The 70,798-nt window shown below is 34.2% G+C and overlaps 8 protein-coding genes and 1 long non-coding RNA gene across 17 annotated transcripts in view; 5 read left to right on the plus strand and 4 right to left on the minus strand.

Moving 5' to 3' along the window:
* The first annotated feature begins 6,647 nt into the window (after positions 1–6,647).
* LOC117236698 (cyclin-dependent kinase-like 4) lies at positions 6,648–16,379 on the plus strand. Of its 4 annotated transcripts, none has more exons than XM_033499861.1 (6): positions 6,648–7,002; positions 11,781–11,970; positions 14,771–15,118; positions 15,471–15,737; positions 15,847–16,005; positions 16,186–16,379. In XM_033499861.1, the coding sequence occupies exons 1-6, from the start codon at positions 6,935–6,937 to the stop codon at positions 16,333–16,335; spliced, it is 1,182 nt and encodes a 393-aa protein (XP_033355752.1). In that variant the 5' UTR covers positions 6,648–6,934; the 3' UTR covers positions 16,336–16,379. The 4 variants fall into 4 exon arrangements, with proteins under 4 accessions (XP_033355752.1, XP_033355755.1, XP_033355754.1 ...); XM_033499863.1 differs by lacking the exon at positions 6,648–7,002 and adding an exon at positions 8,714–8,827; XM_033499862.1 differs by lacking the exon at positions 6,648–7,002 and adding an exon at positions 10,594–10,706.
* A 400-nt stretch (positions 16,380–16,779) lies between these two features.
* LOC117236703 lies at positions 16,780–17,948 on the minus strand. 3 transcript variants are annotated; one of them, XR_004493898.1, is made up of 3 exons: positions 17,912–17,948; positions 17,186–17,615; positions 16,780–17,083 (listed from the first exon to the last, which is right to left on the minus strand). It is a non-coding gene; the product is annotated as an uncharacterized LOC117236703 (long non-coding RNA). The 3 variants fall into 3 exon arrangements; XR_004493897.1 differs by lacking the exon at positions 17,912–17,948 and having other exon boundaries at positions 16,780–17,075; positions 17,186–17,647; XR_004493896.1 differs by lacking the exon at positions 17,912–17,948 and having other exon boundaries at positions 17,186–17,647.
* LOC117236696 (DNA polymerase epsilon subunit 2) lies at positions 17,923–20,321 on the plus strand. Of its 3 annotated transcripts, none has more exons than XM_033499856.1 (6): positions 17,923–17,976; positions 18,068–18,142; positions 18,200–18,475; positions 18,576–19,119; positions 19,237–19,920; positions 19,998–20,321. In XM_033499856.1, exons 3-6 carry the CDS (start codon positions 18,408–18,410, stop codon positions 20,271–20,273), a joined length of 1,572 nt encoding a protein of 523 aa, XP_033355747.1. In that variant the 5' UTR covers positions 17,923–17,976; positions 18,068–18,142; positions 18,200–18,407; the 3' UTR covers positions 20,274–20,321. The 3 variants fall into 3 exon arrangements, with proteins under 3 accessions (XP_033355747.1, XP_033355750.1, XP_033355748.1); XM_033499859.1 differs by having other exon boundaries at positions 20,042–20,299; XM_033499857.1 differs by lacking the exon at positions 18,200–18,475.
* Positions 20,322–21,276: 955 nt separating this feature from the next.
* Positions 21,277–37,437, minus strand: LOC117236697 (egl nine homolog 1). The gene is made up of 5 exons (XM_033499860.1): positions 36,923–37,437; positions 36,026–36,726; positions 25,897–26,016; positions 22,186–22,396; positions 21,277–21,906 (listed from the first exon to the last, which is right to left on the minus strand). Exons 1-5 carry the CDS (start codon positions 37,317–37,319, stop codon positions 21,875–21,877), a joined length of 1,461 nt encoding a protein of 486 aa, XP_033355751.1. The 5' UTR covers positions 37,320–37,437; the 3' UTR covers positions 21,277–21,874.
* A 14-nt stretch (positions 37,438–37,451) lies between these two features.
* On the plus strand, positions 37,452–42,311 carry LOC117236695 (tetratricopeptide repeat protein 30A). Of its 2 annotated transcripts, none has more exons than XM_033499855.1 (9): positions 37,452–37,581; positions 38,620–38,685; positions 38,759–39,097; positions 39,170–39,305; positions 39,396–39,560; positions 39,649–39,917; positions 41,183–41,590; positions 41,681–42,065; positions 42,141–42,311. In XM_033499855.1, exons 1-9 carry the CDS (start codon positions 37,549–37,551, stop codon positions 42,281–42,283), a joined length of 1,944 nt encoding a protein of 647 aa, XP_033355746.1. In that variant the 5' UTR covers positions 37,452–37,548; the 3' UTR covers positions 42,284–42,311. The 2 variants fall into 2 exon arrangements, with proteins under 2 accessions (XP_033355746.1, XP_033355745.1); XM_033499854.1 differs by lacking the exon at positions 37,452–37,581 and adding an exon at positions 38,112–38,408.
* LOC117236699 (nucleolar protein of 40 kDa-like) lies at positions 39,504–41,038 on the minus strand. The gene is made up of 3 exons (XM_033499865.1): positions 41,020–41,038; positions 40,820–40,938; positions 39,504–40,719 (listed from the first exon to the last, which is right to left on the minus strand). The coding sequence occupies exons 1-3, from the start codon at positions 41,021–41,023 to the stop codon at positions 40,048–40,050; spliced, it is 795 nt and encodes a 264-aa protein (XP_033355756.1). The 5' UTR covers positions 41,024–41,038; the 3' UTR covers positions 39,504–40,047.
* Positions 42,312–42,569: 258 nt separating the features above from the next.
* LOC117236700 (26S proteasome non-ATPase regulatory subunit 9) lies at positions 42,570–43,608 on the plus strand. The gene is made up of 4 exons (XM_033499866.1): positions 42,570–42,716; positions 42,866–42,965; positions 43,044–43,228; positions 43,305–43,608. Exons 1-4 carry the CDS (start codon positions 42,606–42,608, stop codon positions 43,530–43,532), a joined length of 624 nt encoding a protein of 207 aa, XP_033355757.1. The 5' UTR covers positions 42,570–42,605; the 3' UTR covers positions 43,533–43,608.
* Positions 43,609–47,418: 3,810 nt separating this feature from the next.
* LOC117236639 (uncharacterized protein PFB0145c-like) lies at positions 47,419–51,369 on the minus strand. The gene has a single exon (XM_033499768.1). It carries the CDS (start codon positions 51,367–51,369, stop codon positions 47,434–47,436), a length of 3,936 nt encoding a protein of 1,311 aa, XP_033355659.1. The 3' UTR covers positions 47,419–47,433.
* A 14,272-nt stretch (positions 51,370–65,641) lies between these two features.
* The window catches only part of LOC117236702 (myosin heavy chain, cardiac muscle isoform-like), a 9,951-nt gene continuing 4,794 nt past the window's right edge, over positions 65,642–70,798 (plus strand). Inside the window, exons 1-4 of the mRNA XM_033499867.1 lie at positions 65,642–66,145; positions 66,513–66,917; positions 67,065–69,380; positions 69,713–70,798. The exon at positions 69,713–70,798 is cut by the window's right edge and continues 763 nt beyond it. Of these exons, the coding sequence (XP_033355758.1) occupies positions 65,642–66,145; positions 66,513–66,917; positions 67,065–69,380; positions 69,713–70,798 (4,311 nt within the window). The remainder of the gene's footprint in view (positions 66,146–66,512; positions 66,918–67,064; positions 69,381–69,712) is intronic.

A 70,798-nucleotide genomic window follows, 5' to 3' on the forward strand; every position in this document is an offset into this window, starting at 1 on the left:
ATCTTTTGATAAATCCACGAGGAGACGGAGTCCTGAAACTTAAGGACAGCGAGGTCAGGCAGGAGTTCAAATCGATTTTACACTTGGTACCATCTACGGCCACCGGATTCTTCTACGCTCCTAAAAATTATGGAGGTCTAAGGTTGCCGAGGTTCGAGCGCATTGTAAAACTCGGTACCCTAAGGAGCGCTCTAAAGAATGAAGGATCAATAGACCCAGCGGCAGCAAGTATAATCAGCGAGGATACAAAGAAAGAATTAAAGATGATCGCAAACTCCCTGAGGATTAATTGGCCGGCCACTTCCGAGGATACTGAGAAGGCCAGTAAAAAACTCAAATTAGAACATGTCAAACAATGGGCCGAACTTAGAAGTCAGGGGCAAGGAGTGGCTGACCTCGCGAAAGAGAAGCTTGGCAATGTATGGTTGAAAGAGCACAATTTGTTAAAACCATCACGATTTATCGATGCCTTGCGATTTCGCACAAACACCTTTGGCACCAAAACCAGGGCATGTCCTAGGGTTATTCCAATCTATGAAGGACCTTAGAATCAAAAGGCATGATGAAGTTAAGATGTTCCTGGCAAATAAGCTCAGAGAATCAAACGAGGTGTTTGTTGAGCCTGCAGTTAAAATAGGGGGTAATCAATATAAGCCGGACCTTGCGGTTAAAAACGAGAAACGGATTCTCATAGTCGACGTCACAATCCGCTATGAGAATAGAGATTACCTCCAAAGAGCTCATAAGAAAAAGGTCAACAAATACCGCCCATGCTTGAATTACCTAAAGTCTATATATGGCCAGGAAGAGGGAGCAATATTGCCCGTTGTGCTCGGCAGCAGAGGGGCTATTCTGATGTACATGGACGATTTGATTGTGCCATCGACTGACCTTTCGAGTGGAATTGAAAAGCTAAGATCGGTATTGCATGTCGCTAGCGAGCACGGACTACTCATAAACTGGAATAAGTGTCGATTTCTACAGACAAGGATAGAATATTTGGGCCACATTATCGAAAGCGTTAACGTTCAGTCATCGGAATGCAAAACCAGGGCCGTCGCTAATTTTCCGGAGCCTCGGCCCGCTAGAGATGTTTAGAGTTTCTTTGGTTTAACGGGATACTTTAGAAAGTTTGTGCCCCAATATTCTATCATTGCGAGACCATTGTCGGATCTGCTAAGAGAAGATGTTCCGTTCAGGTTTGAGTTGCGCGAGCGAGAAGCGTTTGCAAGGCTGAAAGCAGCGCTGAGCGAGAAACCGGTGTTGAAGCTGTACTACAAGTGGGGGCTCGTCCGGGATTGAATAAGACAGAGAACGACACGTTTTAACGGAGCTATTTGTGCTAGAGTAGAAAAAGAATAAAAATGGCAAACGTTGAAGACGAACGGTTGTCGGGTGAAGAGGATTTGACACTGGTAGTGAGCTGACTCTAATGCGAGCAGATCAGCATGCAAAAATCGGAGCGCCCGGATTAAGTCGGGAAATCATTGGATTTCGCAGTGTCGGTTCCGGAAGAAATTTTACGCTCGGGAAATTTTCGACGAATATTGTTATAGACAATGAGTCGTACTGTATAACGATACACGTAGTTCCAGACACAGTGATGCAACATTCGTTTATTATTGGCGCAGACTTTTTGGACACTATTGAAATAAGTATAAAAAGGGGAGAATCTTTTATTCGTAGAATAAAAGACGAAAATCCCGATGAGTGTCCGGAAGTCCTCAAAATAGATGTAGAGACACAGGCGAGTGAGATAGATTTGTCCCACGTTAAGGACATGCAACATAGGCAGGCAGTAAAAAATCTGATCCGAGATTATAGGCCACAGAAAACACGCGAAGTAGCAATCGAAATGAACGTGATATTACAGGATGATCTTCCAGTTTACGAAAGGCCGTGAAGACTATCTCCACAAGACAAGGTCTAAGTCGATAAACAAATCAAAATGTGGCGGATGTTTTAGTCAAAAAGAAAGATAGCTCGACTAGAATCTGTGTCGATTACAGACGGCTAAATCGAAAAGTAGTGAAGGACAGATACCCGCTGCCCTTGATCGAAGTCCAATTAGATTCGTTGCAGGGCTCGAGGGTATTCAGCACTCTGGATCTCAAGAACGGATTCTTTCATGTTCCTGTTGGGGAAAGTAGTAGAAAGTATACAGCATTCGTAGTCCCCACGGGCCAGTATGAATTCCTTAAGATGCCATTTGGATTATGTAATTCGCCAGCCGTCTTTCAGAAATTTATAAATGCGGTTTTTAAAGAGTTGATCAAGACATCGAAGAGTAGAGTTGAGAGAGCTAATCGAGACATCGAAGAGTAGAGTCGTTAGAGTTGATCGAGTTGTCAGAGTTGCTATAGAGAGAGAGAGAGAGAGAGAGAGAGAGAGAGAGAGAGAGATTCAATAACTGTAAAGTTATTTGAGATAGATACGAGTATCGCATTTAGTTTCATTGAAACAAACATCGTTTTCTGTCCAATTAATACTTGTATATTCAATTAATTATTAATAAATTGTAAGTAGTCGGGAAAAAATTTATATTTTAATTTCCACGACACTACAAGTCTTGAGGAGCTCCATAGAGATGGGAAATATATTTTTAAACGGATGAGAGAATTTTGTTAATTAATTAATTTATTTGTTTATTAATATATTTATTTACTAAATCAATTGTACATATGAATTAATTATTTATTATTCATTGAAAATTTACTTATGTCAATTAAATGATAATAATTTTAAATCCCTACGAGGGGGTACCTCGGAAGTATGGAGCCTCTTTGAGGTTCCACAGGTTCCACGAACGTCTTGTAAAGCTCCATTGAGATATGTAATAGATTTTTAGATGGGTGTCAGAGAACCTATTTTATTTTATTATCTAAATTATTTTATTCGTGTATGCTATTTATTTATTTATTCTTTTATACTCTGACATAAATGAATTCGGACAACAATCTTTTATCGAATGACAAATCTCAAATTATTTATTTATATATTATTTATTTATTTATTTTTTAAAAGAGATAACGTCTACTATTTATTAATTAACTATATTTATGTATTTCTTTATTATCTATTTGCCTTGTTAATTGATTTATCAATTTTAAGGCAAATATTAGTTGCAAATCCCTACGAGTGGGTACCTCGGAAGTATGCGCCTCGTTTTCAGGGTTCCACAGTTCGGGTGTAAGCAGCACGCTACTATTTCATGGTCGTACTGTGGATCCCTTGGACAGCCATGGTTGCTCGGGAGCAGGAGAGGCTTCTCGCCTGCTCAAGTCGCACTCTTACCTCCCTGTGGTACCGCCGGTCCCCTGGTCACGGTGTCCATGGCTAAACGGAGTGCGGCGACGAAGGAGCGGAAGACAATACGGAATGACGAATCGGCTTGCCGATCAAACGGTTTTATACCGTGAAGTTTAAAAACTTAATACAAAGTAATAAAGGAATCCGTTCCTTTGACTGATAACGACGACTTGGCTATATAATGGATTATGAGAGGGCATGATTGGAATATGAAGAATAGATTACACAAAATTTTGTTAAGATCAGTAAGAGTAACAAAGATGCCTCGGACGCAGCGCTTCTCGATCCCGGAAGCGCTGTGGCGGATTTATCCGCTTTGGAGGGGATCATAGATGACGACTTGGCTAGGCCCCTGGATACGATTGCTAAGATAATGGAGTCTTTAATGGGGGACAAGGTTGCTTGTCCGGTCTGCGAGAAAAGGGAAGTTTGCCTTTTCTTTATGATGTTGATGGACCAGGACAGGCACCTTAGTCTGCATCATGTGGGTGCCCGCATTCAGTGGGGATGCATGCATTGTGGAAGAAATTTCCCGAAGTTACATGGGGCTAGGTGCCACATACCGAAATGTAGTGGCACAAGTCAAAGTAATGAAGGAGCGTTTAAGTGTGAAACTTGCCCCATGAGTTTCGGGACTCAAAGAGGGCTGTCCACACATGAACGGCATGCGCACCCTGCCGTAAGAAATGAAAAAACAAGGGCAACGGAACCCAAGGCAAGCGCCCAAGTAGAATATGGACGGTAAAAGAGGTGGCTCTCCTGATGGAGCTCGATGAAATATATAAGGATTATAAGTACCCTAATATAGAAATAAGTAAAGTCCTCAAACGTTCGAACAAATAAAGAATAAAATGAAAAAGATGAAAATTAATAGTGAGGACTCGAGAACAGGAGGGAGGGTGCGATCCCGTTAACTCAGGCAATGCCCCAGTATGGAGCAATATTAATGAATTAAATGAAGAATCGAATAATGAATGGCGGCGCAGCCTAAGGAAGGAAATTGAACAGGCTTCCGAAGTCCCCCCTCCCGCACGGGGAATATACAATGAACTAAAGAATATACGGGACGAGTTCAGAACCAATAAGGAAAACTTAGCGGGAAAAATAGATAAATTTGTCGGCACGTCTCTATACAGAGCACTAACAAAAAGCAGCACTAATGCTAATGAAGGAGAGAGGCCCCAAAAACAAAATAATAAATGGAGTAAAAGAACAGTAAATAAAGACAGGATGTTTTCGCACGTTCGCGGGGAGACACGATCTCGAAAGAGCGCGCCAACGGGAGCCGTAAATTCCCGTTACGATTTACTAATCGACGCCGCGAATCGTTCAATCCCTTATTTCCTTTGGGATAATAAGGGTAGTTAAAATGAAGATAACGCTGCTACTAACATGTTATTATATTGTTAGGGAAATGATACATTTACACTGTACATGAGAGTGTGTGTGTAAAGGTCAGAGGGCGTCCAGGTCTTAGTGGAGACAAAAGACTGTTGCCAGATGTTAGAAGATTCTGGATAGTCGGTTGGCGACAAGCGTGCGTGTAAGACGTTCTTCAGAGTGTAATATAGATGTATAGCTGTTGTGTGTGAAATATAGTCAATTATTTGTATTTCCAAATCCTCGAATTTCCTTAACAACCCCCTAATCACTGGACTACTTGATACGACGGACCAGATTCGCAGGCTGAGGAGGCACTACCCGCTAGACCTATACGCTAGATTCATTTAGTTATCCAAATTAAGCATATGCACTTACTTATAATACTTATAAATTATACCTATCTATAACAAGTATTAACTTATTGTAAATAAACAGCCATGTCACTGCGCCACGCCAGAAAAATTACTGAAAATTCTCAACGCGAGAATTGATTGTAATTTCAACAAATAAATAAAAAAAAAACTTTCTCATCTCTATGGTGTGCATGCCAACGGGTCCAAACGTCTTGCGATTGCAACACCTGAAAACACGAGGTTTCGAACGCTCATAGCCATTGCCTGGATTTCATCATCCCTGGTTCCAAGGAAAGATAAAGAAGCCACTTGAGGATGCCGTAAACTATGCCCTCTCCCTTACTAGTATACAGATCAGCGGGCTTCAACGGTTTCTCGGCTGCGACGCCAAATATACTCGGTTATTCTTTGTACAATCGTCAACGTGGACGAACATTAATTCAAGTGAAACCACACAAGTTCGGCATTTCCAAATATACAGAACATACTATAAACGCGATTGTTTTGAACTCGTTCAATTACTTTCTTACATATCAGAAATGGGATACACTCACGTGTTATAGTGCGAAACATTTAACAGTGATCTCGTGCAGTGCGGAGTGCGAAGGAAGAAGGAAAAGAAGAAAAAGAGAAAATGAACGGGCCGGCACCTCGCGGTCCGCCTATTACAAGCTGGAAGAGGAAACATGATTCTTCCTCGAACATCTCGCCGGTACAACACAAAAGACGCAGGCCGAGAAACGCAATTGGCACAACTGAAGCGATTGGTAGAGGAGACTCAGCCTCCATACGCGTCCGCGTTCTCGATCGCCGCGCGCTCGCGTTCGCGCTCACCGCGTGGGTGTTGTAGGAATCCGGCCAACGACGATCGATTAGATCATAGAACATATTAAAGAATCATCGAAATCAGAAAGGAAATAGCTTTCTTACAAACTCGCCCTAATATTATATTACGTTTCCCTATTAAATGAAACAACTTTCATGTGAAATATCTTCTTGCATTTTTGATAATTAGAGAGTAAAGAATAATTCAAAAAAATAATAAAAGTGTGTATCCATTTACATCAAGTTGGAGCCTATCGCTGCCAACAGTTTTCATAGGAGGTTGACAGACTTTCTTTCAAGAGTTTAATGAATGTAGCTTCTATAGCTACATATGCATACTACATTGGCTGCATTATGATCGAGAATTAAGTTGAATGTACTAATTTCTATGTTCGCCGTAGCGAATCATAGATGGCGTAAGGAACTCTCTAACTTTTTTCAGTTCGATATTTTTACGATCATATAAACAGGCCTCTATACTCGCTAGGGAAAACCGTCCGAAAATTGAATCGTGTCTAGTCGTGAGAAATTCACATGAAAGATCAACAAAGTCAGCGTTCTTGCGAGGTGGATAGAGACGAATAGAGTATTTGTGTCTTTGTCTAAGACATTGATATTATGTCACGCATGCGTAGAACAAGAACCTTCTTGTCTTCCACGTTGATTTTTCACGACTCAATTTCTGAACAGATTTCCCTAGACTTCGGTATATGAGCATCGAGACCTTTTTATATGATCGTTGGTATTTCAGAACCAACAGAACAGAAGAGACACGAAGTCTCATTTAATGCCACGACTATTCTGTCCTCAGTTAATGCTAGCAACTCGTGCGGATTATTGATCAGTCTCAGTGACGTAGTTAAACAAATGGTCGAACATTTAATCGGTTGGATACACTGGTGAAAGGTACCGCTGTCAGTAATAATACGACTACTACACCGCAAGATATTTTTATCGATAATGCCGACGCCTCAGATGCGATCAAGTAGAGTCAAACAAAGGTTATCAACGATGCATTTTGAATATTCCATCAAACAGACGAAATTTCTGTGAGAAGCCTTCGCATGGACAAATGGCTCCAAGATAGAAAGCTTTGGCTTTTTGGTAGCACACTACCTCTGCTACCAAGGAGGTAAACACTGACTATTTTGTTACGAATCTTTCCTTTGTTCAACCTTTCACATTTAATATCCATAAAATTTTGTACGATATTAATAATTTTTGTCTTCTTTGCGAAATAGTTTTGAATCTATCGCTTTACGGTGACGATGATGATTTCTCAAGTAGAGAATCTGTTAATAATTGAATAAAATCCTTTCTTTATTTAATTTCTATTTATAGCATTTTCATTTTTATTGACAATATTAATATTAGATATATTATTAGAGTAGAGTTAGAATAATATTAGATATAATATAATATTAGAGAATTATGATAAATACTAAGTTGTTTTTTTTGGTTATTATTATCAGTAGTCGTATTATTAATGACATTGTCATTAGGTGGTAATAACAAAATCCGCAATCACTTAGTTGCAACCCAATATATTATTTTTTGTAATCTGAATATCTGTGAATATATTCGTGGCGTCTTTTCGAATTTTAACATGTATATGACATAATGGTATTTTTGTGACATTTTTCTATTTTATTTAATTTATAGCCAATTTTAGTTTTATTTGAAAATAGAACATTTCTTTCTGTTTATTTTGCTTAACTTCACATTTACTGTTTGCAAATTTATTGTTTACAAATAGTTTTACGTTTTTTGAAACAAAGAATGGTAGAAAAATATAAGTAAAGGATACCATGACCGGAATCTGAAGATCTACTCTTTCCAGAACATTTAACTTTGACATTGAATTAAATCGATCGATATTTGCTATGTAGTTTAAACACGTAAGACACATTGTATACATTAGACGTTGTGAATAGCCATTAAATACAGTTGATGCATTAACAAAATTTTAACACTAGTCCTAAAGTAGAGTAATTTTCTTAGCGCAAAACAATAATTGCTACACAATGTGGTAGTTCGTCGAACAGTTTGTTAAAATGTCAAAGGATGAACTTTCATTACTTTAAAGATACTGCTTTAACGTGTCAAATATTACGACTACAGATAATAAGAAATATAATCCAAAGATAACGTAAAAATTAAATGACAAAAATAGTGTACAAGCTGATTGTAGGATATTATTACATTAAATGTTAAGATATATTAAATTTTTATATTATTAATGTTAAACTTTGTAATACTTTAATAGTACTAGATCACTTTTCGGATAGTATTATGTGTAGCTAGCTGGTTTTATACGTTCAATTCCTTGTCATAAATACGAGAATAACATAAAATTTCTGGAAAATAAAAATCTTTTCAAAATCTAGTGAGTTCTTGGGTTCTATGTAGTTCTCGCTAATATAGTTGCATCTATAAATATTAAGATAATCTAATTGAAAAATGAATATTTCATATGACTGTTCTACATTTTCTGCCATAAACTTACAATATATGCGACTGCCACTAAAGATTTCATCATTGTGTAATTCATACCCTTCTTAGCGCATTCATAATATAATCTTTACTAGATTAAACTTATTGTCAGAGTTCTAAAGAAAAAATGACGAATCCATATCTAAAATTTCCAATTATTCTATGTTGTAATTAAACTGTTTATTTTATTCAAATATGATTTCCAACTAGTCTTATTAAATCCACTAAACTCGATTCAAAGTTGCATAATTTGCGTCACTTCATTTCTACGCTAAAAACAATCCACCTTGTTTCATGGTCGTTATTTAAACATGGACAATATGGCAACCTAATATCGATTATCAATAATCAAGAAGTCAACAGTAACGTAAAGTAGTCTTTCAGCGGGTTCAGTAGCGCTCGGCATGTTCAACAATCAGGGTGTTTCAACATCAAAATCCTATGAACTCCATTCTGGGATTTTTGTACGTATAAGATAATTGTTCAAATAAATATGAATAAATTGTAAAAGAAACGTTGCACAATAACGAATATTCTAAATGACAGAACAATATAAATTAGGAAAGCTTTGTTTTTACACTTTTATGCATAAGAATATTACATATATATTTCATATGATGCAAGATTTTATTTCTTACAACAATCTAAATCAAGCAATTCTTATTGCTGAGACTTTCTGCATAAGAATATGTGTTTCGTATTAATTTTAATAATAATACTTTATTAATAAAGGTTGTATTATCAAACAATTCGAATCATTTTTGCAACTTAATGAAGAAAGCTACCGTAAATTATTAATGAAAACAAAATAGGAGTTTTATCAGTTTCTTCTTGTCCATGTTGTAATTATAGGATTCGTATTACGACCGACATTTGTAACAAGTAGAACTTTACTTTACATACGATTTACAATAATAATAATAAATAATATAATTATAATTATAATAAATATAATGTAATAATAATTATAATTGTGATTATAATTATAGTAGCAACAAATAATGAATAATAGAATTATATAATAATAAATATTCTTTGAGCAGATAAAATTTACAATTGTTGCATGAATTTAACACAACGCGACGCGGAAAAAGGTCTAAATCAATTCTATTACTTTTTACTCGGCGGTAACCCGCGACTTATTTGATGAGAACAGTAACGATATTAACCTTATTATTCTTCAGCAGACTATATTTGTGACATCATTTATGTTGACATTATTTTCTTAATTATAACGATAAAGAAGGTTTCTTTAAAAGATTTCTTACCATTCTTCAATTCACTTACTTAATAGGGACGATAACTGAAAGTTGTTCCTTATTAACTGAAGTTAATAGATTTTCGATTCTCATGACTCACGAAATTAGCCAATTCAATATGATACCATTGCAGAGCAGTTGAAACGTTTTTAATTAACACCATTAACCTTTTTGATGGCAGCGATGCATTTTCTACCGATTTAAAGTTAATTCTGTCTTAACTGTTTAACGATAGCTAAATTATCGAATATCCGGAACCACTGATTTTGGTAACGCTAAAACAACACGAATATGCTGATGAACTGTTTCCACTTGTCTCGATATGGTCAACGATTTAAGATTTGCAAACTATGGGCAGCGTGTGCCGCTTTGGTAAGCTTCCAATGGACTCACGAAACTCACATGTTCTACATAACCTTTCAGTCTTTATCAAAAACAAAAATATCAGATCCAAAATGGAACATTTTCACTGAAAGTTTGTACGATTTATAATATATACATAAAGTGAGTCACAGAAGTATTCGTACCCTTGCAATTACAATTTCATTTGATGTTTAAAGTTTATATCATAACAAATTGCTGTTTTTCAATAAACGATATATCGATCAAAAGCTTAATTATTACATATATATTCCTATCGATAAATAATGCAAAGTGTTTATTGTTAAAAAAGATATTAGTTATCTAAATTCAATAATTATAAAAATACGACTACTTCTGTGACTCACTGCACATGTAAACTTAGAGAAATATGAAGATAAATAGAAAAATGAGAGAAACATATCGAAGACTAAACATTGTGAAATATTAAATAAAAAACAAATTTGTTTGTGCATTTGTTCACTATACAAAATAACACATTTTCCATATGATTATTTGGGAGACATGAGATTTTTACACAAGCTATATTACGTGATTTAAGGGCGCCTGCGCTCTGAATTCCGATTCGAATAAAGCGAAACAGGGGAGCTTGACCCTTGGTCATTGGCGAGACTACAGACAGTCTGATCCGCAGCCTTTACAGTGCTAGCATGCTCTTTGCGCAACAGTTCACCTCTTTGCCATGTCTTGCCAAGTATAAAAAGTATGTACGAGCCCAAAATTTACTAGAAACTTTCGTTTTATCCGCTGTTGGTGGAAAGATTTCTAGTATCACGTCTACTGACAATCCTATAAGTTACACATACCTTAATACTCAGATAGGGGACACTTTTACTTATTTCAAATCTATTGCATTTGCATACAAAACTATATTTTCCTCATTTATCCGTGGAAAAGTGAAGCTGTTCCCAAAAAGAATATGTATAAGTACAAAAAATAAAATATAATTTACTTAGAAAATATTATTATAAATTTACAAATCTTTGCGGCTACGTACAATAAGATATTTTATTATTTAAAATAAAAAATTCCAAATCGTAGAAGTTTCCTCAAATTAAATACGTTTGTATTTATTACTTATCCTTCAATCTCCTCACTTGGCCATATTTAAATACAGGTGGCAAAGTAAGAAAGTAACTTACCTTTTTCAAAAGTGTTCTTTTGCTTCATTTCAGACATTAACAAGATTATAATCAACATTAATTAACAACATAAGGATCATTTTCATTTATAATCGTTAGTGTATGTATACGTTCTAGAATCAAAAGTTAGTATGTAGCTAAGTGCTACGCTGTTCATCCAATAAATGATGTGAGAAATGTATTTCATGGATCGCGATTGTCATTGCACTTCAATGGGAACACGCGTGTCACAGAAGATAACATCCGCATCGTACTCATAACTGTGTCACATACTTCGATACAGAACTACTAGTAAAAAATATCGGTGTTTCACGACCTCTCGCTATTCTATAATTCTTTTAATAATGATCGCATCGAAATATAAATTTCAAATTTCACGTAATTAAATAATCGAAACACAACACTATGAAATGGTGAATCATTAAAAAAGGACAAATAAAGAAATATGATATAGAGTATATGTGTACAATAAGCAAGTACATATATATATATAAGAGTATATATATATATATATATATATATATATATATATATATACTCTTATCTTTCAATATCAACATTATTTCCTTATTAATATTTAAGTACGATGTCTCATTGAGCTACGTACCTTATAAAGAATTTATTTTTTTTTATAGGTCACGCGCGCCAAGCAAGGCGATGGACCGATACGAACGACTGGCGCGTCTTGGGGAGGGTAGCTACGGTGTAGTCTTCCAGTGTAGAGATCGGCAAACTGGAAAATTGGTAGCTGTTAAAAAGTTCCAACAAACTGAGGATGATCCTCTTATACGCAAAATCGCACTACGTGAAATAAGGCTTCTTAAGGTCAGTCGTTATGCTTGAAAATACAATAATGTGTAAAATTCTTAGGCCACTTATACAATATAATCACTATCGTTTGACTTATCGTTACTGCAAGACCTATTGTCAAATCATACTACATAAGTCACATGGTAGCGATATAGCAGAACAAGCATGATCATTTCAAAATTTCTGTATCATCGTAATCTTTATCATAAATATTATCGCCACCTGAAAAAAATTAGATATTTTGTTTATCAATCTGATACGTATATACTGTGTTTGAGATGATAAAATGTCTTAAATTGAAAGAAGACGGAGATCGTATAATATCACAAAATAGAACAGCAGTTTCAATATTTAATAAGTTGAAAAGAGATTCCTTTCCTATGCCTGTAGTATGTATACAAAAAGAAAGGGTGGAGAAGAAAGGAACTGTTAGATATCACAAGGCTAGGATCAAGCTATCTGAAAATAAGTCTCATGTCTTTCTTTACTTCTCTCTTCTTCCAACATGGTTCTAACGCTTTACGTATATACATATGTATACCCATACCTTCAAGTGAACGACCCCTTACAAGCTGAAGGTACTACAGCTCGCAGTGGCTAGTCTCGAATTAAGAAAACTTCGTTCAAAAAATATGGAGAAATTCTCAAAAGTATTATTAGCCTTAATTAGAATATAGATGTTTGACATTTCATAGAGTTTTTTAAGAATATCGATCAGCTCGTGGAAGAAAAATTCGTGCTCTTGCACAGCAACGTAGCAATATAAATTCACCGTCGACGTCGACTGCAAGAAGTGGCCAACGGTCAATACCGTGGCGGTCAATATCTTAGCGTGTTCTGCTCTCGATGACCTAACCTTATCGAAATAATCAAAGAGTTCTCTTCCAAACATATGCGCATTCAAACGAGCGTCCACTCTGTTCTGACATTTCGCCTCAAGGATAACTTCTTTCGTCCGTACAGCAAATACGGGGCGTGATGTTAATGATTTTCTTTCCACACGACTTTTGATCGCAAACGCTGTCCGCAATAACAAACCAAAGCAAAAAATTTCTGATTTCGATAATTTTTTAATATATTCAAGATCTATATAAACTACAAAAAAAAGATAAGAATACTAACGCCAATACTAACATATACGCTAGGAACGCACAATTATTGGTAATACTTATTGTGTATGGTGCCTACACTGCCAACAATTTTTTGCGAATATCTCGGAAACTAAAGTTGAGCGATAGTTATATATATGGGAAAAGTTGTTCATAATGTTGATTTCTACACATATTCAAAAATTATCAAAGTCGATGTGGTGAAAGAAAGCTTATATATTATAAGAAGGTAACTACGAAACTGACATCATCTTAGATTTACATGATCTTCTAATATGTAATAGAAATAACAATTTTAAACAACTTCTTTCTTTGCATATTGCCGTCAGACTCTTCTAATTTTCGAGATATTTGCAGAGAACTGAAAAAAACTGTCAGTACTACTATGAATTCTGCCCTACAAAATGTGTCTCTGATACAGTCATAAGCAAGACCGACACGCTCGTCGCTTAGCAATCTCTTTATATCCATCATCCATTGATCTGTTTATTTTTATTCCATACTTTACAAATCTAAATAATCATTCACAATTACATGTGACGCGATACTGTAAGAAACTTTTTTGAAAATCTGTTCCAACGACAAAATGATTTTGTCAATCGAATATAGAGTACCGAAAAATAATTAATTAAATTCTTCATATTACGATATAAAAAGATATTCGCAACGGTAGTTAATTAAATTTACAGCGCGCTACGAGGCGACTGTCATGTAAACTTGGGGGTTGGATGATAAAATAAAATAGCTGAGTCGTAACGCAACTATCAATTTTGCTTTTATTAAACTTTATTATGAATTCAGCAATCACAGTGGAATATACACTGAATTAACACACATAAATCACAGTTCACTCCAACAACTTTATGTAAAACTTAGTTACACTGATACATTAAGTACGCGACCGGTCTAAGGGTAGAAACTCGGTAAAAGATGTTGACTATTCTAAAGATAGAGAATGAATGGTTTAGTGACGATGTTGTGGCGGAGGAAAGCTAGGGGTGGGTGTGTCTGAGACCACAAGATGAGCTGATTCGTTAAGGACAATTTTGTTTAGGAAAGCAAGGGCGATAGACGTTGCTTTTGATTGGAGCACAAGAACCCTGGTGGACTAGGAAGGGTCTTAGCCGCCCATGAGAGAAAATTGCTAACGGAAAATACCGAATGTGAGAAAACTAACTTTCCCGTATCTTCTCGTAGTAAACAAAAATATAAAGAACACTGGAAATAGAAGATGCTTGTTTTTGTTCGTCTTTGACGAAACTTTTCAAGACGTGAAGGCGAACACTTGAAGATAACATAAATGAAGTCCTCTCCCTTCCTGCATCGTGGACTTGCGGGCCCTAACGGTTTTATGATTCCGACACTTAGGATTATTCTCATTCATTCTTAATACAATCGTCAACACAGACGAACGTCGAAGAATATCCTACGCGACTTCTGTTATTTCGAATCAACGCTTTCGAATAACGATCTTATACTTAACTCACGTAGTTTTACCTTACGATATAGTAAACAATTTTCAGTATAAAAATTACTGTAATTTATAATGTATCAATCTTAAACTTTCTTTTATGTGTCACTTTCATACTGTTGTACCAAAAAAAGTTGAACTGTTGGTTGTTTAATCCTTGAGCTTCCCAAACTCATTGTATTGCGTGCAGTATATTTAAAAAACGTTTTGATTATAAAGATAATTTGATTTCTAGAATTTGAAACATCCGAATTTAGTCAATCTTCTGGAGGTCTTCAGACGGAAACGGAAATTGCACCTAGTCTTCGAATATTGCGAGTACACGCTACTGAACGAGATGGAGAGGTATCCGAGCGGATGTCCAGAAATCACCACGAAGCAGCTTACATGGCAAATTCTGCAGGGCATCGCGTATTGTCATCGACTAGGTTGCGTTCACAGGGATGTAAAACCGGAAAATATTTTAATTACAGCCGATGGCGTAGTGAAATTGTGCGATTTTGGTTTCGCACGAATGCTCAGTCCTGGTGAAAATTACACAGAATACGTCGCAACTAGATGGTACAGAGCGCCTGAACTGCTGGTAATTTTTTTTACAAAATATAATCATTTCTTTCCATTACTTTTTTAAGATTCCATTCTATACGCACTTGTTATTAATAATTCATTATCTCTAACCGTTGAAATCTTGTGCGTGACATTAACGATAAATTGGTTAAAACAAAAAATAAAATTAATATAGATATTAATCTAGCATACTAATAAAAAAATTATATATTTTTTTGATTCGTTTAAATAATGTATTTTATTAATTAATTCACTAAGGATATTTATTCGTATTCTGCTTGGATCTTTTTCGTACTTCTAGATTTTATTGACTTGTATTATAATAATTAAATTATTTTTAATTACTAAGAGAACGTGGTCTTCAACAGGTAGGAGATACTCAATATGGTACACCAGTCGATGTGTGGGCAATTGGTTGTGTTTTCGCAGAATTAATACGTGGAGAAGCGTTATGGCCAGGAAAATCAGACGTGGATCAATTGTATTTAATTCGAAGGACTATTGGTGACTTATTGCCGAGACACATAGCTATTTTTCAGCAAAATGAATTTTTCGCTGGTATCACTTTACCGACTCCTCAAACCCTCACGCCCCTCGAAACTGCTCTACCTAATAGAGGCAATACAATTCTACAGGTGAATTTTTACATTGCTTTCTTTATCTTAAATAAACGGTTTAAATAAAAAATTTTTAGTAAATTGATTATAGGAAGATTTAATTGACTCCATTCATTTCATCTAACAGCTTGACTTTCTTAAGAAGTGTTTGAACAAAGATCCTGACGAAAGATGGTCTTGTGAACAACTTCTACAACATTCTTATTTTGAGAATTTTCATTTCAAAATGCCCGAAGTTGAAATGGAGGAATTCGATAAGCTTAAAAAATATCGAGATCGATCACGAGTATGTACAATTTTATAATAACAAGAATACAATGAATAATGAACCAGATAGAAAAGATACATGACATTTTTCTTACTACAAAATCTATATCAAATACTAAAATATACAACAAGATAATATATTGCATACAAAACTGGTAACAAAAATACCCTTACCTATTGTATATCTATTGTATTTTAGAATAGTAATTACAGTCAAATGGTATTACCCCAACTTCCCAAGCCTGGTGCTTCAGTACATAGTCAAAATGAAAATCGGCCGAAAAGCTCCTCCATGCATCATCAGCAGCAGGACTTCGATCATCTGCCTATGATTAAAGGCTGTAATTAAGCTCCTCTGTGATTGTAATATAATTATACATGTATACATATATATTTATTTGACTATTTATTTAAACTTTATAGATTTTCATTATATCAATTAATGATTGTTAATAAATTTTATTTTTGTTTTGCACGTTTGTGTTTATAACTACTGAAGAGATTTTGTTTAACTAATATGATTTCAATATCATATATATATATTTATTTATTTATTGTATCTATATTATATATACATCTTAAAATAAAATTTTGTATAAAATAATATTATTGTATACTATTATATATATATATATATATTTATTTATTTATAAGGTACATATATATTAATAGATTGTTCTTCTTGAAAGTTAATTACAAAATACAGCCTCTCACATAAGTTTAACTTTTCTTAATTTTATTAAACATTATCATCCTATTTCTTATGCTAACTAAATAAATATTACTTTATAAATTATGTTTACTAAACATTTATTACACATTATACAAGTATATTATCTCTAATTATGTACTATCTTTCTTCATAATCTGCTGATAGACTCTTACAAAGGGATGTGGACGTCGATCTTCTTCTGGTATTCTACATTGTATTTTATACCACACAACATGAAGACCAATTAAGGCAGCAGTAATCCCCCATAACTGATAATCCATTTTTATATAATCTTTCTGTTTACGTTTATGCAAAACAGAAAATATCCAGCTATATCTCTTATATGTATTTAACTAAACCTGATTTATATTATCTTCCTGAAAAACTTACATATGAAAGATATCTTTTGCAAACAAAATATATTTCATAATCACTTACAAAATTTTTTATCAATTTGTAATTAATCACAATGTGTTTTAATACTTACAGATTACAATCACGACCTATCGCACTATAATCATCCACACTTGATCGTACTTTGCTTGAATATAATACATAACCTAAATATATTAAGTGTACTTAAAATTGATTGGCTAATCATATTTTATATGCTCTATCAAAACTTTCCATGAATTTCGTTTCGTAATAATTTGATAATTGTCACCTATCAATTATTAATTATAACACTCTGTAATTAAAAAGTTATGCAGTTAAAATGATAAACAAAAGTGTAACCCTCGAATGTCACTAGTCAGCAGCCAATAGTTGCAACCGCAACAATCAAGTTTTATTTGCATTTACTGCCCTGTTTCGTTGGACAGATATAGAGTATAGGGGAATTTAACGTGCCATCTCCGATGCAAAAGCGAAGCCAAAGCATCATTCCACGTCCTCCAATTCTTCCAATTCTTCCAATTCTTACAAAGAGAACAAAAATTAACCAACTACATAACTATGTATACAGTTAGAAAAAGAAAACAGGTTAAACTTTATTTTAATGAAAATTAAATTATTGACTTTTTTTGTTGCTATTTAATAATTTTCAATGCGTAAAATTTGAAAATGCAAGTCATAGTTGTAGAAATCCAGCGGTTCAGAAGTTACACATATGTAAAGTTAAACATTTTTAATGTCTATAATTAAAGTGTTGACGCATAATGTAAATGAACTTTGTCAAAAATTGACATATTAACGTAACCTGTTACATACGTACACTTGTTACAGCCAGCGATTCCACTCATTGGACCAATCTTGGATAGAAGGCAACATGACGTCAAAGTAAACTATTAAATATATTAAAAATGCTCAACTTTATGTACGTATAACTTTTGAATCGCTGAATTTCTGAAATTAAAAATTGCATTTTCAGATTCTACGCATTAAAAACTACTAAATAGCAATAGTTTTATTCCCATTAAGACGAAGTTCAGCCAGAAAATATTTTGTAAGTGGAAATTTTAGATGGTTTTAGGATAACATAAGTCACATATATATATTTCAGCAAAAAGCGGGAAATTGTTGCGATAATATTTAATATTCTTTATACTTTAGAATGATTAGATGAAAGTAATAGTGTTGTATGAAAGCTTAATGTTTATTTTATATTTTTATTTATTGTTAATTTTATGATATTATCAATATTGCTAATCTGAAAGAGATATTTTCCGTAGGATATAATGTATATAAATGTAATATAAGCATCTGTAATTATGCCTGGTGAAAAATTAATAAATGCGGTACAAAGTACCTTTTCGTTATACGGACTTGTACTTTCAAGGTATATAAATTTTTAATGTATTACATATAGTATTATGTAAGTATACCAAATCTTAATTTTATTTCTTAATTTTTTACGAATGAAATTTTTTGTTGCCTAGGAAACTTAGCATTTCACTTGCTAAGGAACTTCTAAATGTAGAAGAAAATGAACGTGAAATGTGGCTAATGCAAGTAATAGAGCAAGTTTTAGCTCAAAATTTAAGTGATACACAGATAACCATTGAAAATTTGAAGCTAGCAATAGAAGAATGTATAAAACCCAATGCGTTAAAGGATACAGAAACAGTACTAAATGTTATAGATGTATTTGATATACCTAGAATCAAATATGAGTTGTCTGAGAACAAATTTGTTTTGGAAACTGTAACACCAAATTTGGTTGCCGAAGCACAATATAAATCCATACTTTTTAAAGATAGATTTGAGTTGCTTTGGTACAGAACTATGAGACATGAATTATTTACTCCTCCAATGCCTGGTGAAAGAAAAAAAGATTGGATTGAATTAGTACCAATTGAACATCTGTTGAGTGGAAGTAAAGAAGGAAATGTTTATGTTATGGGTCTTCTCTCTCAATTAGTAGAGGGTGAATATTATTTGGAAGACACAGGAGGTACAATAAAAGTTGATTTACAAAAAGCAATATCCTTTTGAAGCTCCAGATTTATGTAATCATTTATGTAAACATGAATATTTATAAATGTTTCAGTATGCTAAATCAATTATCTGTTAATTGCACTTTCCTTAATATTTGTATACAGATTTCAGGATGGTTTGATCATGGAATGCTCTATAGTAATAGCTAATGGAGATTTCAAGGATGGTATTTTACATGTGAAAAATTTAGGTTTTCCACCAGCAGAATCATCTAGTAATGCACGTGTAGATTTCGGCAATGCTAATACATTTGGTGGTTTGAGCAAGTTTTCTTTGAAACTTTCTGAAAAACTAAAAACTTATGAAGAAAGTAACAAAGATGGAATGATTGTTTTTGTATCCGAAATGTGGTTAGATGATAAAATTGTTTTACGCAAATTTAAAATTATGTTGGAAGGATATTCTGAATATCCACCTATAGCTTTTGTATTATGTGGACATTTTTTAAGTTTTCCTGCAAAACCATCAAGCAGGCAAAAATTGATAGAGGGATTAAAAAATCTTGCTGATATAATAATACAATATCCAGATATAAACCAAACTTCCAAATTTATTTTTGTACCTGCAATAGATGATATTGGATCACCAAAAATTTTGCCAAAATTGCCACTGCCCAAAAATCTTACAGAAGATTTTAGGAAAAATATACCTGGAGCAATATTTGCTACTAATCCATGTAGAATTCAGTATTGTACGAAAGAAATTGTGGTACTAAGGGGAGATATTTTAACGAAAATGTGTAGGAATACTCTTTACTTTCCATTTCAAGGCAATATCCACGATCATGTAAGCTTTATTATATTACTGATTGTTTATGTATGTTATATAAAAGTGTGTAACTTTATTTTTGATAAATGTTTCAGTATGCAAAATCAATTATCTCTCAATCTCATCTGACTCCTCTAAGTCTTCCAATGTTACCTATATATTGGAAATACAATCATGCATTACAAATATATCCTACTCCAGATCTCATTGTAACTGCAGATGGATTTGAAGCATATGAAACTACCTATTCTAGTTGTCATATAATCAATCCAGGATCATTTTCAAAAAACGACCATTCCTTCAAAGTATACGTTCCAGCGCTAAATTTAGTTGAACATTGTGCTATTCCCAAAGATATGGATGGTGTTTAACAACAAATTATTATTGACGTTTGAAATAAAGTATTAACAAGTAACATATGTTTGTAAATTCAATAATAATAGTAATTTACTGTACCTTCTACCTCTCTATGAACAATTGCATGCCAATTTTATAGAGTATATATTTTCACATCACAGATCTCATAAGCCAAGTTTGGTTATTGAAAATAACTTAATCTTTATTAAATAATTTAATTATAATTAAAAATTATTTTATTTTATTTTATTCATTGAGAATACTGGATAATTTCTTGGTCCATGTTGTTTAGCAATGCAACGAAATAATATTGAAGAATAACTTAGTGACTCTTATGATCGAATATGTTTAATATTATCAACATAATACACCTCAGGCAAATTTAACACTCTCCTCACTTCTCTTCAGACTGCCTAACAAATTTGTATATCAGACTTTCTATCTGGGACACAGGAAATACGCGTTTATTTAATTATTTTTCTTATCGATTTATATAAATAGATACATACAATATTAAACACATGTGTTTCTACCTCTTCGCAATGTACATAACAATATTACAGGTACAGACTGGGCCGCGGCATATCTCAATTCACTGCGCTGGAAGCATAAGTCAATTACTGGCCGTTTAATTAAACATTATAAGGATCATAACTTTGTAAAACAACGTATAACGTATGAGATGCAATAATAAAACGCGATAGTATGATCTGCAAATATTACAATTTCGTATTAATAACGAGCTGAACTGCTATCAATAATACCAGCTGTACAGTTAAAGGGAACATACGTAAGTTATGTAAATATAATAATTAAGACACAATTTCTGTTCAGCAAATTTTACGATATATATATCGTATATATATATATACACACACACACACATACATACATACATACATACATACATATATATATAAGAATGTATAAAACCCAATGCGTTAAAGGATATATATATATGTATCATTTAACGCATTGGGTTGTATGTGTGTGTGTGTGTGTGTGTGTGTGTGTGTGTGTGTAGAAACATTAATTTTTATTATTTGGATTGATTTTTTTCTCTAGCAGAAATTTCCACTCGTATCGTACGCACACACACACGTTTTCTCGTTCTCTCTGTACATTATATAATTTTAGCAATCGTATACGGATTACGAATGCCGCAAAAATCTGCGTTTAGTGCTCCAAATATTTGAAGCTAAATATCATATCGATATAACGTACTTTCAATCGTGGCAAGCGTATGTTAAACTTTTATTACATCTGAAACGTTCGATTAAGGTATGAGCATTAGTGTTAGAAAAAACAAAGATTAATAATTAATATGTATAATTATGAACTCTCAGGACTACGCTCACATACTTATCGAAATATATTACACTGCCGCTATATAAAAAAAGAAGAACACGCTTATATCTATTGCACGTCCTTAAATTTTTATATACTCCGATGTCAGCATCTCCTACACTCTCAGCTATATCATAATACAGAATAATACATAATAGTTTATATACCAGTGCTTTCTTCGTGTAACTATGTACAGATGCATAAGTTCAACTAGTAGAGTTACAATTTCAGTCGACGGACGGTGTAACGGTCCTTCAGACTCCATGTCTCACGAACTCTCTTTCTTCGCGTGCAATTCTCCTGAAAAATCAATAGTTAAATCAAATATGTACATATATCATTTCAAATTTGAATAACATATTGGTTGCTTGTAAAGTTTTATCTAATTTTGCTTGTCTCTTCATTCAAAATTTATCTTTTTTTAATTAAATATGTATTATTTTGTTTTTAGTATCATTAATACATTTTTATAATCATTTTGAACAATAAAAAATCTGTTATTGATTGAAACATGAGCTTTTTAAAACTGACAATGAATGCTTTGGTTCTAACTGATACATACATATATTGTGTACCTACTTTCTCTTTGATATCTACGGCAAGCTTGATTCCTTTCTTCCGCGTCGAAGTACCATAGAGTGATTGCATATCTGGTTTTGTAAGCTGGCTGAACTTCGTGCGGATTTCTCCTATCAGACCAGAAGAACAATATTCTGTCGAAGAGAGGTTCAATATCCGCCACTTGATCACGCCAGCCTTCTGGGAATATCCTCAAAAGGCCGCCGTTTTCCTGTTGATGCAAAAATAATACAATTTATTATTATATAGTATTATAAGATGAGAAATAATTTGAAATAAAAATTTACAATAAATTTGTAAATTTAAAGTGATATATTTCGAGAATTATTCATTTATTAGATCATAGCATGTCTAAACAATTGTCTGAAGAATATTTATAAATTCATACAAGGTGATAGCAAAAACTGCGAATATCGAATTATGTTCTTGGTGTAGTAATTTTTTATATTTTAAATGTTTTTATTACAATTTCTCCCATCAAAATTGTGGGCATATGCAAGAGTACCATAATAAATAAACAGAATAAAAAATGTACCAAAGCAAACTATAAAAGTTTAATATTAAAAAAAACATAATATTAATATTAAAAGAATTTATAAAATAAGATATAAAAAAGTTATTAATTTCTCGAAAACAAAAGATCGTGCACTCAAAATCTTTCGAAGCTGTTTTACCATCAGCCTAAAGCATCAAATACACATACGTACAGCTAATTCATTCGAGATTTCGCAGTCTTGCAATTTCCGTGTAAGATGTTTTTTGTTTAATACAATTTAATACAAAAGATGTTCATTCTTTAATACATTATTATTCATAATTTATTACCAATCATACTCATTAAGTATTAATGAGTCACAATATTATTTGTCCCAATATAATATTTCAATGAAAAATAGAAAAAATTAATGATTAAATTTGCAGATGTGAAGATAAAACAATAGCGAAAGTTTAAATAAAATAAACACAAATTCAAGAACATACGTACTTTTACTATTGACATTTATATAAAGATTACTCTTTAAATATAGTAATATTTTGTGTTACTCAGCATGAAATTGTTGTGATATAAATTCTTATTTCGATTATTTAGAATAATTAAATTTAAACTAATTATTTAGAGGTTTACCCTAATCATCGATTTCGACGATTTTTTAATATGTATGTTGTCGGCAGGGAGAGTAGATGATTCCGAACAATTTTTTTCTATATATGTAACTGCTACGCCCTAGCTTCCAAGATATTCGTAAAAAGCTGTCATTCTTAGCACATTGAGTCCTGTGCTTATGTACTTGAGACTCATTATTTAAATCTTATCACAGATCTGGCTGTAAGTAGCGTAAAAGATTTGACTCTCTTCACCTTTAAGTCTCTTAATCATTTTGTCCCTATATTGAATTTATTACTATTTTATGCAAGCATTGCCGGTCTCCTCACTGCATCCGGATTGAGAAAAATAACCCAAAACTAAACCTAATACATTGATGATATTTGTGTTTAATTGAGTTATAGCAGACATTTCGTCCAGCTTAATAGAGATGATCGGAATATCCAAATATTGTAATATTCAAGTTCGCCCAACTCTCGTTCATACATACTAACCATAAACAAAAGATAAGAGTTAGGTTTGAGTTAGGGCATTGTATTCGGCCACCGCAAGGCGGCTGACAACCAATACTAACGCATACGCTGCCGCGGACGTATATTTATAGACAGAATTCACTGTAGTGATATCGACAGTTTTTTTGCAAATATCTCGGAAAGTAGGATCGAGCGGCCGCTACATGTATAGAAAAAAGTTTCCCAATATCAGGACCTCGACGATATATTCAAAAATCATCAAAATCGGTGATGAGGATGAATTTCTAAATCAATTACTCCTATTTTTTTTTTTTTAATTCGTTGATTGATTACAATATGAATTTTCTTAAAAATTAGCTACTTCAATAAAGAAAACTTCTGGGTTCTTTGAGTTCGTTAACTTTTTAATTCTTTCATTAAAGCAAAATTTGAACGCATTTAGAGATACAAAAGTTCCAGACTCAAAGCTTGTTTGGAAAGAGGTCAATATAAACACGAGGACTTTACACAAATTCATCAAGTTTCTCTTTAATAATGTTCTTGTTCGAAAGAAATGTATGTATTCATTCACGGTTAAAGGTAACAGGAACAGGCACACGTTGTGAGATGAGACATTCTACAAACGGTGCTTTTATATTTTTCAAGACAGCATATGTTTGACAGCCCCTATTTTCTGTGTAGGTCAACGTAAACATTGCTCAATACGAGATTCTCGTGCATATACGAGACGGAAGCGTTACATGGGGCAACTCACGTAGGCCCTGGATGCCCTTCGTGCTCTATTCAACTCTATCGCCTACCCTTTCTCAGAGTGTCCTCACTTTTAACATTCAAACACGCATAGTCGCACGTGCAGGTTGAAGTAATAAGGAAAGTACATGTGAGAACGAGTCATCATGCTGTTATTGTTATAATTTATTGTAAATTATTATACGATTCTAGTTATTATATGATCATTACAATTTATTATAATACAAGAATAGAAATATATACATACATTAATATAAACAAATCGTTATTTTTTGTACAGTTTGTAATTTGTTACCTTTTTACAATCACTTCTGATTAACTTAACGAATTTAACTCTCTCACAAGTGTATCATTCAAATATACTAAATTACAATATCCTGTATATATTGTACATATATTACCATGCGTAATATTATTATTAATATTTATTTGTTGTAAAAAGTTGGAAGTATGTACATGTCCCTTATATGTAATACCAAAAATGCAATGACTCGACGATAAAAAGGATTGTTAATTATTTTCTATAGTGTTGATTTTATGTTATCTTATTACACCATCAAAAGGTTAAGCGAAGCAGAACATTTACTCGAAAATGAGGGGGGTTAAATAGTTCATACAGGAAATCACTAAATTTTTTCACTCAAAGAATGTGAATTTTCAGGTAAGTGGATTCAACTAGAGTTCAGCCAATCAGACATCTATTCTAGCACGATACTGTTGCATTTCTTGTATATACATACATCTTTAAAACTTCTATTCTAATGTGAATAAATTATAATAGAAATTTGTATTTTGAATTGACTTCGTAAAGTTGTGATTTTCTATCTACTTACTATTTGTAACCAAACGAAAATAGACACTTTCGAAAGACTACACAAAATCATTGAAGTAAAGGAAAATCTCATGAAACATCACTCAAAGGGACGGCCCTGAAATCTATACCTCACAGGAAATTAGTTTTCAGAAGGCACACATCATTATTGTAGTGGCTACTTTGGACTATAAAATTGTTCATGCATTATTTTAGAATTAAAAAAAGCAAGAATAGAACAAAAATTTTAAATCTTAATAAAAATCAGTTAGCAATGTAACATAAAATTATATTTGTAAATTACAGATTACAACTTATTGATGAGTTATAAAAGAAGATGGAGAAACTTGATGGAATTTTCAATATATCTTATCTGTATTTAATTATATATTTATTAGAAATATATTATGAACATTAAGAAATTAGTACAATCAAGCGCAAATAACTATTTTATCTCTTGAAGCCTTAGTATAATGATAAAAATAACTAAATATGTATTTCGGTACTAAATTTTCATTTAAGTGATATAAATTTCTTTGCATATTTATTCGTGGCATGCACATAGATCTTACCTTGATATCCCAATCTCGGTTAAGATAGTATATAGCTGTGATACATCTTCCATCTCGATTGGGGTTATCCACATGTTTCACGTAATGCGAACCGTGACCAGGATAACAAGCCACCATCGCCTGAAAAATAATGCATCGCATCATCTTAATCGAAAAAACGAAACTATTCTTGCGAACTGGCTTATATGCATTCGCAAGCTGACTAATCGTTAGGAATGTAGATCTGAATATGTCGTGAAATTTGTAATAACAGCTCGTTGATTTTTTAAACAGAAAGAGATAGGTCATTCTATAATGGCAACCGTTTTAACTTAAACATAAATCAAATTCAATCAACTACTTATAAACAGCGTTTTTAAATTAAAAACGACAAAATGACGAAGATAAGTGGTCTCAGAGATGTAATAAAACAAATGTCAGATATCGTAATTAATAATCTTACATTATCAGAAGTTAAATAGGCGCGTAGCATATTTATGGAAGACCAATATATCTAAGGTATTTGTTTCTACCGTATTATAAGTATGTGTATTTTCCCAAAGTTCTTATATCATTGTTGATTTTAAATCATTTTATAAAAAATTAATTTATTAGATTTTTATTACAGATCATAGATCGTAATAGGTAATGATGCATCTCGTATAGGTAGTGAAACGCGTAGTTGAATTATTTTACGAAATTTTTATTCATTTTTTAAATATAAGAATGATAACAATTATTAAATTGAATTATCAATTCAAGCGTAATCAATATTAAAAGTCTAGAACTGAAACTTCTAACGCAATTTTCTACTCACTTCGTCATTTTGTTTTAGTCCTACATATGTATATTCAGAAAATTAATCAATTAGTAATCGATAAAATTTAAAAATTATATAATTTTGTTTATTTTTTCATATTGCGTACCAAGTTATATGTATACATATAACCATCGGAAAGTGTTTTCATATAAAATATTTTGCAAATTGCTTAGATACTTACCATTTCTTTAATTGCGTTCATAAGAATATGAATTTATATAAATATCCGTAACCTAGTAATCCTATTTATATCTACACAAATGAAACAATCAATGATTTTAGAGTTACAAGAGCAGATGTTTATGGAATATTTTAAAGGTTTCAATAAACGTAAAGTAAACTTTAGCTAGCTAGACGTATAGCTAGCTAAACGTCTAGCTAGACGTATCAATGAAACGTTAAATAGCAGAGCAGTCAAAGGTCCCTGACAATGAGTGCGCACATATGCCCGAGAAGGGCTGAGATAGTCAGTTACACAGTTTCTTCAGAGGTAGGGCGTATATGCATACTGATCACAATTTGCCTTGACCTAAATAGACCACTAACCTCGATGTCCTTGGCACTACATTAGGCGGCGTGTATATTATTACGTAATCCACGAAATATGTGTCATACGATCGTTTTTATGTTTACGTTTTGAAATCAAAAACGTCAATGTATAAGGGTGCGTCATTGTCATCCGCGTAAGAAATCCATGGGATGTGTCTTTGTCGTTACCAATTCTCAAAATCGAGATATATAGTATGTTTTTCTTACTTAACGTTTAATGTCGCTTCAACTGCAAAATGAGAAAGGTGTGCGAGAATTTGACGAATCAGCATATTGTGCTCCATATGAATACATTTTGTTGTTTATATTATATTAGGAGGTTGATTAATTTACTCTCTTTTATGAATTTCAAGAGATCATAAACTTTTTCTCAGAAGTAAATATTATTCGCTACTGTTAATTAAATATTGTGGTAAAAATTTGCTTTTGAATTCTATAGTTGCATTTAATCAAATAAATTCGTTAAACAAACGACGTAAATCTTACTCTGACAATTGGTCACGAATAGTAAACAAAAAAAAAAGGAAAGAAATAGTTATTAAAACCATTTACAAACTTCCATATTATGTATAACAATGAGTTTTCTTAAAAACACTTTGACTTCTTCAAGGTCTCTACCGAATTACCGAAAAATGCGCATTCTAATTCAAGTAAATAGACACTCGATACGCATTCTCTAATAGTGATCCAGAATGGCAAATACCTTTCACCGTGCCAAGTTATAAACGATACAAACGAAACAGCTATTCGATAACAAAGAACAACTTCCAGACACGTATATGGTTCAATCGGAAATATTCTTTCTTCAAAACGATCGCATTTTACCACGTTCAATATTGACATCCATATCGATAGTATTCAATAACTATTGTGCACCATCGAATCACCTTGAGAGGCGAACAATTGATACTGAGCTCGTCGCCGTGCACATCGTTTTGTTTTAAACGTTAGAGACAGCAGAAAAACATTCGTGTAATCAGTTAACTATTATCTTTCTTAATTTCCGCCGCGCCATTCGACGACAGAAATTGCTGAAGCATATTAAATACGAAACATTCTTTTCTAACATGAATCATAATCGTATAAATTGACTTAAATTGACAATAACCTGCGATTCTGTGATTTACAAGACGTATACAGTATTAAAGAGCGCGTACACCTTGTTTGAAATCTTTTTTCCTCTCGTTCCTCCCAGTGACCTCGTTATCTGTAGACTGATACGATATATTATAGATAGACTGCAACATCGAGACAAAACGTTCGATATCGTACACTTTACGTGCAGCTCGTCACGTTCCTTAGATAAGTAACACAACCTGCCAAAAGTACGCCATCGCGATAATAACGTAGGAATCGTTGCGATAGATTACGAACAGCAACGTCAAAAATATGTGAATTCTTGACGTGAATACGCGATAGAGTCGTCTGATATGAATGCTGCGCACAGTGAAATTTGTTTTATCGTGTTTATTAAACCGAAAGTCAAACGTCTGTGTGCGATCTTTGTCCCTTTGTTTGGTACAAGTTTAAAAAGAGACTGAGAAGATGGTACATATCTTTGAATAAGAAAGAGAAAAATAGAAAGGAGGGCAGAAAATGATACATACTTTCGTGTGGCTGTTTGTGGAAGAATCTGTCAAATTTTAATTAATCCTTCATAATCTGTGCAGCATTCGACATTTTATTCTAAATGGTCTATGATTAGTAAGTTACAGCTTTAAAAAATGCATAATTTAGACAGGTATATTTTCACATTTTTGTAACCAATAGTGACTATACATTTTACTATTTTTAAATATAAGAAGTGGAAAACGAACCAAATATTACATACGTAACATAACATTTGACCGTAAAGAGTTGAAAAATCTGCTTTTTCCTTGAACTTTTAAATATTTCTTCATATTTTTTATGAATGTTTAATTTTTTATAATGTTCCGTATGGGTAAAACGTAAAATAAACATCGGTGAATTTTCTCAGGTTTAAGGTTTAAGATTTAAGATTTAAGTTGTCTACTCAAGTGCAATCCTATTGTTAAATTAAAAAACTACCTGTATAGATGAAGTAATAAATAATAATAATATCTATGGGTGATTTTTTCGACACGTTTTAGAAATTTTTCTACGTCTCGAATGTTGATTGTATGTTAAATGTTTTACTATTCCTGCTGTTAGATTTTAGCTCATTAATCTTTCTTCGTTTGTTTTTTATATCCGTTGTTTTCCTAACAAAAGTTTAATTTAATAGAGGAGAAAGTAATAAAAAATTGTTTTGCATGTTTGATGGATAATTATATGTGCTGCTTGTTTTGTAATTTATGATTGATCATCGTACTTGCGACTGAACGATTTTAACGAAACATATGATTAAACTCGAATTGTTATCAGAATTGCAACCACTTAGCCACTTATGCGCAATGCAATATGCAATATCAATTACATTCAAATATTTTTAATAAATCTCGTAATATTTTCTTCAATAAGAGCAATTTATATCGAAAAATCCCAATATTTCTTGCTTTGTGTACAAAAGATGACAGAAACACCAAAATAAAAAATATATTTCTGGGTATTCTGCTTAAATACTTTCAAATACAATCAAACTTTAAAATAGACAATCACATGCAAACGATTAACAAAATTCTGATAATTCTTACCGTGTATATAAATGATGTACAATTTAGTAAATACATATATTGAAAATATGCATTATCATATTTTGATTAAATTTCTGAACGTACCTAAGTATGTAAAAAACGGAGAAAAGGCCACAGTACAAATTGCGGAAGAATAAATGACCGATCAATGCTTAAATAAATCTGCAGAAGTGGTATTATGAATGACGCAGTTTATATTTCTCATAAATTACGCATTGGCTATTGAAAATTCTTTTTTTGACATTCAATTAGTTTTTAACGCAATATTTTTAAAATATATTAAAAATTAGAACTGAGAAATATTTTATAAGATTAATACGAATATCAACCGTCAACTTCTTAAATATCATTTGCTCGAAAATAAGCCGAAGATGAGATGAAGGTTATTTTTTCACTATTTCTTCATCACTATTTCTTCACGAATATAAATTCGAAATGCAACGAATATAACATACCGTTTAAAAAATAAATAACAGTGTCGTACCAAATACGACGTTTACGTTATTCATAGTTCAACAGTTTGTATAATACAACTGGTTTAAGTGACCGGTTAACGTTAACACCTTTGTACAATATAATTACTCACTGAATTATATTAAATTTCGAATTTCTAATCATACATGATATGCATGTTTTTATCGCAAAAAATAAATTAATTAGCGAAAAATATACTGAAAATTGTACTAAAGCTACTTTGTGAAAGATATTTTTTAACAACCTTAAATTTCACAGCCGTTTTTAGACATCATGAATATTAAATAAGGCTTTGGACTAGAAGCGACAATTCACTGGAAGAAGCAAAGCCACATCCTCTTCTCTTTCTATCCTCTTCTAAATTCGCATTATTTTCGATATACAGCAACTATGCCACAATCGGATTTTTAGCATTTGAACAACGTCCAAAAATTATTTCAAACCTCATTTCATTGAAACTAATACTCGTTGTAATGTGACAACCAAATCTTCACAACTATAGTTACAATGCAACTAATCAGCAACAATCGAGGCAACAAACCGAAAAGGAATGGAAAAACATCCGTACGTTATTCATTTAAATGAAACAGGTATTACGTTTCAGGGGAAAACCACTTTACTAATGTTATTGCACGTGTTTCATAGAACCGAAAGGAAAACATACGACGTTTGTTACACTTCGAATACGGAAAATATTTCTGCAGTATGAGTATGAATCACCGATTAGAATCATACAATTTTTCTATATTATTGACTATATTCATAATACATTCTGCTTTTAAGTAGATACATAATTACATAGACAACTGTAAAAATTCTTTATCAAATGTAACTTTGTAGGCGATCCAATGTTTGTCGCGCACGAAGCAACTTAGTGGCGTGAACGTAAACGCGGATTGTAAATTTTTTGTTGTTAGGTTGGCGTGATTGAGTTACACTTGATTGTTCGACAGTCGTTGGATCACCCTTCAGGAAAACGTATATGGTATTCATCTATTTTGATCTTAATAAACATATCCTTACATTCCAAGTTTTAAACAATCATTTAAGTTTTAAGTAATGCCTCTCCCTACGCTATAATACCATTTATGTATGGTTGCTGTAAAAGAATTTTTCGTAGGAAAGATTTGGTATACATCGCACATTGAACAAGGAAATATTGTTATCTATGCTCAATTTACTTCATATTTCTCTCTCTCTGTATTTGTATATGCGCATGTCATAAATTATAAAAATTTCCATGCGCTTCAACATACTAGATTCTACCAGATTATAATATTTCCTGTTGCTACATTGCCATGAAGTTTTCATTTATTACCTTTCCTGATAATTGAAAATCTCTTTCGAAGAGACATGTAAAATTTTGTTATATTTTTGTATATGTCTAGTGCAAGTTTGGAATACATACTGATGAAAATGAAAATATGACAAAGTCAGAAATGTAAATGTTAAAAATTTCAAAATGATAAACGATAATGACCAAAAATAAGGAATTTCATAATAATCTGGTAACGAGAAGTGACTTTTATTTTGTATTAATCTAGAAAATATAAGATATGAAAAAATGTTAATATAAAAAAAGGAACAAAGTTTAATTTAGAGAGTAGATTTAAAGAATCATATTGATCATTAAAATTATTAATTAACATTGCTAATAATCTATAGCTGAAACTTGTTGTTGAATAAATATACATTTAAGACCATCGATTTTGCGGAACATCGATCTTGAAAAAATCGTCTAAAAGATCCTATGATCGTGTACCACGAAAATGAAACTGAGAAATTTCAAGTCATTTATTATATATTTGCGTATATTTGTATGTTTTATATTTTTTAAATATTCATATAGTAACGCGAAAATCTCTACTTATCGCGAAACAGATAATTAAATTTTGAAATGTAAAGGGAATATCGTGAGCCGTAAAGCATTGTAACGCGGCTATTATAATTATAAATAACACGGAAGATATGTCATACCGATCAGAAAGTCAACAAACACCGGTAAATACCCTCGTGGAAACGACACGACGCTAGAGAGACGAATGAAATCGTTTTCAGACATGATTGGCACGCTCTCAACCGTCTAACTATATGTGCAAATGCATACATACTTTGTATGTATGTACATTTATACCTCGTTGATTTTTTCACCTTCACGAAGGTTAAAGAGCGAGATGCAACCAGTCGGTTGTAAGGATTTAATCGAAAGTGAACGACCTAACACGAATATATTAGTGACTATCGATGAAAGAACTATGTATTAAAGAATGCATAATTTAAATATTACCTTTAAAAAAACAGTATAATTTGTCATATTTCTTTATATTTAATAACATTTAGTATTTCAGTTTCATATAATGGATTTCACATTTATGCAAGATTATTCTTTCTAGCTTATGAAATTATTTAGTCACGGAATTAATTACCTGTCAAGTCACTTTGTGTACAATAGTCAATTACTCCAAAAATAAAACATAAAATATAGAATTTTAACTTCTATTAAATATAATTATTTGCCAAAAAAATAAGCAATGAATATAGATATCTAACATATTGCACGCTGTTTTAAAAATTATTATTTTTATTTTTTATGTTTATTGGTAATTACTAATTAATTTGTAATTATTTTCATAAATGTTCTTCACACATTATAAAACCGGAAGTTCGCCCGAACCTGATAGGGAAGAGCTAAATATATGTTCTTTGCATTAGAATGAATTCGCGTTAAATAATGCAATATTTCAAAATATTGTCAGTAACTCAGCACTATTTTTGAATATTTGTAAATAAAGTCGTATTGATCCGAAATATCGTTACGCAATATCGTGTAATTTTAACAATACACAATTATCTAACGATAAAATTCCCCTTAAGATGAAGTACCTAGCTTTCTCATTATGCAGATACGATACTGATAGCACTCTTCTAGTCTAGATAGATAGCAATCTTCTATCTAGAACCTAGAATACATAAAAAATATGATTTTACGTTGAATCAATGAATTTCAATATTATATCATCATTTATCGTCAGTAAGTTAGGATTCAACTTCAACATGAAAAAGTGAATATGTTTTAAAAACACATTTAACCATTGCCGCAATTATTTTTCTCTTTGTACTTCACTCGACGTGCAAAGGAAAAATTATAACAGTTAGGTGGTAGTTCTCATATTTATACAATACTTGCGAAATGTTCAATTCCAAATTCTTCGAGTACTATCAGAAAATGCAAAAAAAAAGTTAAAGAAGAACGGTATCCAGAAACGAAGTTCAACTTAATTAAATGGGAGATTTGGTGCGAGACAGCAAAAGAATTCGAATTGTATCGAATATTTTCTTGCGAACTATAAATGGAAGCAGCAACAGAACGGAGCAATATGTTTGGTTTAAAAATATGTATTCGCTTGTTTCTTCGATTTCTGAAGAGACAAAGCTTTGTTTAGTTTAAAAGGAGAATCAATTACGATAGTAAGATTAAAAACTTTTTTTTCAGACTTTTACAATTAGTTGCAAGAATTTTAGGATCACATTCACTTTTCTTCTTTATTTCTTCTTTATTTCTATTCTTTGTCGTTCGTGTTTTATGTATTTTAATACAAATGTATATTTGCATTGCATCACAATAACATTTAATATCAAAAATACATTGAGTTCCATAACATGTACCTTCAAACAATGTTAGGAAATATTACTGTATATAGTAATAAATAATAGTGATAAAATAATTTAGAACAGTGATACTCATAACATTATGTAGAATATCTGCACATCACGGAAAATCAATGAAGAGAAATGAAATCCGCTGTCATATATTGAGAAAACAATGGCAAATATCGTCGATATTCGTGGTAATATCTAAAAAGTTATTCAAGAGTATATAAAAAGTTATTCAGCTCGATAAATTTATTTCAAAGCGCGTTACAACATTAGTTTATTAAATCACACAATTTTATAGAAGAAAAAGTGAGTCGAGATAACCTTAAAATCTTTATATCCAACACCACCAATCACACGACAATTCAATTCTGTCATTCTGTTTCCTGTATGGAACCAAACAAGTTCAGATGAACAATTTTGTTTTCGTTGTCTGGAAAATAATCAAATGTACACGAACATATGAACCAAATGTAGCATATATTATACGAATAAAGTATTTACTTGAGAAAACTACACTTCTAAGTCGCTACTGATCATTGATACTTTACTGATTACTTAGGTCGGTCTACATAACACCTCATATCGTCCCACTCATTCGCTCGCGGTTTAGATTCTGTTTACGGCCTTACGGGAGACAGGATGCGTAATCGAGAAAAACGCATACACACTGCCTACTTTCTGGCATAAGAGACGAAAGAGAGTCAGTGAAAGATAGGGAGAAAGAGATAACTGCATAATTGTATGAACGAGTCAGCCGTACGGCGTACGTGACCGACTGCACTTCGTGGTTTGCTACTCTCGTTTCGGTTCTCTGTTTAGCGCACGAGCTACCCGAAAGATCACTGCAATTTCGGAATCCTGACCTTCTCTGCCTACCGTCGCTTCCTCCCTCTCCTTTCTGGCTGCTAAAGAAATTAAACCGATGCTTCAAGGGATTTGCTTTTTCACTGCTTTGATACCTAGAATGAACGCGCGTCCCCTCCTTACCAATATCGTTGCATCTCAGTGATTAATTTGATTGTTACGGCTATCGTGCAAAACAACAGATCATTTCTTCTGGCCAGTGTTACAAATATTTCCGCATTTGCATTGTTTTCACGATATTCAAGAAACTACTTTTTCATTGGTTTGTATAATTCTCATTCTCCGTAATGATATACATACATAGATTGGAACTTAGTCTGATAGTTGCTTAAAATTAATAACATTTTCAATCTACTGTTATCTAACAATTTAAATATGTAAATATTGTAACAAATTTAATTTCTTAAATGCTATTTTTTACACGTATAAGTAATATTGTACAATTTTTATGATAATAAATAAAATATATAACTGTTTAACAAAAGCCATATAATATAACAATTATGTAGAAGATTACAATATTGAAATAAAACATGAGCAGTTTGTATAAACATATTAAACTATCAAAATTTTCAATTGTTAAAAATATATGTATGTGATTGTGTATTGTATTCATAAAAAAGAAAACAGTTTTATTGCCAAAGTTTATTTCAAATTATAATAACTATTCAATTATGCGTTCGATGAATTAATATTTTACGCATAATCAAACATGAAACAAATTTATCATATTAAATGAGTAAAAGAAAAATTTTCCTTACAATAACATTTTCAATGCTTCTAAAATTGATTTAGAAATAAAAAGAAATTATCAAAACTATAGAAATATAGTGAACTTAATAATGTATATAGACTTACAAGAATGTGTTTGTATAACTATAAGATTATTAATAGGCATTAGTATATCGATTAATGGAGTATTAATACATATCTTATTAATTATTAATACATATTTTGAAATGCTTACTTATGATTCAAATAGTACAAACATAAACTTTGACAAAGTAAGGATATTCAACACAAGACATAAATTAAAGATTGAAATAAATATAAGACTAATGTATACTTTTGTCATATGTAATGATAACAAAACTATATGATATATAAAATGTGGGACTATTTTTATGCTTACCTTCGTTCTTCCATTAATCGTGTAATTTCCCATTTTCCCATTGTTGCACATTTTATTTGCCCTCATAATGACAGCATCAACTTGAGATATGAGCATTCCAATGTTTTGACATTGTTTTTCTTTTCCGTCAAGCCACGTTATTTGATCACCACGAATTGTCTTTAAGTCATTTGCACCTGCTTTATTAGAAACCAATTGTCCATCCTTAAATAACCCAGCACTGTACATATTTAAAACTTCGTTTAACACTGCAAGACCTTTTTCGGTTCCTAGAAAATTGTCTACCACACACATACCATATTCATCCATGTCTCTAATCACATTTCTGCTTATATCATCTATTAATTCTTCAAGATTATTTTTATTTTTATGGAGGAAAGGTGGTAAAAGTTCTTCTTCACGAGTTAAACGAACCTCTGGAAAGTTCTTCATACCGTTATGATGTTGTGTAGGCATATCTAATTCATGGTTCTGTAGGTTATCTAGGATTCTTGAACCTTCTAGAGCAGGATTCAACAATTCTGTTCTGGCACCCAAGATCGTGTCTTCAGAACTTCCTTCATATGTTATGGGAGAAGTCCATCCATCCACTCTGTTAGTACAAGTACCTTTTGTCTTAGTGTTATTGGATTTCCTCTTGGAATTTCGACTATCCTTATGATTTGATTGTCCTTTTATCTTTTCTATCTGTTTGTTGGTTCCTGTAAACAACAAAATCATGCAACAATTATTAATTAAAATAAATGAAACAAAGAAGTTGTATTTATTTTACAAAAAATCATACATATTTTATAGTATATAATACATTATTAGCTAGTAAAAGATTACACAACTCTAAAATTCTAACGTGAAATAGTTTTATTTAGGCACGTGGGAACAAGATCAAGTTTCACGTACCGCCAAGATGTTTCCCGTTATTATGCACTTCAGGAGCAGCGTTCAAACCTCGCGTTTTTTCTAACACCGACTTCTCGCTTAGGTTAGAAACCACTGGTGTAGTTAAATTCTGGCAGTTTCTTAAGGAGGATTCCTTTTTAGCGGATTTCAAAGTGGAATTTTGACTAGTAGCCGAAACGGTATTTGATACGATCGATTCCACAGAATGAGTCGCACAAAATTCTTTGTGACGTTTCCAATCCCGCCTCTGGTGTTCTTTGGTGCAATAAAATACGGCCTTGCACCGTGAACACCTTAGGAGCTTGTCAGTTCTGTTACAGATAACACAACCTACCGTTATACCAATTTGAACATCACCGCCGAGTGTCTGCGCACGACTGACTATCGGTCCGGACATGTTTCGTCGTTTATTTAGCGGCCACGAGTGCCGACGACATTTCTCCAACGAGGGAAGTCACACACGCACTCAATCTGCGTATAGTACTAGTGCGCTATCGAGACTCTGCAGTGCTTATACCACTTATAGTACGTACGAATCGTCGTTGGTTTACATACTACATATATGTATGTTATCGGATCCGCAAAAAAGCTATTGGTGAAACGACGATCGAAATACGGATACTTCAATGTTCTTTAGTTCTTGCGTTCTTACTACGTGTTATGTGGTCCTATATACATACTTATACTCTGCATCGAGTCTCTTTGAAAATTCATTTAAAAGTCAGATATACGAGTATATATTTACTATTTTGACTGTTCATTGTCCTTAAGAGGGCGCTAGTTTATGCTCATGTTTTTGCGATCAAGAATATAAATTCATTACATTTTGCAATTTACGGACACGATCTTTGACTTTAATTATGCATCTAGTTTTAAGCCGTTCTTATATCATGTTATGAGTAATACATATGTAAATATTTTAAAGAACAAAAGTTTGTTATTCAATACAAAAATGGATCTGTATTAAATGTAAATGAGTAATAAATACGTTGTTGTTCATGTAATTTTATTTTAGCTAAGCTCGAATTACAAAGAAATGAATACATAAAAATTTGATACATAAATGTACATAGTGGGATTATTGTAATATTATATAAACTCAATATATAATACATATATACAAAATGTAAGAAAATGTTTTACAAATAACAAATCTCTGTAGATACTTATTTATTATAAAAAAAATCATGTCGTGACTGAGTTTTGTTCCTTATATTTTGATTTTTAAAATACATAGTATTAAATATATGAGATTTGATTTCCTTTACAAAAAAGCAGTTGTTTCCATAGTTACGATATTCCTCTTGTATCATAACATTATATACTATACACACATTACGTGTAACATAGTGAGGTCATTAAAACTTTATTGTATAGAGACAATTCAATGTTTTGTGAATAGAAAAATTATCCTAAAAAGATGACTACTTTTATACCAAATGTGCATATTAAAGATGGAGAATACACAAAAGCTATTTATTCAATGGTACAATTCACTTACATGTCAGAAATTCTATTACTTCTTTAGTCAGTGTTTTAAGTTTAGAGATTACTTAACTATTTAAAAATTTATTCCTTTAATTACAAGTATACAATTTAATATTTTAATAGCATATATGTGTTAAAGTCAAATGATAAATTTTAAAAGCGATTTTTTTAAATATCGAAGAAGTACAGTACGGAAATTAATTTTTCAGATTAAAGAACAACGATATTCAGAAACAATAAAAGTTTTGATTATTCTTCTAGATTTTTACCCCATTGTATGTATGACTATGTTGAAATATCAATTTCTTTATCAATATCAATGTTCTGTGCTAATAACTTATTTTACAGTCTAGGCCTTGTTTGTCTCTCCTTGCTCACTGTTATTTTTATACACAAGATTTCATAGCTTCTGCACAATGTTATGAAAAGTTAGTTCAATTATGTCCTAATGAAAGTATATATAAGTTGTATCATGCTCAATCTTTACACCAAGCATGTATGTATCAAGAGGCTTGGACAATATGTTCCAACATCATTAATCAAAGCAATTTGGAATTTAAAGTAAAGAAACTACAGGCAGCAATAAAATATGGGCAAGAAGACGTTGTTGCTGCGAAAAATCTTGTAGATCAATGTCCAATGGATGATGTTGATACAGAAATTAATTTAGGATGTCTTTTATATAAGGTACAAAAAGTACCAAAGGGAAAGAAGTAAAATTTCTGTTTACGTAATAATGTATACTACTTTCTTGTTTAGGAGGAACAGTATGAACAAGCTTTAAAAAAATTTGTAAATGCATTGCAAATTGTAGGTTTCAAGCCTCATTTATCATACAATGTGGCACTTTGTTATTTTAAATTAAAAGAATATGCTGCATCATTAAAACATATCGGTAACATTTATATTGTTATAAATCATTAGGTTCATAAGCAAATATTTAAAATATAATATTTTATATTAACACATATTATGCATGTGATAGCGGATATTATAGAACAAGGAATAAGGGAACATCCAGAATTAGGAGTGGGTATGACAACAGAAGGTATAGAAGTACGCAGTGTTGGAAATACATTAACACTTCATGAAACAGCTTTAACAGAAGCATTTAACTTGAAAGCAGCCATAGAATATCAATTACAAAATTGTAATCATCCCATAGTTTAATTTAATTTTTTAAGTTTAAGTTTCCATAGTGTATTTAATATTCCATGCTCTTTATTTACTGCTTTTAGATGAATCAGCAAAAGAAGCATTAACAGATATGCCTCCTAGATCTGAGGAAGAACTTGATGCTGTCACTTTGCATAATCAGGCTTTAATAAATATGGATACAAAGCCAAGTGAAGGATTTGAGAAACTTCAGTTTTTACTACAACAAAATCCATTTCCACCTGAAACTTTTGCAAACTTATTATTGTTATATTGCAAATACCAATATTATGATCTAGCAGCAGATGTTCTTGCTGAAAATGTACACTTGACCTATAAATATTTAACATCAGTAAGTATGATTTTTATTATTATATTGTTAGATACACTGTAAAATAGATATTTCAAGAGAAATATTTTAATAATTTAAAAATATACAAAATCGGCATGAAGATTAAATTTACATTCTAGTTTTTATGCTTTCATTCACTAGCATATTTAGTTTTTGAATGTTTACACTTTTTAGTACATTTTCCTGAACTTTCTGAATGCTTTCGTTTATGAGCTTTCACATCATGACTAGAAGAACTATCGCTAGAATTTTTATCACTACAAGAACTCTCATGTTTCTTCTTTTTCTTCTTTTGGTCTTTAGAATATTTCTTCTTTTTCTTTTTAATTACATCTTTTTCATCAGAATCACTATCAAGTGCATCTTGTTTGATTTTTTTTGCTTTCTTTTTCCTTTTTAATTTCTTCTGTTTATGTCTTGTGTCTTTTTTACTTATATCACTTTGTATTTGTATAACGTCTTGTTTTTCTTCAATTTCTGGGATCAATTCATACCGTTTTCCATCAGGACTCATAAAACAGTCTTTAGATAAATGACCAGCAGTTCCACATTTCATACATGTAGTATTAAGGATTGCTTCTAAGTGTATAGTTCTACGATCATGTTTTTCTATAGGTCTTTTCTTTTGCACATCTCTTTGTAGCTGTATTCCATTTGGATCTAAATCTGTACCATTTCCTTGATTTACATGCTTCATAGATAGTCCTATTTTGCCATCATCTCCAATATGAATAACTTTACACCATATACGTTCTCCTTTTTGCAAAACTTCTCCAACATTATTGATATGAGCAGAGCTTACCTAATGAAATTATGAAAACATATAAAATTACAAAAATACAAACTAATTGTATTGTAGAATATAAATAAGTTAATTGATTGCGAATATATTTTTCTAATACTTGTGATTTATGTATCAATCCCTGGAAGGAACAACCTGGAATTCTGATAAAAGCTCCATAATTTTGTACAGATGCAACTTCTCCAATAAATATTTGATTTAATTTACACCTTGTCATTTCTGTAAATGTATTTAGGCAAGAAGCAACAACAACAGATAAATATCAGTCAAACTTGATGCAAAGGTTAGGTTTACTCATACTCATAATGCTAAATGCAGGACTATAGCAAGAAAATGAATTTTAGAATGCAGAGACTGATAAATAAAAATGTTATTAGTATATTCTTGTATTCAATACAAATTTATGAAAATTAAAAATAATATGAAAATTTTTATTGTAATTATAATAATATTTGTCTTTTAGTATTTATATGATTTTCTGGATGCATTAATCACACAACAAACTTCACCAGAAGAAGCATATCGCAAATTTGACGATCTCGGTAACAAACATATGGAAATATTGCGGAAAGCAACAAAAAGAGTTCAGGAAGCACGATTAAATCATGACGATAGCGCTGTTAAAAAAGCTGTTAATGATTACGAGGAAGCTTTGGAAAGATATGTTCCAGTTTTAATGGCACAGGCTAAAATTTACTGGGAACTTGGAAATTATACGCAAGTCGAAAAAATTTTTAGGAAAAGCGTCGAATTTTGCAATGAACATGATATATGGAAATTAAATGTAGCTCACACCCTTTTTATGCAAGAAAATAAGTTTAAAGAAGCAACGGGATTTTATGAGCCAATTGTTAGAAAAAGATATGATAATGTTAGTTGTTTTATCCTTAGCTTTTTATAGTGCGATCTATACATATATGTATGTTAATATGGAAATTATTAAATATTATAAAACTTTTAGATTTTAGATGTGAGCGCTATAGTGCTCGCTAATTTATGTGTAAGTTATATCATGACATCCCAAAATGCGGAAGCTGAAGGATTAATGAAAAAGATAGAAAAAGAAGAGCAAGTTGTTTCACGAGAGGATCAAGATAAAAAATTATTTCATTTATGTATTGTGAATTTGGTAATCGGAACTTTATATTGTTCTAAAGGAAATTACGAATTCGGTATATCTAGGGTAATGAAAAGTTTGGAACCTTACAATAAAAAGTTAGGAACAGATACTTGGTTTTACGCGAAGAGGTGTTTTCTATCCCTTTTAGAACAGTTGGCTAAACAATTAGTAGTTTTAAAAGACACTATACTCCAGGAGTGTATACAATTTTTAGAACACTGTGAAGGTATGTATTTTCGATTTTTATATATTTAACAATATTTTCGTACAATTGTTGAAATATTATTACTTTTCTTTCTAGTTTATGGAAGGGACGTGGTAACAGTAGTAGAAGAGCCTTTTGATATGCAAGATATGTTTTCTATTACTTCAAATGGAAAGCAAACGGTTGTTTATGAAGCGCGATATTTGAAAGCCCTATTTTTGAAATTGCAGATGTCTTAAATACATATATATATATATATATATATATTATTTATTTATTTATTTATTTATTTATATTTATATATGTATAATATGTATAAAACTTATAAAATATTATTAAAATATTATATCGAAATGTATATAAAAATATATTAATTACAAATTACGACATCTAAATGTGTACTACTCATTATCTAGAAAAAAATTTTAATTGTTATATATTCGTTTTTAATTTATGAAAGTGAAATCTTGAAAATGCATTGAGAATTTAAAAATGATTTTTCATGTTTTCATTTTCAAGTTACATACTTGATGATATACTGCGTACGTCAGTCTAGTGAAAATGGTGGTCGACATGGAGTTACAGGAAGCTAAGGATTACGTTCTTCAGCTTATGAAAGACAAAGATAAAATTGAATCGGATTTGAAGGCTTTAAAAGAAATCTTAGATATTGTATGTACATATATTGATATATTTTAAATTTGCACAGAATATCTGTTTAATGACGTTATTGAAAATAAACACAATATAGTTTATACTAGAATGATGTGTCAAATTTTCGAGGAAATGACCGAATGTTTATACATATGTATGAATTGTAGAATCATGTTGGCATGGATGATCCTCTGGTGGACTGCGAGGGATATCCACGAAATGACATTGATGTTTACCAAGTGAGACATGTGAGACATAAGATAATATGTGCGTCTAAATACTACGCAATTTTCTCGCATGAGATTCTACTAACTTGGACTTATTAGTACATTATTAAGTGATTAGGTCTCAGAAATGATCATAAAACATTGATGAAGAAAATAGAAGAAGGTTTGCATAAATTGCATGCCCTAGCAGGAGATCAAGCAGAAAATTCTCTTGCAACTACAGCTATTGTTCAAGATAATGCACAATTGGATCCTTTCTTGAAAGTGAATTTAGTATCCCCAGGTTCTCCAGCAGAAATAGCGGTAAAAAATTTATTTTAGATTTCCATAATGTTTCTAAACTCATGAAACTGTGATTTACAAATGTTAAATTATATAGGGAATCCAAGTTGATGATCTCATCTTAGAATTTGGTTCCATTGATTGTCGGAATTTTAAATCGTTAAAAGATATTGGAACTTTGGTACAAAATAGCAGATATAAGACAGTAAATATAAAAATCAAACGTGGATCTAATATTGTAGCCCTGACTTTAATTCCACGTCCTTGGATTGGTAATGGTCTTTTGGGTTGCAATGTAATACCTATAGAGTCAGTTGAAAGATAAAGCTTTGTGAGAGAAATTTTTATTTATATGTTGGCTTTGTGTGTATATTAGTCAATAAAAGAATATTTATAAATTATTGCGTTTATAATTATTGCATTCGTAGTATATTTTTTCTATGTAATGACTTTGGAGTTGGCATTAAATAAATGTTAGAGGTATAATCCTAAGATGTTGGATAGTTAGAGACCTTGAAATTAAGTACATATAATCTGTCAATATGAATTTTTACTTTAGTATTTGAAGTATAAAGTATAAAGTATAGTATTAGTATAAAGTCAAGCAGATTCGAGGAAGCATCAGTAGATACTGAAAAGCAGTAGCATGATGCATTTCTCATTGATTGTAAGTTATAATTTGTATTATTACTGTATATTAACTTATTTATTAACATTTCTTCTGTATAGGCAACGTTCAGCTTAATTCTTTGTTGATATCAAGTGTTAAGTCAAACTAATACTTCTGAGTAATCTGATCAATGTCTATGGTTGCTTGTTTGTACTTTATACCCATTCTATAATTCTGAAATATTGCTTGAAGTGTGGTGGAGGACAAAAGTGTAGATATTTCTGCCAATATAGTAACTATAACTCTACGTGAACAAGAACAGACAGTAATACTCAATGTAGTGTTCAATGTAGTGGTACAAACATAAAAATACAAGATAATTTATCTTATTTTTTAAATGAAATAAAAACTATAAACAAAGAACAATTACTAGTAAACAGACCACAGTTTTATAATTATGTAAATATTAATCATTACTTCTTAAAACCTACTACAATATTGAAATACATATCTTATGAGCAATAATATAAAAGCTATTCATATTATGATATGACGATTCATATGATGCTCATAAAATATATATTTCAATATTACAGAGAAACAGATACAAAGATACAAGTTTTCAAAACAAATAATAAAATATTGTTTGGATTTCAACTGGATTTTATGATTTGGGAAGATATATGTATTAATGAATCAAAGCGATTTTAGATATTAGTATTTATGTATGTTATATTGTTAATAATAGAAAATAATTTTGCTTGCAGAAAATTGTATTAATGTTAATATTAGAAGATTTGATTAAACATGAAGTGATTTATAGGTAAAGTCGAAATACTTTTATTTCCAATCTCTGACTTCAAAATAGTGCTGAATTTTTGTTTGGTTTAATGTTCCATATTTCAGATTTAAATTTTATATTTAGATGTAGTTAAAATATGTATAGCTATTTACGAATCACGGTACGAAATTTTAGACTATTTTATGCTTTACTAACTTTTCATAAATGTCTTTAAATTTACACTCTTTTCAACATTATATCGCAGACGAAGTACAAAATAGACGTGACATGTAATCGATGCAATGCTTTTTCATGACCCACGACTTGTTTTGAGAGTTACCTGATCCCCTTACCATTTTTATGTCACATGCGATGTTATCCATTTAATATAGTATTAGATGATTCCTATATTTACCGCAGCAAATCGCAGAGGGGTTAAGAAAGGAATCGAGGTCGGTATTTCAGAACGTGAGACACAAAGTGCCTTGTTGTATGTAAGTATGCAAGTATGTAAGTACATACTTATTAATACACGTATACATAGATTGTACAACACGGAAATGGGAAGAAGTCCACCGTGGCGGCACAGGGGCAAGGGAGGTAAGTATGTACTTACATACGGCCTTATATCACTCATCGTTACGCGTTACTGCCTTGTTCTGTTTTTATATGCGATACTTTTGGTCAATATGCATGTTTAACTTTACGATTGTATTGAGTATGTCAAAACAACCAATCAGATTCGCATTCCTTTCAGAGGACTTCTTTCCATCTCCATCTATATATGTATATGAGAGGAAATCCTCTCTGGTATCATATACATATTATGTAATGTCAGATCTATCGGTGTAAAATCAATTTCTAAATGCAAAGGTAAATTTCCTTGTTTCGTTTTATTTGTACTCTTTAAATATGGAAAAAGAATAAACAGATATTAAATTAAAACAATATGAAAAAGGAATGAGCAATGAACGAATATGTTAGATGAGAGGTACAAAAGAAGCGTATACAATAATCTGTTTGTAATTAGCAAGTATTTATAACACTTTCGTTGACGTGCCCGGTGTAGGCCGCTTGTAGTGGTAACAAATACCCTAAACTAACCCTAACCTTCTTTTTTTTTTTTATATGTGGAGAAATCTTCATGGACACTCCGCTGGATTCTGGGGAAGACACTAAAACTCCACGATGGCCTACCTACGCGTTTGATAGGAGTGCCCCGGGACCTCTTGCGAATTACTGCCGGTGCACTGCCTGCAACTTCTCGCTGAGCCAATCCTGTAAACTACCTAACTGATTAACTGTGGCGTTAGGGGAGGTCATTGCCCCTAGCGCCTGCTAGTCGTCGTCCGAGTTACTCTACATAGATGTGTTACTCTACAAGAGTGAGAGCTTTTCTCTCTCTCTTCCTTTCTGTCCGCTCCTTTACCAGCATAACTTGCTCGTAATAGGAGCGAACAGCCTCGTACTCCTGTTGCCCACTCACCATTACCTGCACGATCGCCGATGGGGCGAATCTCTCGCCTATTACGAGACGCAGGGTGTAGCGGGACAGCTCCCACGCCGGACAAAATTCCAACGTGTGCTGCGCCGTATCCCTGTCCTCTCCACAGTGGTTTCGTTTCATTTGTTCGCAACATTAAAAACACTAGCTGTTGTTGAATATAATGAAGGAAAGTGTGGTATAGATTATTCCGACCAAATGGTTTCTTATGCCACCACAATTAGAAAGGGAATCAAATGGTACAGAAAACTTGGCATTCAATTCTTTCTGGGAATTTCTGTTGTAAACGCTTTGACGGTTTACAAAATTGCAACAGGAAAAAAATATAAATATTAGAATATTTAGACAATTAATAGTTGCAAAATTATTAGGATTGTCTGAAAATACAAAAAATCCTTGTCTTCGACGGAGTCAGCATAATATCGCTGTTCGGAAAAATGATTCCGGAAGAAGCATTAGACGTGCATGCAAACTATGTTATGCAAATAAAAGACGTCGAATGGACCGAATAAAAGTACAAAAGAATTTGAAGGAAACAACAACTTATTGTCCAAATTGTCCCGACCAATCTCAGCTATGTATAGAATACTTTAAAGTTTTACATCCTAAATAATTTTTTTAATAAACCATTTCCGTATTTCTATTTTATAACAATTCAATTATTATTACAATTATTTATTAATTAACAATTTATTATTACAGAATATCTTTTCAAATACCTACGACGATCCTTCGCAAGTAGTCAAATAAGCGACACCTAAATATGGGTTACGTGGCCTGACCAGAAACTTTGCTGACACCCGAAGTCGGTATCGTGGTAGTCAACGTGTTAAGAGCAGAATGCTGCGGCGACTCGCCATCAGATCGTCTGCCCATACCGGGGTTCCGTTATGGGGGTATAACGCTAGGGACTGAACGGCACATTTGTATAGTCGGCACACCGCGATTCCTGCCCCACCGATGTTCGGCAGCAGACCGCACAAAGCGTTGACCGCTGCCGACACCTTTGGGACTAAGGAGTCAAAGTGCGGCTCGAACGTCCAGTGGCTGTCGATGATGAGACGCAGGTATTTTATCTGCGATACCATCTCGACAGCTTCCTCAACCATGCTAAACTAACCCTAACCTAGCCCTAACATGACAGTAAATAAAATGCTGTGCTTTCAGGATTGAATCAAATTAAAATACATATTTAACTTACTTAGCTCACTTGTTATAAAAAAACTGCCTAAAAATAAAAATAGGCCCTATATTACAATTTGTCTTCTTTATACGTAGTTACGTACATACTCTATCAATTTATTTCATTATAACGAAATAATTTTATCGAATTACATCATCTTAAAATTTTTGTATGTATCTTCTATGTTTATTCTCTGTTCGATTGAATATAAAATTTCTTCGCTCGAGATGTACTTTTTTAAAAGATCTTTCAAATCACTTGGATTGTCCAGATTATCCGCACTCATCGTATATCTCTTTATTTTATTAATCGCTCTCATGATACAGCTCTCAAATTCTACACTCTTCTCCTTCAACTTTTGATAAGCGCAGTGTAATTCGCTTGTTTTGTGTTTGAGACCGGAATTGATTTTTCTTAAGGCACATAGCTCATTTTTCAAAGCAGTTTTCTCAGATTCTAACCGATCCAATTTCGAATTCGCTGTATCCAACCGAACCCGTAACAACTCTTTTTCGTCCCTCAGTGTCGTCAATTCCGTTTTCAATGCTTGAATTTCTTCAGTCGCGATTCGCAGCTCTTCCTTCCTTTTCTCGTCTTTCGTGAAATTAACAACCAAGCTGCATCTTAGAGAATTTATCTCCATTTTTAGGGCAATGTTCTGCACTTTTAGTTTGTTCGCAATTTCCATTAATTTCTCGATTTGCGTTCCGGCTTGTTCCGTTGTCGACCTGTCATAAGGGCATATATCTGGCTGACTGATACGTGTTACTGCACTTGTATTATTCATATCATGACTCAAGTAACTATTGATCTCTTTATAATAAAGATTCACGATTTCTAGTTTGTTTGAGATAGGTTTAAACACGATTCCATTCGTTTCGTTCTCTACTAATTCAGTCTTCTGCTTTCGAAGCTCGTCCTTCGTGCAAGCCAATTGCATTTTAACTTCAAAGTTCTGACTCCTCAAGTTTAATACCTCGAATCGTAACGATTCGTTTTCTACAATCACTTTCTTTAGTTCTTCTTTTACTTCCATTAATTTTATTTTGTCATTCATGCGTTTACCAGATTTGCTATTGACAGCTTTTCTCGTTGCACGCTCCACGATTTGTTCATTTTGTTGGCTAAGAATCGACTCGCTATACGCCACTGTTTCCTCTTTTTCCATATTGGAGATTTTGGATCGTAAACTGGTCGTATACTCCTGTTCCAACAATTGTTTTTCTTTTTTCAATGTGGCGTTCATCATCTCTAAAATTTGTAGTTGGTTCTCCAATATCTTGCATTCGCTGTGAATTTCATTCAGTCTCAAGTTCAGTTCCTCGGTTGCTTTTCTCAACGTTTCGTTGTTTTGTCTTACCTCATCGAGAGTAGTTTGTAGAGTCATGTTTTCCGATCTCATTTTACTATAATCCGCTTTTAATTTGTTTAATTCGACAACAGATTGTTGTTCATTCACCGTTTTAACTTGGTTCAATAGATTGTTTAGTGTGACATCGTTCTTGTCTAGTTCGTTAATACGTGTTGCGAGTTGATTCTTTTCTAACAGAAGTGTTTGCACGCGGTCTTCGAAGCTAATTTTCTTTAAAGTCAGTTCATTTAAATCGTCGTGCAGTTTCGAGTTTTCAAATTCTAGTTGTTTTATTTTGTCGCCGGTCCTGTTCGATTCTGTTTGCGTAACTTCCAATTTGTTACTTAAATGTTCGTTGCTCGTTCTAAAGTTTCTGATTTCTTCAAGTAGACTGTCGCGTTCATATTTATACTTATCAATCTTGTCCTCAAGCATGGTACATTTGGTGCGAACGTGATTTACGGATTTTTCTAGTAGCTCCTTTTCGATCTTTATATTCGTCAAATTGGCGTTTAATTGTTCCTTTTCTTTCTCGAGATTCGCCCTTTTGATGTCTAATTCGTTGTAATCGGATTTTAAGTTGGTGAAATCTTTCAGTCGTTCATCGGCGGTAGCTTTTTCTGCTCCTAGTTGATACACGAGCACCTCTTTTTTCGACTCTAAATGAAAAATGTTCGTTTCCAGTCTTGTTTTAGCATCAGAAAAATGGTGCAATTTAACTTTCAGATCGGCAATTTCGCGATTCGCATTATCAAAATTTTCATTCGAAATTGCTAAGTCCACCTTCAGTTGTTGTAATTCAGCGTTCATTCTCTCCATCGCTTCTTCCGAACGCTTTGCATTTTCATTTTCTTTTAATTTTTTATTTTCCTTCAAAGTAATCTGAAGGTTTCGCGTCAAGTCCGTGATCTTGGCGTTTAATGCTTTCTCCATCGTGTTTCTCTCGATAAGAACGCTCCTTGCTTCCTCGCTTTTCTTTTGTACGGCGTCACGAATTTTTCCCATTTCCTTTAACAATCTTTCCTTATCGCTCTGAAGATTTTGTAATTTTTTTCTCGTTAAGCTCGCTTCGCGTTCCATCTTTTGTAATTGTACCAGCTCCTTTCTCGAATCCTCCTGTTCACGCTGGAGTTCCAACGCTTTCTCCTCCATCATCTTCATTCTCAACTTCGAAATTTTGTTATCTTCCATTATCATGGCGATCTCTTTCTGTGTATGCTCCAATTCTTTTCTTTTTTGTTCCAACAAATTTTCAGTACCGAACAATTCCTGGTCAAGAACGTTTATATGGGCGTCTTTCTCATTCAGTTCCGACTTTAATCGAACGATCAAACCCTCCAACTGATCAATTCTCTTGAATGTATTTAGACGATCGCTGGATACGACGATCACTTCTAACTGCTTAATCTCGTGACACACTCTACCGACGAAATTTTCCAATTCTTCAAGGTCTTTCGATTTGTTTGAATTTCCTTCCGCACGATGATTCAATCTATTCATGGTCGACCGTGTCTTCTCGATGATCGTCTCGAGTTCTTTTATTTTGATTAAGTATTCTAGACCATCGCTGCCGCCAATTCTATAATGGTTGTTTATATGATTATTCTTTAACTTATCAATTTCGACGTCGATTTCCTTTAAAGTCGAATCCAATGTTGCAAGTTGTTTCAAATACTCGTTAGATTTCATTACTTTGCCTAGAGATAATGGATTAAGTTGGTCACTAAATTTTGCAAATCCGATGTGCAGTTGCTTTAAATTAACGCTCAATTCGATGATTTTCTGTATATATTTTAAGCAATCCGGATCGCCACCAGCAAGCAGTGCCTCATGGTTGTTTTTTAACTTGTTTCTTAAATCTTTTGCCAGTCGTTCGATATTATTAAGGTTATTCTGACTATTCGAGTCAATGTTCCAAGAATTATTGCCGTCATTAACTTTGAATCTATTTAATTCTGTCTTCAAACGTTTCGTTAGATTATCCAGCTCAACAATTCTCTTCCGATAATCCGTGAGATTACCATTTCTGTATCTTATCACAGCTTTCAGTTTATTGATCTCGACGTACAAATTATCGTTTTTCGTTTGCGACTTGTGCAAACGATCGTTTACATTCACTAGTTCCTCGGATAGATTCGCTATTGTCTCGGCGACTTTGTTAACTATATCGATGAATATAATTTCCATAGTGTAGTCGACCATCATGAAGTGCTTCAGCTTGCATTTTAAGTGTTCCACTTCCGAACTGTGTCCGTGACTCTCTTCCACCTCGTTCAACCGACTTTTCAGATATTGAATCTCGTTGTTCAAACGTTCTCTCTCGACTAAGTACTCCTGTTTAACTTCCACGATCTTATCATCGGATTTCCAAGCGGTTTCTCGCGTAACGTAGTCTCCATTTAGCAGAGCCGATTTAATATCAGCGATTTCTTTTTTCAAATCTTTATTCACCGTTTCTAGCCGTCTGATTTCTGCTCTTTGATGTTCGATCAATCGGACAGCGTGCAAAGTGTCGTCCGTGTTTCTTGCAGCGACTCGTAAAGCTAGCTTCAACCGCCAAATGTTGTATCGTAATTTCATACGGTCATCTCGCCAGTTTCTCATCTGCTTCATTATACTATTCATCTTACATAGTGTGGTAGCTGCGACGTGTGCTATTCTCGACTTCTCTTTGAACGCGTTATCGTTATTTACCTCGATCGATAGACAATTGTCAAGATATGCGTCCATCATTGTTAGATATTCGTCTGCCTACCATGTAAGTGAAACCAAAATGTTCGTTTCGATTAATTTTAACTGAAATTTCCGAGTCGGTGTGCTGATCACGATCCAGTTACGTCAGAGATATATTCGCTGGCCGAGTTTTGCTCGGTTGAATTGACGGTGCTGAAAGTGATGCAAAAATACCTTTATGTAGATTTTGTTTACATAGTCAAGTAGAAGAATTAACGGAATATTGATTAATGAAAAATTTGCAAATGATCCTTTGTAAGATAGATTGAAAAACAAGAATAGAAACTGTTACGTTTCTACTCAAAAGCTTTTGATTTTGTATCGATAGATAGTTTTATTCCAGCCTAGCGGCCTTGAATTGGGATAGAATAGGATTTGGTTTACAAATTTTATAAACTATAATTATTATCAACATCTACCTCTGTCCTTACTTCTTGTCTCTTTTACTCCTTTACTTTCTGCAATAGCTTTTATTCTTATTTAATAGTAATATTTATACAATAGATGAAAATAAATTATATTTTGCCATATGAGAACAAAGTTATTCGATTATCCGAACAGCATGTACCATAATTAGTTTAGATAATCACGGTCTCGCCATATACATATAACTATAACTTAATTTTTATGTTGAAGCTGTATTTGATACTTTCCTACTTTGATATTTGATAACTGTAATTTTTATTATTGACTCACTTATTTTCATAATTCAAGTACATATCTAAACTTGTAGACTTAAATAATGTACAGTATACATGCATGTAAGTTACAGCGTAAGTTTTGTAAATAAATAAATAAATGACTTACTATATATTGAATACAAATTATTTAAGGAGGCATTAAACACAGTTCTCAGATTTTCTGCATCTGTATACGTACATAAAATTTTTATTTTTTACAGCATTTCACATTTTTAAGGAATTTTTGTCTAAAAATTTGTGGTTACGTCGTTGAAAATTCATTTGACATTTTTAATCGTGTCATAGAAATAGTTGCCGTCACATATCGTTTTTTGTTTAGTGGAAATTAATATTTTGACTGACATACTCTTTTTTTTAAATATCGATTACAGAGTTATTTCTTGTAGAATTATACTAATCGTATATTTCTTTTTTAAAGGTGAACTTGAACTTATAAAACGATTAGAACGATGAGAGATAGACTATGTAATTTGTCGATGATAAATATAACTATGCCTTAGTATTATTGTTGATACAAATATGTTCATAAAATTGAAAACAGAAGGATTTGTTGATACATATAACTAAAAGATAGCAGGGGTTTGAAAGAATAAATATATTTCGAATATTTACATTTTTTATAATATTTTGTATTAATTTCGACATTTTATATACACAAGTAGGTTAAATGTAATTATGAACATGGTTTCATTGCATTTTCTAACATCTGAAAAATTTTCTTTATCAACATAGCAACTACATCGTCATCGTGCATAATTCAAGGTGCGTCCGGAAGTTGGTATTTCTGTAATATCCGTCTATGCCGTTATGTAAAGCAGCGAATCATACAAATTAATAGAATATTACAACCAATTTGATGGGGTACATTTAAAATATCCATAAACGTTTTCTTTTTTGCTGAATATTTTCTACATAGCATGATATATACATATATATGCAATGTACTATGCATGTACATCGATTATTAAATTTCAGGAATGAAGTATACAGAGCGCTAATGGTTTTATTTATTTATTGTAAAAAATTTAATTTGTAATTATATATTATATCAAAATCTAGAAACTGACATTTTTTGAAAATCATTGCATTCTATACATGTCGTATCGTGGACGAAAGGCCTAAGAAATATCGGGCGAACTATGAACAATGTCGCGAGAGCCGAGGCGCCGTCGGGCCCATCAATGTGTCATCGGTCTTTTCAAGTGCATAGTTTTGTGGAAAAGACCTACGTGATCCTGGCTACGAGCGTTTGCAGAACACGTGTGCGGTGGGCCTAGGATAAAGGCAATAGAATGGGACAACGGCCAGAGAGGGTCAGTCGAGGAGCAGAGTGCGAGTCGAAAAGCAGAGAGTGCGGTCGAGGAGCCGAGTGCGAGTTGAGCGGAGACGGAGGTTGCGAGTGGCGTTGCCGAGAGAGTGTGGATTGCGCTGTTTTCTGTACGTTTGGTATGAGTAGTTCAGGTTAATCAACAATCGTCTTTTTCTGTCTGATTAACATCTCTATTGTCCACTCTTTGTAAATACATTATATCACGATATTACATACATATATTTCTTCTTACTTCTAGTACACATAAAGCAGCATAGCGTCATAATGCTGTTTTGTTATTATTATTATTATTATTATCATTAATATATTTATTTATTCAGTTTTACAGTTGAACATAGAGAAAAGGGCTTGGTTTATATATATCTAACTTCCATCTCAATCCCATACAACTCTTAGAGTCTTAGGTCTCTTTTTTCAGAGAAAAGACCTTTTTTTATTTTTGCGACTAGTCGCGCGACTGCATTATCGTACATGGCACGATTTTCATTCATGCTGTTGCGACTACGGGTCGCTCGCTAATGCGAAATTAAGGCACGATTTATCGCGACAAATCAGTCGTGTGCGGCTGCAAAGTATATAGAATATATGTATGCATATGTGCTATACCCACGTGCAACAGTCGCGTGCAATCGGACGTCACTTTGAGGAATGTGAGGAGTCTCAATGACGACGTTTTAATAAATATTACCATTAACTTATAATGCTATATAATACTGTATAGTAATAGTATATATGTAATAGTAATATTATTATATGATAATATGTAATACTATAATCTATAATGCACTCAATATTAATATTTAATATTATAATGATGAAAAATTTTCTATCATAACATTACACATATGTTTAGCTGTTAATATTATATGATATATATGTATATATATGTCGAAGGTGAAAGAACACCGGAGCCCTTGGAATTTTGGATAATCCAGCAACATTGTAATCTAGAATCTACTATAGCTGTAATTAAACAATTGCAGTTATTCAATCCGATTGTAATTGTTCGAGATCTGTGATAATGAGCTTGGGCTCGAGGCGACAGCCAGTCGTCAAACGTAGCAGCGGTCAAGAGATAAACGCTTTGTCTAACAAAGGTTTTTTTATTTATTTATTTATTTATTTGTTAAAATTACAATCAATTCTCGCGTTGAGAATTTTCAGTAATTTTTCTGGCGTGGCGCAGTGGCATGGCTGATTATTTATAATAAGTTAATACTTATTATAGATAAGTATAATTTATAAGTAAGTATAATAAATAAGTGAATATTACTTAATTTAGATAACTAATTGAATCTAGTGTTTAGGTCTAGCGGGTAGTTCCTTTTCAGCCTGCGAATCTGGTCCGTCGTATCAAGCAGTTCAATGATTAGGGGGTTTCGGTGTTTGTTGACTCTTTTGCTATATCTGTCGCTATATTTTGCTATTTCCTCTTTGACTGTGGGTATCTTGAGGTCGCGATGGATGGTTTCGTTGGTAACATACCAAGGTGCGTCTATTAAGGATCTTAGCGTTTTCGATTGGAAGCGTTGTAGTATTTCGATGTTGGAGTTGCTTGCTGTTCCCCATAGTTGGATTCCGTAGGTCCAGACAGGTTTTATTACGGTCTTGTAGAGGGTAATTTTATTCTGTATGTTTAGTTTGGAGCGTCGGCCCGTGAGCCAATAGAGTTTTTTTAGTTTGTCCTTTAGTTGTGTTGAAGTGGTTACCACTTCTAAGAAAACTCTACATCTGGTCTTTTTTAGTTTTCTCAAGCACTGAAGCCATCGACAGCGTGTAGACAAAAGACTGCGACGAAGTCAGGCCATAAACAGTAGACAGGCGACGTTGGCTTCGGGGTTTTTCAGTTATTAGGTAACACAGCTAGCGTGCGGATCTGGACCAGCTCAAATTGTATTTTTACTTATTACACTTCTATTTAAATATATTTTCTACCTTACAATTTATCCGCGTGTTTTCTCTGTTTACACACCGAATAACCTCAACAGGTTATGGGCCCAGGGCTGTAAATTGCAAGGTAGCAACGTGAAATGAATAAATTGTTAATGTGTTGTGCTTAGTAAAATAAGGGATAGTGCTAAAATGGAATCAGCAAGTGCGAAGGTCGAGATGTTACGCGGCGAAGAAAATTGGCTCCAGTGGCGTTTTGTTATGCGTACACTTTTGGAGGAAGATGACGACCTGATCAACGTGTGTGAAGGGAATTTGTGTCATCCAGGTAACAGCGCGGAGAAAGAAATCGCTCGTGGAAGATTTTTGAAAGCAGATCGATTAGCGAGAAAATTAATCGTGACCTCAGTAGGAAAGAAACCGTTGGATCTTCTTTTATGTTGCACGACAGCACATGAAATGTGGAAAAAGCTGAATACAGTATATGACATGAAGTCATGAGGATGAGAATTTAAATATGGTCCAGAAGCAGTGCTTCGATTTTAAATGGGAAGAATCTGAAAATGTCTCTTACAACCTATCAAAGTTGGAACTCATAGCGGCGAAGATGAAAGTCCTTGGGAGTGAAATTGGCGAGAAAATGCTGATAACACGCATTTTATCGGTGTTACCAAACAAATTCGATCATTTTCACAGTGCGTGGGATTCCGTGGAAGAAGAAAAGAAGACCTTAGACAGGCTTAGTACCAGGCTGATGACGGAAGAAATTAGATGGAAGAAAGACGACCAGGAAACATCGGTGGCACTGGTAACAAAAGGTAATAATTATAAAAGGGAACAGCAGAAGCAGTCAAGTAAACGTGAATACGAGAAACAAGGACCAAGTTGCTTTAACTGTGGAAAAGTTGGCCATCTAAAGAAGGATTGCTTTAGATGCTTTATATGCAAAAGGAAAGGCCACACCAGCAAAAACTGTTTTAAAAATAACAAAAGAAGCAACAATAGAGACAACCAGGAACCTAGAAACCAAAATCGGGATCACAGCGGAATTGGTCTATTAGGAAGTACCTCAGCGATACAAACGGCAAACGCTGATGTTTGGATAATCGACTCAGGAGCTACGGATCACATGACAGGACGACGGGAATGGTTCAGCGTTTTCGAAGAATTCGATAACACGGTGAAGATAGAGATCGGCGATGGTCCGTTCATGGATGCGTGCGGCAAAGGAAAAATCAGAGTAGAGACTTTTGTGGACGGCAAATGGGTAACATGTACAATGAACGATGTTCTATACGTACCAGGTATGAACAGAAATCTGTTTTCGATTAGATCTGTCGCAAGAAGGGGCATAGATTTTTGTATTTCAAAGGAAGGGACCAATTGCATATTTTTACAAAATCAGAAAATAATAGCAAGAGGTTCTGTTATCGGAAATTTGTATAAAGTAGATATGCGAGTTATCATACCGTCAGTTTGTAATTTTAGCAATAGAGCGGAGTCAAACGCGGACACATTGCAGTTATGGCACGAACGGCTATGTCATCAGAACATCAGACATGTTAAAGAATTCTTAAAGAATTCAAATATGAAAGTTGTAGAGGATAATAACTTTTTCTGTGAAGGTTGCGCGTACGGGAAACAGCATAGATCGAGTTTTCACGAGAAAATCAATCGGGCGACTAAACCTCGCGAAATTATTTATACGGATGTATGTGGACCTATGGAAGTCGAGTCATTAGGCAAGAAACTGTATTTTCTGACATTTAAAGATGATTTTTCAAAATTCACAAAGATTTACTTCTTACGACGTAAGTCAGAAGTAATTGAAAAACTAAAAACCTTTTGCCTAGAAGTTTTTTTTTTTTTTTTATTTATTTGTTGAAATTACAATCAATTCTCGCGTTGAGAATTTTCAGTAATTTTTCTGGCGTGGCGCAGTGACATGGCTGTTTATTTACAATAAGTTAATACTTATTATAGATAGGTATAATTTATAAGTATTATAAGTAAGTACATATGCTTAATTTGGATAATTAAATGAATCTAACGTTTAGATCTAGCGGGTAGTGCCTCTTCAGCCTGCGAATCTGGTCCGTCGTATCGAGTAGTCCAGTGATTAGGGGGTTTCGGTGTTTGTTGATTCTTTTGCTGTATCTGTCGCTATATTTTGCTATTTCCTCTTTGACGGTGGGTATCTTGAGGTCGCGGTGTATTGTTTCATTGGTTACATACCAAGGTGGGTCAATTAGGGATCTTAGCGTTTTCGATTGAAAGCGTTGGAGTATTTCAATGTTGGAGTTACTTGCTGTTCCCCATAGTTGGATTCCGTAGGTCCAGACAGGTTTTATTACGGTCTTGTAGAGGGTAATTTTATTCTGTATATTTAGTTTGGAGCGTCGGCCCGTGAGCCAATAGAGTTTTTTTAGTTTGTCGTTTAGTTGCTTCCTTTTATCTGAGATGTGTGTCTTCCACGTTAGTCTCCTGTCCAGGGTCATGCCCAGGTATCGGACTGTGTCCCTGCTAGGAACTGTTGCATTGTTGATGGTGACCTGGGGGCAGGTTTGTTTTCGGAGCGTGAAGGTTACATGTGAGGTTTTCTTTTCGTTAACTTTGAAGCCCCATTTATGAAACCACTTTTCCATGGAGTCGAGACTTCGCTGGAGAGTGGATGAGGCTATTACCGGGTCTGCGTGGGTAGCTAGTAGCGCTGTGTCGTCAGCAAATGTTGCTATTGTTATCTCGTTTGATATAGATAGGTCGGCAGTGTAGATGGAGTACAGTAGGGGTCCGAGGACACTACCTTGGGGTATGCCGGATTCTATTGGAAATGTTGCGGAAGTGGCGTCTAGGCATTTAACTATGAATTGTCTATTGATTAGGTAGGATTTTAGGATGGAGTAGTAGGGGTGAGGTAGGACCTTTTTAAGCTTGTATAGTAGCCCTTCATGCCATACTTTGTCGAATGCCTGTTGGATGTCTAGAAAAACCGCTGAGCAATATTTTTTCTTTTCGAGTGTTTGGCTGATCGTATGGGTTATGCGGTGGATTTGCTCTACTGTTGAATGTTGTTTTCGGAAGCCAAATTGGTGATCTGGGAGTGTTTTCAAGTTCTCTAGGAGTGGAAGGAGTCGATTCGTGAGCATCTTCTCGAATAGTTTAGACAGGGTAGGTGAAAGACTGACTGGGCGATAGGAGCTGGTTTCGTATATCGGTTTACCGGGTTTGGGGATGAGGGTAATCAATGAGATTTTCCAGGCTTTAGGATAGTGTTCCAGGCGAAGGATAGCATTAAAAATCGATGTGATGAGTGCTATCCCTTTTATGGGAAGTTCCTTGATTGCTTTATTGCCTATTAGGTCGTGTCCTGCTGCTCTCTTGGGGTTTAGGCGACTGATTGTTTCTATAGTCTCTGCAGAGGTGAAGGGTTCGATAGGAGGGGACATTTGGAAGGGGGTGTGCAAGTATTCAGTAACGTCCGCGGCGGCTTTGGGGGAATGGGATTTGGATACTTTTGACAAGTATTTAGCAAACAGGTCGGCTTTTTCTATAGGGCTTCGCGCCCATCCACCTTGCGGACGGCGGATAGGTGGGATTATTTGTGGGGGGCGTGTGAGTTTCCTGGAGGCCTTCCATAACGAGTAGTTGGAGTCGGCTGTGGGGGATAAGCTGGCGAGGTATTTATGGAAACAGTCGTTTTTATAATTTTTTAAGGTTTTGGATAGCTTTCTAGTTGCGTTGTTTAGTTTGCGTTTGTCATCCGGTGTTCTATGGGTCTGCCATACTCTTCTTAGTCTACGTTTTTCTGCTATTTTTTTTTAGTATGTATTGGGGATATTCTTGTTTGCTGTTAGATGGCTTTGTCGGTGTGGAGAGGCGGATTGCGTTTATTATGCTCGTGTTTAAGTATTCCGTGGCTGCTTCGATTTCTTCCTTTGTTTTTAGTGGAGTTAAGGCTGAGGTTGAGTGTGTAAAGACTTCTCTAAAGAGCTGCCAGTTGGTGTGTTGGTTGTGAATGGAGCCATTAGGTGTATTCTCGATGATTGTTGAACTGACTGTTGCTATCACGGGAGAATGATCAGAGGAGAGATCAGCCGAGGAGTTGATCTGGACGTGTCTTGATGGGATATTTTTAGTTATGAAGAAGTCGAGAAGGTCGGGTATTTTGTTGGTGTCAGTGGGCCAGTATGTGGGTTCGTATGTGGTGAGGTAGTTGAGGTTGTTGTTTATTATGCTGTTTAAGAGGTTTTTGCCTCTTGCTGTAACCAGTCTGCTGCCCCATTGGATGTGCTTGGCGTTATAGTCTCCTCCAACTATGAATCTATTGCCCAGGGTGTCCAGGAAGTTATCAAAGTCTTCTTTGGCGATGGAGTGTCTGGGAGGGCAGTATACTGCTGAGGTGGTGATTGAGCCATGACAGTCTTCTATTGCTACGTTTGTTGCTTGGAGGTAGTCTTTCTGGAATGATGGAAGTTCGTAGTGCTTAATACTTGCTTTTATTATTATTCCAGTGCCACCGTGGGCCTTTCCGCTGGGGTGTTGGGTATGGTAGAATTTGTAACCATTTATTTTCAGGTAGCTCTTGTCGGTGAAGTGGGTTTCCGATACGAGCATTACGTCGATTTGCTGGTGTTTTAAGAAGAGTTCTAGTTCAAGTTTGTGTTGCGCTAGACCGTTGGCGTTCCAGAGTGCTATGCGCCTTGGTTTTATTTTGAGTCGGGGCGTGCTAATTTTTCCACGATGAGTGTTAGTAGCGATAGCAAGTGATTTATTTGCTCCGATTGTTTCTCTATTAGCTTTTCAAGCCTTGAGGAGTTGTCTGTGTTAGGTGGGTTGGGGACACTGTTTTGGGGAAGGTTTCTTTGGCTGTTCGGGTTATTTTGGATGCCTTGTACTGCTTGGGCATAGGAGGTTGAGGTGGAGATGAATTTGGTAGGACTGGGTGTTTGGTTGGTTGAGGGGGTTGGGGTAGTCGTGAATTTCGGCGGGCTGGGTGTTTGGTTGGATACCTCTTTCGCTCTGAGCTTAGGCTACCTGTTCGTGTATAGTGTTTTATATGCTGGGCAGCCTTTGTAGTTGGCAGGGTGGTCCCCTTGGCAGTGGATGCATTTCGCTGGGGTTTCCGGTGATTTGGCGCACTGGACAGTGGAGTGAGTGCCTGCGCATTTAACGCAGCGGAAAGTATGGTTGCAGTATTTCTGCGTATGACCGTACCTTTGGCACCTATTGCATTGCACTATTTCTTTTTTCACGAGCGGTGGTTCGATCTTTACTATCGCGTTCATTAGGCGACTGATGTTGTAGATTTCCTTATTGTTCGGCTTTTGTTTAATGTCTAGGAAGAATAAGGATAACGGGTCTTTCGAGACTCTATGCCTTATATTACTTACGTTGATGACTTCGTGGCCGAGTTTTGAGAGTTCGTATTTGAGTTCGTCTATGTCTGCTAAGTGGTGGATGTTTCGTAGGACCACCCGGAGAGGCCTTTCCTGTTTGAGTTGGTAGGTGTGGAAGTTGGCGTTCAGGGTCCTGAGTGTCTTGGTGAGTTTTCTGTAAGCTTCTGGGTTCCTCGGCAGTATTTTTACTTTATTGTTATTTATCTTTAAGTTTTAGTCCTCCTTGGAGATATCTCTCTCTAAGGACTTGATCATTGTCTGTATGTCGATGACGACATCCACAAATATTGGTGGGGGAGGGGGGATTCTCTGTGCTTGTGGGTTTGGCGGCGGGTCTGCGATTTCCATGGCGTCGTTAGTGGATTGCAATACGGCGAACCTGTTGTGGGTGTTTATTTCTATCGTTGATTGTTCGTTCCGGGTGTCGTTCATGTCTGGTTTTGGTGTTTATATTTTCCGTTTCTTTGTAATATTAGCGTCGTTGGTGCGGAGAGTTCTGCTACACTTCTGCCACGGAGGAGGTAGCGCGGAGTAGTTGCGAGTCTGCTCCGGAGAGCCTGGTCGCGATTGCTGGGCCATCATCGAGCTAGTTAATTCAAAATGAATAACTAGTCGTGAGGCTATGAGACTAGTATTCGGATTGGGGTTAGGTGCGTGGAATTTTCTTCTCCCTAAAGGGTAGGAAACACTTGGCTGTGTTCACTTTCGACGGTTGGGCGACACGTGTTGTTTTCGAACTACGCTGGGCACTAGAGACACGTCTGCACGCTTCGGCACTCCACAGCGAACTGTTCGAAGGACCTTAACTATGAAAATTCCAAGACCCCTGGTGGGTACTTAAGACTATTGAGGGTACGCGCCAATGATGTGCAGTCATCTGGGTGCCATTCTGTCCGCGGTGTGTGGCCTGATGTGAATTGACGTTACACGCTCGTCGATACATTGTATATGATCCGGCGGGCAGATAAGACGATCTGCCTGCGACACTGTAGGACCGCGAGCGACGGTTAGAAAATACAGCCTGTGGTAAGCCTCGTGGCGTAACAGTAATCATAAAAAGTGGAACAACATACCATTATAGTAAAATCATATTTTTAATTTCTTACAGTAATTTATAATAAAACAGTACAGAGAAGTTATTATGCACTTTTCTTTATTCTTAATTACTTAGTTACAGAAGTATACCGAATTATTTATTTGAAAATGTACATATTTCTTTTATTTTCATTTGAAGAATTTCAAAATTTGTAGGAGCGCGACTTTCCGTGTATGAATCTTGTAATTTTAAAGTAAGTAACTTTATAATATAGAAATAAGGTATTTTTGACAGAATTTCAGAAAAAATATTCAGTCTTTGGACAGTTAATTTGCATATATAGAGCAAAGAAAAGTAGCAGCCAGCTGATATTGTACGGAAAGATATTTTTTTTTTTTGCCATTTCGATGATGTTAATCTATAATCTGGAAATTATAGCAAACAATGGAAAAGTTATCCTAAATTTTATAGAGAATGGTGCGCTCTGGATATTTATGGAAACACGTTAAATAATACATATATATATTATGTATGAAAATGGCATCTACCTAAGTGTCGTGTCGTCAAAATATAAACGAATTTATTACGTGGCCCAATAAAACAGACCAGTCTGACGTTAAATCAGATTATCGATCTTTATCGATGACCGCTATCGTGTGGCAGCAAAAGTGTGACTGCCGCGTCAAAATACATCATGTCAACCTCGTATATCTAGACTAAATGTATTGTTTGACCTGGTGCTCGAGGCTAGTTTCGCGCTTAGATGCGTCGAACTGTCTGTAATTGGTTTACGATCATAATTCACTTATATCGGTGATTCGGCGACACCGGCGCGGTGACAGGGAGGAAAGAACACACAGCAGGAAAATAGTTATGTTTGGATAACCTCTAAAATAATGGTTGGCGGAAAAACGGATTTAGAAGGTTAGAGAACGAAGTAAGAACGCCGATCGTAGATGTTCTACAAATAGGAATAGAAAATATTAGGATACAATCATTCTGTTCTTTGGTCGACATTATTATTGTATAAAGCTTCTTTACTATTAAGTCTGAATTTCTAAAACCAGTTCGCTCGGCCTCTAAGCTTTAAGGTCGTTTCCTTCTTACAGCTACGAATCGATGTTAAAATTCTTGTCTTATGCTGAGAGGCAAGCGGTTTCTAATTACGGAAAATTTTGAAAGATTATTCGAATAATGGAGGTTTGTCCGTGCGGATGCGAGGCATCGTCGCAAGAATCGATCGATCCACCGCACGAGCCGTGCTGTTGCTGTAGTTACGATCCATTCAGCGACAAAGAAGCAGAAATCTACGATCTCTCGTTTGCCTTGAAGAAGCTCACTGTAATGAAGTGTCAGATGAAAAAGTGGCGAATGGAAAGACTTCAACTCGAGAGCGAAAATAGGTCTTTGAAACAAGCCCTCCAATCATTCGGTATCGATGTATGATATTTCGTAGATTATCCCCTTCTCTTCTTTTTTTCTCCTTTCTGAATCTCTCCTTCTTATTCTCTCTCTCTCTCTTTCTGTCTGTCTGTCTCTTTCTCTTTCTCTCTCTGATTCGTTTAGTAGTTAGCTTGTGCGAAATTGATTAATCGGAATTCTGTACGGATACCCTTGTGATTGCGTTTCTCCTCCCTTACGAGTTAGTTGTTTGATTCAAGTCGAAAGGAGTAACGTTCCACGCAATTAGTACTATAAAGAGCGAAACGGCAGAAATTACATACATACTGATCGTCTCGTTCAATAGTTTGCGAACAAGTGTCTTTTGTCACGTTCTGTTTAGTTGCCGACGAGAAGGTAGCGTTAACTGACATTTAATGCAACTGGCAGTAAGTTCCCCTTTCGGCTAACCTGCTATGTGCGGGAATACTGTCACGGAAGAGGATTAAAGTTGTTCGAAAGTAAATTAACAATATGTAATGATTTATACAAATCTTACTCGATTTCGATATTGACAATTGACAAAATGATAACCAACTCTTCAAATGGTAATTATTTGGTTGACGAACGGTAATATTATTATTTGATAGAAGAACGGTAATTATTGTTACTGACTTCTCTGAGTCGCTGTATTTATCTATATCTGTCGGAGATGAAAAAACGTCGGGGTCTTTTTGAAAATGTTTGGGAAGATCCCCAAACTTTGTTCAAACTGCCGATTTGTTTACAATTTAAATTGTCTTAATATCGTTATAAAAACATAGTTAGGTAAATATAAAAACATAGATAAGTTTTCGCAAGATATAGCTTTTAGCGGCTTTAACTGCCTTTCACTTCAAATACTGTAAACACGGTTTCAAATAAACGTTTAAAATTACCTTGATTTGAAAGAAATGTTCAATTTTATTTTCGCACGGGACGTGACACTTTAACTGAGCATTAGGTTATTTTATGAACGCAAACTGTTAAAAAAATTCTGCTTCGGGGATTCTCTTAAAAAACATGTACTTCAAATATTTTCATTTTAAAAGTTTAATCGATTATAATGGACTGCGCATTTTTATACATTTATGCGAAATTTAAAGATGGAAAAATACAGAAAATGCATATAAATATCGAAGTATTGGTTATATCTAGGTATCTACTTTTTAACAGGTAAACAATTTGTATTCAATCTCCAGTTTTTTAGTTGTGTTTATAAAAATGTAAATTTTCATAAAAATTCGCAGTCTAGTTATCATATTTTAGGTATTCGATATGCTGTTAGTTTTTTCACAAAACTTGATGGATTTCTCACCTACTGCTATAAAACTTACACTTTTGGATTGGATAGATTGTTTCTTTTTTTAACTATGTTTTAGTTGTATTAAATATACCAATAAATTTTAATTATTAAATAACATCAAAGTCAACAAACTCGTAGATATATTTTATTTCTGTAATCTTCATTTTCTCATTAGCACCTTTCCTGTACTATTCCCATAATACATGAAACTTTCGCTACATTATTCATTTTAGGACGTAGTACTATATGTATTCATCCGTTTTACTAGTAAATTCCGTAATAGTAATACAAACCGAAGACTGTTTCGGAATGTAGACTGGAGCTTCCTAGCATCAGGGACTTTTTTCAAAATTTAGAGCGCTTTCTTTGAACAGTATCGTACATATTCACTGTTGCGAATGTTTCTAAAGATCAGATGTTTTCGTGTAGGTGTAAATGCGGATGAGATGTTGAAGCCCGATCCGCTGCTAGTGCACTCCCGAGAAGAAATCGAAAGGCTGCAAAATGCAAACACGGTGCTGCAAGATAAAGCGAGGGATCTTGAGGAAACTCTTGCCGAGCGAGATTGCTGTGACGATCCTGACGCCACGATCCACTTTCTCAGAGAGAAGATAAGATATCTTAGAGAGGGTTTCGCGCTTGAAAAGAAAGAGTACTGCTCGCTACTTTCTCCGCTTCGTAGATCTCGTTTAATCGTTTCCGCTTCCCAACAATGAATCATTGGTAGCAGAAATATATATGTCATTGTTCATATGTATCTGGACGTTTGGTCGATTAACTGTGCTCAAATAAATCTACGACGGCAGAAACATACATAGCGTTTCTTCCAAATTTACATTCACCTGAGGAAATCACACCAACATTCTGGTTATATACTAATGTTACGATAATGAAATTTCATATTTTTATTGTAGACGTTAATGTTCGACACATGTAATTTATAGTAAATTTTAACTAAACTAAGTCTGAAACCTTACATTCCTGATAAGACAAGAGTTGCTTTTTTCCTCTTACGCCTTTTAAATTTGTATTTTATCCATCAAAATGTTTTGTATTTCCAACCCTGATTAATGTTATCACTTCAATGTATATCTTCTACCAAAACTATCCATGAAACATACTTCTTTGAAAATTTTTTATGACCTCAATTGCAAGATGTCAAAGAAATGTTCTTGCTCTGACAGATTGCGAGACATGATATCGGATTTGAGGTTGAAGCTGGCGCAGACCGAAGAGGACATCAGCTGCCCTGCGATATATCGTTTAAGGGCAAAACTGCGTGATCTTATGAAAGGTGAAGCGGCTGAACAACAGATTTCCAAAGTTGTGGAGAAATCGATTGAAACCTTGGTGGATCTTTCCAAGAACTGCGATGATCTGCGTTTGGAAAACGAACGTCTTCTTGCACAAGTGACAGATTTGCGCAGTGCATTGGTTGATCTCGAAGGAAAGAAAACGCCAGAAACGATATTGCAAACGGCCGAAACAACCACAGTGCCGGAGTATATTGACATTTCAGATTTATTGCATAAGCTAAACAACTGCGAGGATATCGTGGTTGATCTAAGAAAGCAGTTAGAAGAAAGGGACGAGCAAATCGATGCACTGAACAAAGAACTGGAATCGATGATCAGCCAAAAAGGTTTAGAGGAACAGATAGAAGCCATGAAGGAGGAACTTAGGAGGAAAGATGACAAGGTATTACATCTCGATAGTTCTAAACTTAAAGTTAACGTCAGCTGGCTATTCCAAATAAGTTTGTAAAATTTATTATATAGCAGTAAAAGTTTGTTAATATTGTAAAACGATAATACCATCTCGAGTATCTAATTACCACGGTTACTTGTCAAATTCTGTAATAATCATATTGGTACTAGTAAATGTCTTCTCTATTGCATAATAACAATGTTTAATCCAAATGAAGATTCGTTACACGCCCCTAATCATAATGGGAACCCGACATATATATAAATAAAATATTTTTTAATGAAATTCGAAAATATGATATTAACCGAAACCATGATACCAATTAAAAACAATTAAAAAACTGTAGCTCCTTTTTTAGATCGCAGGACTGCTGAACAACCTAAGACAATCAGAAATAGACTTATTGGGGTTATCTTCTCTGAAATCCGAAGTGGAGAACCTGAAATCAGAGTTACATGATCTCAAATCAGAGAAAACTGAATTACTGAACGAACTAAACAAACTGCGAGAAGCACTGAAGGATAGAGACGATCAGATAATAGATTTACTAGAGCAGAGGAACAACTTGGAGAAGGAGTACAAGAATAAGACGGCAGAATTACAGTCAAAACTCGATGAGGCAAATGACGAGATCGATGATTTGAAAGCTGAGATAACCAAACTGAAGAATGAGTTGGAAGAGTGCAAGACGCTAAACGCGAAGCTGGAACAGTGCTGTCTGGATAAAAACGCACTTTCGGAAAAGCTACACGGCTTCGAAGAGGACCTTGCAGCCGCGAAAGCGATAATAGCGAATCTCGAAAGTGAGGTGAACACTTTAAGGCGAGACAAGGAAAATTTGTCGAACGAACTGGACGAGACAAGGAAACAGATGGAGGCGTTCATTGGACAACTGGAGGATGAAAGGGGCGCCAGGACCGCATTGGAGAAGGAACTGGAGAGATACCGAGATGAGATTGAATTGTTACAGAGGGAGATTTTCGATCTGAAAGATCAGATCGATGCCGAAAGGAAGGAGAACGACGAGCTTCGCGAAACGTTAGAAGCATCGGTCGGCGAGAGGGAAAAGTTGAGGGCTCGGTTAGAGCAGTTGGAGAGCGAGAACGATGATCTGATGAAAAGGATGAAGGAGCTAGACAATTTGAATTACCAGCTAAGGAACGACTACGATAGCATGAAGCAGGCTTTGGACAATTTGCAAGCAGAGATCAACAAACTGGAGGATGAATTGGCCAAGGCGAAGCAAGAACGCGATGCATTGTTGAACGAGAATAATGGTATCAAAAAACAGGTGGAACAAGCGATGGCGGAGAACGAGAGTCTGATAGCCAAATTGGACGAAACTGGTAAAGAACTTAATAAACTGAAACTACAGAAGGATGAGCTACAGAAGAGCCTCGATGGGATCAATCTTGAGAACGATTCACTGAAACGAGATATGAAAGCGTTAAGGGATGACCTTGAGGATTCCAGAAGGCAAGCGGAGGAACTAAAAGCCGCTGGTGACGCGTTAAAAGCGACGGATAAGGATAAGGTACTTGAACTTGCAAAGCTGCAAGAACAAGTAGAGAACTGCAAGTTCGAAAAGAATCGCTTAACGAAGGAAAATGATGATTTGAAATCTAAAATAATAGAATTACAAGGAAAGCTGGAGGAGATGGATAAGTTAAAGGGAAGAAATACAGATTTACTGGCTGAAGTAGATCTTCTGACAAAAGAATTAGAAAAAGCGTTGGAGGACATTGATCAATTGAAATCCGAAATAGGTTCCTTGAAGGATGGACTCGATAGTTGTGTGGGCGAGATGCAAAAGCTGAGAATCGAAAATGGCGACCTCAAAAAACAGAACGAAACCTTGAAGTCTGAGATGCAAGCAATTACCGATCACTTAATGAAAGACAATGACGATTTAAAAGCAGAAATCTCAGAATTGGAAGAAAAGTTAAGTGAATTGGATAAAATGAAACTAGAAAATGTTGATTTGCTTGATGAAGTAGATCGTTTGAAACAGGAATTGGCAAAAGCCTGGGAAGAAGTTGATCGATTGAAATCTGAAGTAACATCTCTGAAAAACGCACTCGATAAGTGCGTGGACGAGATGGAAAAGCTGAGAACTGAGAGCGACCAGCTTAAATTGGAGAATCAAGCATTCAAGTCTGATATTCACGGACTTGATGATCGCTTAATGAAAGAAATCGCCAATCTGAAAGCAAAAAACGCGGAATTGGAAGAAAAATTAGTGGCATTCGATAAATTGAAGTCGGAAAATGAGGATTTACTTGCTGAAGTTGATCGTTTGAGACATGAATTGGAAAAAGTCCTAGAGGATATGGATCAATTGAAATCTGAGATAGGTTCTTTGAAAAACGGACTGGATAAATGTGTTGGCGAGATGGATCAGCTGAGAACTGAAAACAGCGGTTTGAAGTCTGAAATTCAGGGAATGAGGGGCGAAGGGGACAGTTTGTCGGCGGAGTTAAATAATCTGAAGAATGAGAATTCTCTTTTGAAAGGCGAAAGAGATCGATTGAGCAAGCAATTGAGCGACTGTAAGATGGAAAACGAAAAATTCAGAGTGGAGAAGGATCATCTGGAAGCTGAAAATGAGAAGCTGAAAGGAGAGATAAACTCGTGCAAGGAAGAGAATGACAAATTAAAAGACGAACTTGGAAAATCACGGGAACAATTGCAATCATCGAACGACGAATTGAATAAATTAAAGGCTAATCTCGACAGAGCTGAGGAGAAAATTCGGTCTCTGGAGCCGCTGATCTCCCGTTTGCATAGTGAAAATGATAAATTGCGGGACGATTTGACGAGTTTGGAGAACGAGGCCAACGATTTCAAAGCAAAATTGGCTAGAGAAACGGCTGACAATGAAAAGATACAGAACGATCTGAAGATACTGGAGGATCAGGTGCACGATCTAAGTAAGAACCTGGCCAATGCTAGGACAGAAAATGACACTTTGAAACAGGAAAATCAAGGTCTAAAAGCCAAGTTATTGGATATGGATCATGATCTATCGAATTTGAAATCGGAATGTGCGGATCTGAAACGAGAGATTGCTGATCTGAAGAAATTAATCGATGAATTAAAAGAAAAAATTGCTAAACTGGAAGCAAACATAGATCATTGGAAAATGGAGAACTGCAAACTTCAGTTGGACATTGATAAATCGAAAGCTGATCTTGAGAAAGCCTTGAAAGATTTGCTCGAATGCCAGGTAAATTGTGTTGATTTATAAGTATTAACTTAAAAATGCGTATTTATCTTGGTATATATTTTTATTATAATGTATTATTAAATTTTGGTACTAAGTATTATATTATACATAAGTATATGCATAATATACATAAATTTATTAAGTATTTTAGGTATTTTAGCAATAATTTTAATGTTTTAGCGTAATTTTTCATTAAAAATATTTGTATCTTTCATACGAGAAATGTCTTTATTTATTAATTATAAATTAATTGAAAAGAAGTGAAACATCCATTAATCTACAACACTTGTATCATTTTCAATGTTCCTAAATTTGATTTTAATATCTACTAGGCTTCGAAGAAAGCACTAGAAGCAGAGATGTACCGTTTCAAGATTGAGAAAGGCGAGCTTGACAAGAAGCTTGTCGATTTAACTTCTCAACTCGACCAACAGGAAAAAGCATTCGAAGCAGAAAAATCGGCCAGAAATAAGGGTGATTCAGAAATTGCGGCCTTGAAGGAGGAACTGGATGCCTTGAAAAAGGAACTAGGTAAATTGAGAGCTGACAACAACAGATACAGAAACGAAATAGACGACCTAGGAAGACAGCTTGCGGTAACAAAAAATGAACTGGAGAAGTGCAAAGAAGAGGTTTCTATATTAAGAGATGCCAATAACGCACTAAAGTCTCAATTGGATCTCTTGAAAAGTTTAAAGGACGAATATAATACCTTGATGGCTGATTTAGATTCTCTTAAAGAGGAGAACGTAAACCTTCTGCAAGATAGGAAAAATTTCGAAGACGACTATACTAGGCTGAAAGGAGAAGGCGATGGACAGAAAGCAGAGATCGATAGATTGAAATCAATCTTGAATGCAGAGGAGGCAGCTGCGGAAAAATTGAGGGCAGATCTGCAAATTTGCCAAACTGAGAACGATAGGTTGCAAAAACAATTAAACGAAGTGAAAAATGAGTTGGATGAACTGACAAAGGGAAACAATCGTATAAAGAACGAGATCGATAAGCTGAAGAAGGCGCTCGCGGACGCGGAAGCAAAGATAAAGTTGCTGGAAAGTGAACTATCCGATTTGCTAGCCGAGAAAAAAGAACTGGTCAACGAACTCTATCGTTTTCGCGAACAGCTAAACAATCGTACAAACGAGCTAGAAGAGCAGATGGCCGCAAAAGATGCGGCCAAGAAGGAATTGGCCGACATGAAGAATGAGCTGACCGCTCTAAAAGCGGCGTTGGATAAGGTTCGCAGCGAAAACGATAAGCTGAGAAACGAGAACGAAAAGCTGAATGTGGAATTAACCAAGTTGAACGGGCAATTAGAAACTCTGAAGGACGATAATACGAAGCTGGGAAACGAAAACGCGAATCTAAAGAATGACAATGCAAAGTTGGCGACGGAGTTAACTGGAACGAAAAACAAA

Source organism: Bombus vosnesenskii, unplaced genomic scaffold (genome assembly GCF_011952255.1).
Source record: "Bombus vosnesenskii isolate JDL3184/JDL3185 unplaced genomic scaffold, Bvos_JDL3184-5_v1.1 scf7180000013351, whole genome shotgun sequence".
Classification (NCBI taxonomy): domain Eukaryota; kingdom Metazoa; phylum Arthropoda; class Insecta; order Hymenoptera; family Apidae; genus Bombus; species Bombus vosnesenskii.

Bases quoted from the DNA above. Each gene is read 5' to 3' on its own strand.
- LOC117236698 (XM_033499861.1), top strand. From the start codon at position 6,935: ATGGACAAATGGCTCCAAGATAGAAAGCTTTGGCTTTTTGGTAGCACA. The intron at 15,119-15,470 runs GTAATTTTTTTT...GGTCTTCAACAG, and splicing joins ACAGAGCGCCTGAACTGCTG to GTAGGAGATACTCAATATGG. The intron at 15,738-15,846 runs GTGAATTTTTAC...TTCATCTAACAG, and splicing joins GAGGCAATACAATTCTACAG to CTTGACTTTCTTAAGAAGTG.
- LOC117236696 (XM_033499856.1), top strand. From the start codon at position 18,408: ATGCCTGGTGAAAAATTAATAAATGCGGTACAAAGTACCTTTTCGTTA. The intron at 19,120-19,236 runs ATATCCTTTTGA...ATATTTGTATAC, and splicing joins AAGTTGATTTACAAAAAGCA to AGATTTCAGGATGGTTTGAT. The intron at 19,921-19,997 runs GTAAGCTTTATT...TAAATGTTTCAG, and splicing joins AAGGCAATATCCACGATCAT to TATGCAAAATCAATTATCTC.
- LOC117236697 (XM_033499860.1), bottom strand. From the start codon at position 37,319: ATGTCCGGACCGATAGTCAGTCGTGCGCAGACACTCGGCGGTGATGTT. The intron at 36,727-36,922 runs GTACGTGAAACT...TGTTGTTTACAG, and splicing joins TAACGGGAAACATCTTGGCG to GAACCAACAAACAGATAGAA. The intron at 22,397-25,896 runs GTAAGATCTATG...TTGCATCAACAG, and splicing joins ACCGAGATTGGGATATCAAG to GAAAACGGCGGCCTTTTGAG.
- LOC117236695 (XM_033499854.1), top strand. From the start codon at position 38,343: ATGACTACTTTTATACCAAATGTGCATATTAAAGATGGAGAATACACA. The intron at 38,686-38,758 runs GTATGTATGACT...CTTATTTTACAG, and splicing joins TTCTAGATTTTTACCCCATT to TCTAGGCCTTGTTTGTCTCT. The intron at 39,098-39,169 runs GTACAAAAAGTA...TTTCTTGTTTAG, and splicing joins TAGGATGTCTTTTATATAAG to GAGGAACAGTATGAACAAGC.
- LOC117236699 (XM_033499865.1), bottom strand. The intron at 40,720-40,819 runs GTATTAGAAAAA...TAATTTCATTAG, and splicing joins GATTGATACATAAATCACAA to GTAAGCTCTGCTCATATCAA.
- LOC117236700 (XM_033499866.1), top strand. From the start codon at position 42,606: ATGGTGGTCGACATGGAGTTACAGGAAGCTAAGGATTACGTTCTTCAG. The intron at 42,717-42,865 runs GTATGTACATAT...TATGAATTGTAG, and splicing joins TAAAAGAAATCTTAGATATT to AATCATGTTGGCATGGATGA. The intron at 42,966-43,043 runs GTGCGTCTAAAT...TTAAGTGATTAG, and splicing joins TGTGAGACATAAGATAATAT to GTCTCAGAAATGATCATAAA.
- LOC117236639 (XM_033499768.1), bottom strand. From the start codon at position 51,369: ATGATGGACGCATATCTTGACAATTGTCTATCGATCGAGGTAAATAAC.